We start from the raw sequence: 72,089 nt of genomic DNA, 5'->3' as shown, positions 1-72,089 counted from the left end.
CTCTAAGATCGACCAATTTAACTTCAAGATGGTGGCTATGCAACAATCGACTTAGGGTCGAGAGTTTTACTTCACCTCCGTACACTTTAAGACCGGCCAATTTGACTTTGAGATGGTGGTTATGCAATAATCGGCTTAGGTTGCAAAGTGTAACTTTGCCTCTGTACACTCTAAGACCGACCAATTTGACATTAAGATAGTGTCTATGTAACAATCGACTTTTGGTATGAGATTTTAACATCGCCTCCATCACCTTAACACCCGACCAATTTTGCTTTAACATGGTGACTTTTCTTTAAGTATGGTCCCTTTTATTGATGCACTTATACAACTGTTATCTTTAAGTATGGGCCCTTTCACCGATGTACTTATGCAATGGTATTTTGTAAGTATGTGCCCTTTTACCGATACAATTATACAACGGTCTTATTTAAGTATGAGCCCTTTCACTGATGCGCTTATGCAATGATTTTTTTTAAGTATGAGCCTTTTCACCGGTGTATTTATGCAATGGTCTTCTTTACGTATGGGCCCTTTCACTAATTCATTTATGCAATGGTCTTTTTTAAGTATGGTCCCTTTCACTTATGCACTTATCCAATGGTTTTCTTTAAGTATGGGCCCTTTCACTAATTCATTTATGCAATGGTCTTTTTTAAGTATGGTCCCTTTCACTTATGCACTTATCTAATGGTTTTCTTTAAGTATGAGCCCTTTCACCGATGAATTTATGCAATGGTCTTCTTTAAGTATGGGCCCTTTTCAATAGTCAGCTTAAGGTGCGAGAGTTTAACTTCATCTCCATCACCTTGAGACCTGTCAAGTTTGGCTTCAAGTATGGTCCATTTTCAATGATCATCTTAATGTGCAAAGGAGAATTTTTTGTCCAACTTAAGGCATGGAAATTTCAAAGTCCTTTTAAGAATAATTCCATGAAAGAGACCATCTTAAGATGCAAAGGCACAATTCTTGTCCACCTTAAGATATGAAAATTTTTTAGATCCAATTAAGGATAAACCTGTGGACATACAAGCTTTAATTTGGTGAATATGAAAGTTTCAACATGAATACTTAATTAATTTGAAAACTTCAACTTATATGAATGAAACTCATATTCCATTGGAGTTTGCCCCTATTGAGCCACCAATACTTGGTGTAAGTCCAAAATTTAAATGAAAGATTTGTAGAGTTAACTTTCATATGGCAGATCAAGTGGGGAGATGTATTTTTTTGACACCTATGCAACTGAACTTAGAATGAAATTCCAAGTGCCTATGCACCCCAATAAATAGGATCAAGTCACAATGTAGTTCTGAGTCAGTTTTTTTGGAGTCGTAACTTTTGTCTAGGCAGCCTATTTCGAGGTTTTCAACCCATCAGACTTTCTTTTGAGCCGTACACAGTTTATACTCTTGCGGTGTAGGAGTCAACATGCAGTTTATACTCGTGCCTTGTTGTAACGCCCCGAGTCTGGTACCCAGAATGCTATACGGTGCCCATGACCCCGAAGGATCATAAGCTAATCCATGACTGATATATGTAACTGAGCATTGCATGATATACTTTATAAATTTTGAATATAGGCTATAACGCCATAAGGTTCAAAACTGTAACATATCTGATAAAACAATATCTTAACGGGGTATAGAAATACCGAAAACAGAAATACCCAAAACTAAAATAAACTGTCTGAACATACTGTAGTTTGAAAGCCTCAAAACTGTCTTAAAACTGTAGAGTTTATGGGACATGTCCCCAACTAACTCCGAACTTCTAAAATAAACTAAGTACTAAAGGAATAAAATAATCAAATAATAACATCCTTGAATGATGAGGATTCACTGCTGACTCTAACTACTGAAACTGGAATACTACTGATGCTCTGGAGCTCGTACTTCTGAACCTATGGTATAAAAACACCATAGCACAAATGCTTCAATACGATAGAATGTACTGGTATACAAGTGAGGTAGGTTGAATGCAAAGGGTTCATATGCATGAATAATACTAATTGGCCTTATAACATAAACGTGAGAATCATGTATGGATAAGTAACTAAAACTGAATACGTGGTAATACTAACTACTGAGTTTGAATACTAATAACATGAGCTACTGATAACTGAGATAACTGATAATGAGTGACTGTATCTGACAGTCTAGATTTTGATAAAACTAGCTGAGTTCCATATTATACTGAGTAACTGTATCTAACAGTCCTGATATCTGAAGAACTATCTGAGTTCTATTACTGAGATTGAGTGACTGTATCTGACAGTCCTAATTCTATAACTGAAACTGTGGGAGAATTTATCTAACTGACATGCCCCTAATAAGCTATTAAAGCTGAGTTTGGATCCAATCTGTAACCCCAATTAGAAGGGTGTCAATACCACACCACTAGTAAGGACAAGTTATTAGTGACCCTCATCTGATAGTGTCCGTAAAGGAGAATAGTGGGACCCTCATCAGATAGTGTTAATCCACCTCATTAACCCTCAACTGACAGTGTTGATGTCTCAACCTATGTTGGAGACATAGTTCTAGAATTCAAAGATTGCTTCTAAGAATCACACCCTCTGCTGATAGTGTGTTCCCATCCTTGGGGTCACTCGGTGCTAAATCCTACTCCCATCTGAATAGACACTGAACTGGAATGGATTGATTTGTTACTGTTTGTACTGTTTAACTAGACTAAACGTAGTTCACTAGATTCCGTTGACTAAAAAAATACTACTGAGATCTGATAACTGATTGAGATTTTTGAGATTTTTGAGTACTGAGATTACTGAGGTTATTGAGATTACTAAGTACTGGACTGATACTAAATTTACTAAGTTTTCCTGAATCATGTGACTAACTGAATTCTACTGATTGTGGCTTGACTAAGAGTATCGTGAAAACTAATACTGGCTCTAGGCACATAGCTAAATTGTCGGGTATTAAATACCCCCAGGACTCGATAGCATAATAAGTAAATTATGGCACAAGCTTAAAAGCTCAACAATGGCTACATGTTCATTATTCTTTCATTAAGACATTTCAATGAACACTTGTGATACATTACTTATACATGGATGAGAAAAATACATTAGTATACTATAGCATGGAATTATTTTATTCTCATAAACAATTTATCAAACACTTGCATGATACAACTTGTACATAGACTAGCATGGCATGATTTCTTTCTCTTATTAACTCACATGGCAACTCACCGAACACCTAGTGAGCATAACATATACACATAATGTTATCCAATAAATAGGTATCATAATTCACACTCCTATTGACTAATTTCAAGGGTTTAATATGGTTTCACATGATACTACTTCACATAGATATTACAATTAAATCATGAAATAGAGAACCCATTAACATAATAGTCATGAACACAATCAAACTAAATCAAGAAATTCACAGAACATTATCTTGAATTTTTGAAAAGCTCTCTTGGACCCCGAAGGTGAAAGGAACCTTGGATGAACACTTGACATACCTTAGTTGGTGAATTCTTGAAGGTTGATGGTGAAATTTCTTGGAAATTGATTCTTGAATTGATAGTCCTAGGGTTTTGTTCTTGAGAATTTAATGAATAATGAATATGATTAGCCAAAAGAGGGCTAAATTTTATGTTATGAGGGCTGAAGGTGTGGGAAAAAGACTGAAATAACCCTGAGGATGCGGCTTTTAATGACTGAAAACTAGGCATCGACTAGATACTAAATACATCGCGTTGTGATAGAGCCAAGCCTCAGTAGCTTTGACTCTGGCAACCTGCAACAATGTTAACCAACGCGATTGGCAATGCGGCGTGCTAAGATCACGTTGGTCCACCTTTTTGGGACTCCGAACATGGTTTAAATGAGTTTTAAAAAAATTCAAAACTTATCCGAGAACACTTATTGACCTTCCTGATCATGAATTCATCAAAATATAGAACATTTAAGAATATTAAGCTCGCGAAATGAGATCACAAACTTTCAAAGGCTAAAATAAACTAAGTCTGGAAACTTAGCCAGAATTTTCTAAGTTTGGGGCCCCTTAACAAGCATAAATGGTTTGAATTAAGCTTAGGATTTTTTTGCGGGGTCTTATAATATCTCCCCCTTGAGATCATTCGTCCTCAAATGAGACTGACTGAGATGGGAGAAATGATAAACTAAAGTATATACTAATTATGAACAACTGAAACATGAGTACAAGACTGATATTACTACTTTACTGATATTTATTCCGAGCAGACATATCTGATGCATAATTTCATAACTGGCATGACTGATAATATGAATGTATTATATTGTACATGTATATCTAATGAATAAGTAAATGATTCATGAATGCATGACTAGGATAACTGATGAGCTGAGTATACTGAACATGTATATCTAATGCATGAATGCATAGATGAACTGACATATTAATGCATAGCTGGGAGTACTAATAAGCTGATCACGCATATCAGATCTATGAATACATGATTGAACTAACTCAGGAATATGCGACTGAACATGTAATGGTAAAGATATAAAATTTGAAATGAAAACTGAGCATGGAACTGAATACCAAGTTTGTAACTGAAATTTGAACATGGGACTGAATAAGGTTAAGGAAAACTATTACCTTGGGCTGAGCCAAAATTTGTGGAGAAGAGGTGAGGATACTTGTTTCGCATATCTATTTCTACTTCCCAAGTAGATCCCTGAACGAACTGATTCCGCCAAAGAACTTTGACTATAGGGACCTCTTGTTCCTCAGTCTGCGAGTATGATAGTCAAGTATTTCGATTGGAATCTCTTTGAAAGAGAGGTTGTTCTGAATGTCTATGTACTCTATGGGGACTAAAACTATTGGTTCACCTATGCACTTTCTTAAGAAAGGAGACATAGAACACTGGATGAATGAGGCAAGATCTGAAGGCAATTCGAGCTCATAAGCTACTTTGCCGAAGTGACTAAGAATTTTGAAGGGACCGACACATCAGGGACTGAGTCGAGCCTTCCCTTCTTACTGAATCTCTTCACTTCCTTCAAGAGAGAGATATTTAAATAAACATGATCACCAATCTGAAATTTGAGATCTTTTTTGAATATGCATAAATGGAAACATGAGAACATGACTGAGTCTATAACGTATGTCATGGACTGAGTATCATGAGCTAAACTAGGCCATTGAGTATATGTCTTACGACCGATATTGGAGATAGAAGGTCAACCTATGGGTACCTACTACTCCAAACAGGATTCATTATGTGAAGAGGAAAATAGAGTGTCTAGGTCATGGAAATTCGGGAGTTGTAGTGTATCTCCCCCTTGGGACACTATGTCCCCCAAAGAATGCCTACTTGATTGAGATATTGAGGAAAATTGAGGCAATGCACAAGGCACCTACAAACTGAATTGTGACTGTATATTTGGGATCTAAGACTAAGACATGAAATATGAACTGAGCTGGACATGCAACTACATAATTGGTCCATCTTAGAATGGTCACATTCATGAGACTTCGGATAGTGTGACTAAATGGATAAAAAGGGAAAATATATGAACTTGTCTATCTAAATGCTAGAGTGAGGTACTGGCTGTTCAGACTAACTCTTACTAACTGACTCATCTGATCTGCTGACTGACTGATAGCTGAGTGCTGGGCATGTAAGACTGAACGGTACTTAGTTTGGATAGATGGACTTAAACCACAGACTATCATGCATAGAAGGTAAGGATTGACTAGGTAACATAAGGTAACTGAGTATAAATGAGTGACAGTTGTATTATCTTAAGGATGCAAGACCAAGTGTTTACAATGATTCGAAAACTCTCTGTAATCTGAGGTACTGAAATACTACTAACTGAGTAATTGTTGGACATATGTTATGGTCGGGTAATTCAAAAAGTGAACTAAGTTTCTGATCTAGCTGAACTTTGACTGGGGCTGAGATCGTAGCTATGATAGTAATTGAGACTATAACCATAACTAAGACTATAACTGGGACTGAATACTGGTTTCTGATAACTGATGTTTAGACTGGTACTAAAGTACTAAATTCTGATGGCTAAGTAACTAATAACAGAAAGACATGGTCATGTAGGACTACCTGAGTCCTTTACTGAATATAGATTATTGAACTGATGCGGTAACTGAGGCTTAGGGATAGAACATCAATACCAATGATTCACCGAGGGATCTTAATTAAGGGTATTTGTGACATAAATCTGAGTTCGACTGATTATAAGGAGTGAAGCATGTGTTATATAAGCTGCGCATACTGTAAAACATGACATGAGTGTATGAGTCATGAGCTTATAACCTGAGTCTGATGTTTCTGTGACTATTATTAGACTGTTGATCCAAGGTTCCTAAGTACAAGGGGGTTTGGATGTGTTAACAATATTCTTTCATAGTTGTATCACACAAGGTCCAGCTAATAAGAGTTAATGTAGATGTAATTTCAATGAGAATGAATTAACTAAAGTTATGCTCACCAAGATGTTCAAACAGTTAGGGTTGTGAATTTGTGCTCGAATTCTAACTTATGTATTCAATTGCAAGAATTATTGAATTCTAAGAATTACCCATGTGTTTCTCAACCTAAGGAGTGTTTCAACCTTTACTTCTCTTTAACTTAAAGGATTCATGCATTATTCAATAACACTCTCATGATGGTTGATCCGATTAAGGCATCAACCGATTAACCCAAAGGGTAAACCTATGGAGCTCATGTGAATCACTTCTTTTCCCAACATCCACTTTCTTATTAGACAAGTGGTGTTCATGGTCTCACTTCTCAAGTTTGCACCAAGAGATGTCATTATAATGAACAAAGATTTATGCAATTTTGATAGATGTTAGAAATCAAATTGATTCACAACCTCAAAATAGTTCTCTACATCAACGCTCCCATAACCATAGTTATAGGAGTTTAGCTACTCATCTCCATATAATAAATCAAAGATACATTGATGTTAATAAATATCTTCAAAATAGTACTTATAAAAGCCATAATATTGTTATTCTCAATCTTCAAAGGAAAATATAAAAACTAATAATCAAATCTCAATCTCTAGATTCAAATCTCAATGAAGAGTGTTGCACAGCTCTTAATAGAGGAGAAAGTATGAAACAAATGCTAAAAGATCAAGAATAAACCCTAATACTTGGTATTTATATGATTCCAGAACTAGGTTTAAATATTTAAATTTGGATTTTCTGCTTTATGATCTATGGGTCAAGCAATGGTCCATCACCTGGATCATTGCAGGAGCTCCAGTGAGTCTATGTTCTATTTCTGGTTGACGGTTTAGGTAGATGGTTCATCGCAGAGTTGATGGTCCATCACCTGAACCATCTCAGGCTGTCCAGTGTCACTGTCTTCTATTTTTTAGCGAGGGTTCAAGCCAATAGTCGTCGAAAGGTTGACGGTCCATTTCCTGAGCCTTCAATGATATTTTTATTTTTTTTGTCCAGTTTATCCATGTTATACATTACACTCAGTTCTTATCCTGAAAACACTAAAATACACAGTTAAATGCAACAATGTTTACTTGAAAACACACAATTATCCTAAGAAAAAGGCCTAAAATATTCCGTCAAAAGCTGGAACATCATGTAATAATCAGATTAGGGTGTGAGAGTTTATCTTTGCCTTCATATACTTTAAGACTGATCAATTTAACTTCAAGATGGTGGTTGTGCAACAATCAGCATAGGGTGTGACAGTTTAACTTCACCTCTGTACACTCCAAGACCGACCACTTTGATTTCAAGATGGTGGCTATGCAACAATTGCTTAGGGTTCGAGAGTTTAACTTTACCTTTGTACGCTCTAAGACCAACCAATTTAACATTAAGATGTTTTCTATGCAACAATCGACTTAGGGTGCGAGATTTTAACTTTGCCTTCATACAATCTAAGACCGACCAATTTAACTTCAAGATGGTGGCTATACAACAATCGGCTTAGGGTCGAGAGTTTTACTTTACCTCCGTACACTTTAAGACCGACCAATTTGACTTTGAGATGGCTGTTATGCAATAATCGGCTTAGGGTGCGAGAGTTTAACTTCACCTCTATACACTCTAAGACCAACCGATTTGACTTCAAGATGGTTCCTATACAACAATCGGCTTAGATTACAAAGTTTAACTTTGCCTCCGTACACTCTAAGACCAACCAATTTGGCATTAAGATAGTGCCTATGTAACAATCGACATTGGGTATAAGAGTTTAACATCGCCTCCATCACCTTAAGACCCGACCAATTTTGCTTTAATATGGTGACTCTTCTTTAAGTATGGTCCTTTTTATCGATGCACTTATACAACTTTCATCTTGAAGTATGGGCCCTTTCACTAAAGTAATTATGCAATGGTATTTTTTAAGTATGTGCCCTTTCACTGATAAAATTATACAACGGTATTATTTAAGTATGAGCCCTTAAACGGATGCACTTAGGCAATAATTTTGTTTAAGTATGAGCCCTTTCACCGGTGCATTTATACAATGGTCTTCTTTAAGTATGGGCCCTTTCACTGATGCATTTATGCAATGGTCTTTTTTAAGTATGGGCCCTTTCACTTATGCACTTATCCAATGGTTTTCTTTAAGTATGGGCCCTTTCACTGATGCATTTATGCAATGGTCTTCTTTAAGTATGGGCCCTTTTCAATGGTCAGCTTAAGGTGCGAGAGTCTAACTTCATCTCCATTACCTTGAGACCTATCAAGTTTGGCTTCAAGTATGGTCCCTTTTCAATGATCATCTTAAGGTGCAAAGGAGCAGTTTTTGTCCAACTTAATGCATGGAAATTTCAAGATCTTTTTAAGAATAATTCCACGAAAGATACCATCTTAAGATGCAAAGGCACAAGTCTTATCCACCTTAAGATATGGAAAATTTTTAGATCCAATTAAGGATAAACCTGTGGACGTACAAGATTTAATTTAGTGAATATGAAAGTTTCAACATGAAGACTTAATTAATTTGAAAACTTTAACTTATATGAATGAAACTCATATTCCATTGGAGTTTGCCCCTATTGAGCCACCAATACTTGGTGTAAGTCCAAAATTTAAATAAAAGATTTGTAGACTTAACTTTCATATGGCAGATCAAGTGGGGAGAAGTATTTTTTTTGACACTTATGCAACTGAACTTAGAATGAAATTCCAAGCACCTATGTACCCCAATGAAGAGGATCAAGTCACAATGTAGTTCTGAGTCAGTGTTTTTTGGAGTCTTAACTTTTGTCTAGGCAGCCTCTTTCGAGGTTTTCAACCCATGAGACTTTTTTTTTAGTCATACACAGTTTATACTCTTGCAGGCTAGGAGTGAACATGTATTTTATACTCGTGCCTTGTTGTAACGCCCCGAGTCTACCCACAATGCTATACGGTGCCCATGACCCCGAAGGACCACAAGCTAACCCATGACTAATATATGTAACTGAGCATTGCAGGATATACTGTATAAATTTAGAATATAGGCTGTAAGTCCATAAGATTCAAAACTGTAATATATCTGATAAAACAATATCTAAACGGGGTATAGAAATACCCAAAACAGAAATACCCAAAACTAAAATAAACTTTGAACATACTGTTGTCTGAAATCCTCAAAACTATCTAAAAACTGTATAGTTTATGGGACATATCCCCAACTAACTCCAAACTAATAAAATAAACTAAGTACTAAAGGAATAAAATAATCAAATAATAATATCCTTGAATGATGAGGATTCACTGCTGACTCTAACTACTAAAATTGGAATGCTACTGATGCTCTGGAGCTCGTACTTCTGAACCTATGGTATAAAAACACCATAGCGCAAATGCTTTAATATGATAGAATATACTGGTATGCAAGTGAGATAGGTTGAATGCAAAGGGTTCATATGCATGAATAATACTAATTAGTTGTATAACATGAACGTGAGAATACATGCATGGGTAAGCAACTGAAACTGAATACGTGGTAATACTAACTACTGAGTTTGAATACTGATAACATGAGCTACTGATAACTGAGATAACTGATACTGAGTAACTGTATCTGACAGTCTAGATTTCGATGAAACTAGCTGAGTTCCATCCTGTACTGAGTACCTATATCTAATAGTCCTGATATCTGAAGAACTATCTGAGTTCTATTACTGAGACTGAGTGTCTGACAGTCCTGATTCTATAACTGAAACTGTGGGAGAATTTATCTAACCGACATGCCCCTAATAAGCTATTATAGCTGAGTTGGGGTACAGTTTGTAACTCCAATTAGAAGGGTGTCAATACCACACCACTGGTAAGGACAAGTTATGAGTGACCCTCATCTGACAGTGTCCCTAAAGGAGAATAGTGGGACGCTCATCTGATAGTGTTAATCTACTTCATCAACCCTAAATTGATAGTGTTGATGTCTCAAACTATGTTGACTACATAGTTCTGGAATACAAGGATTGCTTCTAAGAATCACACCCTCTGCTGACAGTGTGTGTTCCCATCCTTAGGGTCACTCGGTGCTGAATCCTACTCCCATCTGAATAGACACTAAAATGGAATAGATTGATTTGTTACTGCTTGTATTTTTTAACTGGACTAAACTTAGTTCACTGAATTCTAATGACTGATGAAATATTACTGAGATCTGATAACTGATTGAGATTTATGAGATTTTTAAGTACTGAGATTACTGGATTTCTGAGATTACTGAGGTTACTAAGAATAGTGAGTACTGGACTGATACTAAATTTACTGAGTTTTCCTGAGTCATATGACTAACTGAATTCTACTGATCGTGGCTTGATTGAGAGTATCCTGAAAACTAATACTAGCTCTAGGCACATAGCTAAATTGTCGGGTATTAAATACCCCAGGACTTAATAGCATAATAAGTAAATTATGGCACAAGCTTAAAAGCTCAACAATGGATACCTGTTCATTATTCTTTCATTAAGACATTTCAATGAACACTTGTGATACATTACTTGTACATGGATGATAAAAATACATTAGTATACTATAGCATGGAATTATTTTATTCTCATAGACAATTTATCAAACACTTGCATGATACAACTTACACATAGACTAGCATGGCATGATTTCTTTCTCTTTTTAACTCACATAGCAATTCATCAAACACCTAGTTAGCATAACATATACACATAACGTTATCCAATAAATAGGTATCACATCTCACATTCCTATTGACTAATTTCAAGGGTTTAATATGGTCCCATATGATACTACTAAAAATAGATATTGTAATTAAATCATGAACTAGAGAACCCATTAACACAATAGTCATGAACACAATCAAACTAAATAATGAAATTCACAGAACATTATCTTGAGTTTTTGAAAAGGTTTTTTGGACCCCAAAGGTGGAAGGAACCCTTGGATAAACACTTGACATACCTTAGTTGGTGAATTCTTGAAGGTTGATGGTGAAATTTCTTGGAAATTGATTCTTGATTGATAGTCCTAGGGTTTTGCTCTTGAGAATTTAATGAATAATGAATATGATTAGCCAAAAGAGGGCTAAATTTTATGTTATGAGGGCTGAAGGTGTGGGAAAAAGACTAAAATAACCTTGAGGATGCAGCTTTTAATGACTGAAAACTGGGCATTGACGAGATACTCAATGCGTTGCGCCGTGATAGAGCCAAGCCTCAGTAGTTTTGGCTCTGGCAACCTGCAACAATGTTAACCAATGCAATTGGCAATGTGGCGCGCTAAGATCAAGTTGGTCTATTATTTTGGGGCTCCGTACATGGTTTAAATGAGTTTTAAAAGAATCCAAAACTTATTCGGAAACACTTATTGACCTTTCTAATCATGAATTCTTCAAAATATAGAACATTTAAGAATATTAAGGTCGCGAAATAAGATCATAAACTTCGAAGGCTAAAATAAACTAAGTCTGGAAGCTTAGCCAAAATTTTCTAAGTCCGGGACCCCTTAACAAGCATAAATGGTCTGAATTAAGCTTAGGATTTTTTTGTAGGGTCTTATAATATCTCCCCCTTGAGACCATTCATCCTCAAATGAGACTGACTGAGATGGGAAAAATGATAAACTAAAGTATGTAATGATCATGAACAACTGAAACATGAGTATAAGACTGATATTACTACTTTACTGATATTTATTTCAATCATACATATCTGATGCATAATTTCATAACTTGCATAACTGATAAGCTGAATGTATTACACTGTACATGTATATCTGATGAATGAGTAACTGATTCATGAATGCATGACAGGGCTAACTGATGAGCTGAGTATACTGAACATGCATATCTAATGCAAGAATGCATAGTTGAATTGACACATTAATGCATGGCTGGGAGTACTGATAAGCTGATCACGTATATCAGATATGTGAATACATGATTAAACTAACTCAGGAACATGCGACTGAACATCCAATGGTAAAGATACAAAATTTGAAATGAAAACTGGGCATGGAACTGAATACCAAGATTGTAACTAAAATTTGAACATGAGATTGAATAAGGTTAAGGAAAACATTACCTTAGGCTGAGCCTAAATTTGTGGAGAAGAGGTGAGGATATTTGTTTTGCATATCTGTGTCTACTTCCCAAGTAGATCCCTCAACGAACTGATTTTTCCAAAGAACTTTGACTATAGGGACCTCTTGTTCCTCAGTCTACGAGTATGATAGTCAAGGATTTCGATTGGAATCTCTTTGAAAGAGATGTTGTTCTGAATGTCTATGTCCTCTATAGGGACTATAACTGTTGGGACACCTATGCACTTTCTTAAGCAAGGAGACATGGAACACTTGATGAATGAAGCATGATCTGAAGGCAATTTGAGCTCATCAGCTACTTTGCCGAAGTGACTAAGAATTTTGAAGAGACCGACACATCAGGGACTGAGCCAAGCCTTCCCTTCTTGCTAAATATCTTCACTCCCTTCAAGAGACAGATCTTTAAATAGACATGATCACCAATCTCAAATTCGATATCCTTTCTGAATATGCATAAATAAAAACATAAGAACATGACTGAGTCTATAATGTGTGTCATGGACTGAGCAGCGTAAACTGAACTGAGCCATTGAGTACATGTCTTACGACCGATATTGGAGCTAGAGGGTCAACCTATGGGTACCCACTACTCCAAACTATATTCATTCAGTGAAAAGGAAAATAGAGTTTCTAGGTCATGGAAATTCGGGACTTATAATGTATTTTCCCCTTGGGACACTATGTCCCTCGAAGAATGCTGACTTGATTGAGATGTTGAGGAAAATTAAGGCGATGCACAAGGCACCTACAAACGGAATTGTGACCGTATACCTGGAATCTAAGACTAAGACATGACATAGGGATTGATCTGCACACACAACTACATAATTGGTCCATCTTAGAATGGTCACATTCATAAGACTTTGGATAGTGTGACTAGATTGACAAAATAGGAAACTATATGAACTTGTCTACCTGACTGCTAGACTGAGGTACTGGCTGTTCAGATTAACTCTTACTAACTGACTCATCTAATCGACTGACTGATGGCTGAGTGCTGGGCATGTAAGACTGAATGATACTTAGTTCGGATAGCTGGACTTAAACTACAGACTATCATGCATATAAGGTAAGAATTAACTAGGTAACATGAGGTAACTGAGTATAAATGAGTAAAAGTTGTATTATCTTAAGGATACAAGAACAAGTGTATAAAATGATTTGGAAACTCTCTGTAATCTAAGGTACTGAAATACTACTAACTGAGTAATTGTTGGACATATGTTATGGTCGGGTAATCCTAAAAATGAACTGAGCTTCTGATATAGCTGGACTATGACTTGGAATGATATTGTAGCTATGATAGTAATTGAGACTATAACCACAACTAAGACTGTAACTGGGACTGAATGCTGATTTCTGATAACTGATGTTTAGACTGGTACGAAAGTACTAAATTCTGATGGCTAAGTAACTGATAACTGAAAGACATGGTCCTATAGGACTACCTGATTCCTTTACTGAATATAGATTATTGAACTAATGTGGTAAATGAGGCTTATGGATAGAACATCAATACCAAGGATTCACTGAGAGATCTTAATTAAGGGTATTCATGACATAAATCTGAGTTCGACTGATCACAAGGAGTGAAGCATGTGTTATGTGAGTTGGGCATACTGTAAATCATGACATGAGTGTATGAGTCATGAGCTCATGATCTGAGTCTGAAGTTTCTGTACTCATGGGACATGATTCATCACACTGAGTGAACTAGAACTCCTTGTCCTAGGAATTGGGAGCGTACATGAGTTTTCATTAACGTGAACAAATATGAACAATGGTCGTAGAGCTGACATGTAGGACATGAATAGATATCAAGATAACTGATGGGTTTTGATATTCTGAGATAGTCTGTAGGATCACGCTTGCTACAGAAATGTACAAAAATGTCATTTACGCATACTATGATAAGTATGTCTAAATACTGGTTGAACACTCAGTTCATCAAGTCCATGAAGGTTGAGGGTGCATGGGTAAAACCAAAGTACATGACTAATAATTCAAAGTGGTCATACCGAGTTCTGAAAGCCGTCTTTGAAATGTCACATTCACTGAGTCTGAGCTACTGATAGCCTGATCTGAGGTCTATCTTAGAGAAATAGATGGCACCCTGAAGTTAATCAAACAAGTCATCGACTCCAGGAAGTGGATACTTGTTATTGATTGTGACCTTATTGAGCTGAAGGTAGTCTATACACATTCTAAGAGGGTTGTCTTTCTTGTACATGAATAAAATTGGTTTACCCCATAGGGACACACTGGTCTAATAAATCCCTTAACTAGGAGATCCTTTAACTGTTCTTTCAATTCTTTGAGTTCTGCAGGTGCCATTCTATATAGAAAAATAGATATAGGCTAAGTATCTAGAAGAAGGTCTATGTCAAAGTCTATTTCCCTTTTGGGAGGAATTCCTGGAAGATCTTCGAGAAAAATATCTGAATATTCATTCACTACTAGGACTGATTCAAGACCGAGAGTTTTGAAACTAGTGTCCTTGACTCGAACAAGATGATAGCCACATCCCTTAGATATCATTTTCCGAGCCCATAGTTAGGAAACAAGCTGACCCCTATATGCTGAAGTACTACCCTTCCACTCTAAGACGGGTTTATTCGGAAACTGAAACTGTACAATTCTATTTCTACAGTCGACTGTGGCATAGTAGGAGTGAAGCCAATCCATGCCAACAATGATATCAAAATCAGTCATCTCTAATTCGACTAAGTCTGCTAAAGTGACTTTTTGAGATACCATAACCGGATAGTTCCTGTATACCCGTCGGCCTATGATAGTTTTACCTACTGGGGAAGAGACTGCGAAGGGTTCTACTAGAATTTTGGTACTTACTCTAAAATTAGCTGCTATATAAGGAGTAACAAAAGACAAAAAGGCTCCTGGATCTAGAAAAGTGTAAAAATGTAAGTAAAAGATTGATAACATACTAGTGACCACATCAGGAGAATTTCTTGATCCTGTCGGTACTGAAGAGCATATAGTCTGTTTGGGTATTACCCACTAGTGGCACTGGATGTGGCACTCTGCTGATTCGAGCGACCAAACTGAGCTGAGAAACTATTATGCTGGCTTCTTAGATCATCCTTAGGACAGTATCAAACTCTATGACCTAACTCGCCACACCCGTAACACACATCACTATCGGCTCTTCGTATAGCCTTATGATATTTGCCACAAGTCTGACAAAGGGGATTGGTTCAGGCACTGCTAACACAGCCTTGAGGTTTAGGACCTGGCGCCCTATCTCTAAATTTAGGGACTGGAGCACTGGCTGAGGGAGGAACTGGAATCGAAGACATTGGGCAAAAATGATAATGGTTACCACCCTCTAACTTAGGCTGAGCGAAATTGAGATTACTTGTTCTCGCTCTCTTATTTTCTCTCTTTCTTTCTTTCTATACTTTCTTACCTCAATTTGATAGGCATGAATCATATGCTTGGGTGGGATAATAGCCTGCTGATTGCTCTAAGCTACTACTGATTAAGATAAATTAAGAGATTTGATTCTAAATTCTCTATGAAAAACATGCCCGTCCAGGGAATCTGCCTAAACGGGCGGAGGTGCCGAATGATTCTCAGTTCTCTTTTCATTAGACCTTTTAGGAGACATGTTCTATAATGAAAAGGGAGAATAGATTAGACTAGGAGTTAAATTTAAGCTCATGCTCACTAGCACGACATGAATACTAAAAGAGGGGAAACTGTCCTAAAAAATCTCATAGCCACTTGTCCATAAGTGTGGTGCATAACACACCCATGCACAAGACTCTACTAGATGTAGGTTTTCAAACTTCCTAGGAAACTGTTGAACCTTAGGATTTGATACCAAATTTGTAATACCTCGATTCTGGTACTCAAAATGCTACAAGGTGCCCATGACCCCGAAGGACTACAAGCTAACCCATGAATGATATCTATAACTGAGCACTACATGATATACTATATAAATGCGGAATATAAGTTGTAAGGCCATAAGGTTCAAAACTATAACATGTCTGATAAAACAATATCTGAATGGGGTATAGAAATACCTAAAACTGAAATAAACTATCTGAACATACTGTAGTTTGAAACCCTATAAACTGTCTGAAAACTTTGGAGTTAATAGGACATGTCCCCAACTAACTTCAACTACTTAAATAAACTAAGTACTGAAGGAATAAAATAATTAAATAATAATATCCTCAAATGATAAGGACTCACTACTGACTTTGACTGCTAAAACTGAAATGTTACTGATGCTTTGGAGCTCGTGCTTCTAAACCTATGGTATAAAAACACCATAGCGCAAATATGTCAATACGATTAAATATAGTGGTATGCAACTGAGGTAGGCTAAATGCAAAGGGTTTATATACATAAACAATACTAACTGATTATATTACATGAACGTGAGAATACATGCAAGGATAAGTAACTAAAATGGAATACGTGGTAATACTGACTACTGAGTCTGAATACTAATAACATAAGCTACTAATAACTAAGATAAATAATATTGAGTGACTGTATCTGATAGTCTAGATTCTGATGAAACTAGCTGAGTTTCATACTGTACTAAGTGACTGTATCTGACAGTCTTAATATCTGAAGTACTATCTGAGTACCTGTCAGTCCTGATTTTGCAACTAAAACTGTGGGAGAATTCATCTAACCGACATACCCCTAATAAGCTATTATAGCTGATTTGGAGTCCAATATATAACCCCAATTGGAAGAGAATCAATATTGTGCCACTGGTAAGGACAAGCTGTGAATGACCCTCATCTGACAGTGTCCCCAAAGGAGAACGGTGGGACCCTCATCTGACAGTGTTAATCCACCTCATTAACCTTCAACTGAAAGTGTTGATGTCTCAACCTATGTTGGCTACATAGTTCTGGAATGCAAAGATTGATTCTAAGAATCACACCCTCTGCTGATAGTATGTGTTTCCATCCTTGGGTTCACTCAGTGCTAAATCTTACTCCCATCTAAATAGACAATGAACTAGACTGGACTGATATTTTATTGATTGTACTAATTAACTGGACTGAACTGAGTTCACTGGATTCCGTTGACTGATGGAATACTAGTGAAATCTTATAACTGACTGAGATTTCTGAGATTTTTGAGTACTGAGATTAGTGGATTACTAAGTTTACTGAGGTTACTGAGATTACTGAGTACTGTACTGATACTGAATTTACTGAGTTTTCTTGAGTCATGTGACTGACTGAATTCTACTTATCATGGCTTGACTGAGAGTATCACGAAAACTGACACTGGCTCTAGGCACACAACTAAATTTTCGGGTATTAAATACCCCTAGGACTCGATATCATAATAAGTAAATCATGGCACTATCTTAAAATCTCAACAATGGCTACATGTTCATTATTCTTTCATTAAGACATTTCAACAAACACTTGTGATACATTACTTGTATATGGATGAGAAAAACACATTAAGATACTATATATTGGCATTATTTCATTCTCATAGTCAATTTATCACACTTGCATAATACAACTTGCACATAGACTAGCATGGCATGATTTCATTCTCTTATTAACACACATGGCAAGTCATCAAACACCTAGTAAGCATAACATATGCACATAACGCTATTCAATAAATAAGCATCATAATTCACATTCCTATTTACAACTTTCAAGGGTTTAACATGGTTTCACATGATACTACACATATATCACTTTACTTCACAAAGATATTGCAATTAAATCATGAACTAGAGAACCCATTAACATAATAGTCATGAACACAATCAAACTAAATCATGAAATTCATAGAATATTATCTTGAGTTTTTGAAAAGGTTTCTCTGACTCCAAGGGTGGAAGGAACCCTTGGATGAACACTTGACATACCTTAGTGGTGAATTCTTAAAGGTTGATGGTGAAATTTCTTGAAAATTGATTCTTGAATTGATATCCTAGGGTTTTGATCTTGAGAATTTTTTAAATAATGAATATGATTGGACAAAAGAGGGCTAAATTTCGTGTTATGAAGGCTAAAGGGCGTGGGAAAAAGACTGAAATAACCCTAAGTACGTGGCTTTTAATGACTAAAAATTGAGCATTGATGAGATACCCAATGCATCGCGCCATTATCTCACCAAGCCTCAGTAGTTTTGGCTCTGGAAACTTGCAATAATGTTAACCAATGCGATTGGCGATGTGGCACGCTAAGATCGTGTTGGTCCACTATTTTGGGACTCCGAACGTGGTTTAAACGAGTTTCAAAAAAATCCAAAACTTGTCCGAGAACACTTATTGACCTTCCTGATCATGAATTCAGCAAAATATAGAACATTTAAGAATATTAAGGTCGTGAAATAAGATTGCAAACTTTCGATGGCTAAAATAAACTAAGTCTAGAAACTTAGATAGAATTTTCCAAGTTTGGGACCCCTTAACAAGCATAAATAGTCTGAATTAAGCTTAGGATTTTTTTGCATGGTCTTACATTTTTAGAGTGTACATGCAGTTTATACTCATGACTTAAGGAGTGTCATCTTTCTTAAAGGATAGTACTTCTTCAAGAACTTGGCGTTGGTAGGGATAATTTTCACGCCATCCGTGTCGACAAACTTATAAACACCATTTGAATACAATTCATTCACGACATATGGTTCATTCAACTTTGGGGTGAATTTACCCCCAAATTTACGAGAAGTAATTATGGTTCTTCTTATTGTAAGGACTTGATCCCCAACCGAAAAGCACCTCAAGCGAACTCTTTTGTTAAAATAACAAGATAGACGGGCTTGGTAACATTTAAGACTTTGTTGAGCCTCTATTCTCTTCTTATCAAGAGCTTTTGACTCCAAAAGATGCAACTTAGCATTTTCTTTATCGGTGAGCCCTTTTTGAATAACCAGTCTCAAAAAAGGTATTTGAAACTTAAGTGATAGGACTACTTCAACTCCAAAAGCAATTGAATATAGGGTTGCTTGCATTGGTATGAGGTAAGTTGTTCTATATGCCCACAAAACTTCTTCATTCGTTCATACCAGTCTTGTTTCGACTTGGAGACCACTTCCTTTAACAGATTACATAAAGTCTTATTAAATGCTTTGGCTGGAACATGGGCAGCAGCATGCCACATAGAAAATTTGTGCATCTTAAAACCAAAGAGATCACAAATCTTATTCATTAACTTATTATCAAATGGCTTACCATTGTCAGTTATTATGTACTGAGGGATTCCAAAGAGGTAGATGATATTCACTCGAATAAAGTTTGCAATGTTTTCTTTATTTACTTCCATAAGAGTAATAGCTTTGACCCATTTTGAGAAGTAATCTGTTGCAGCTAAGATATACAGGTGCCCATCAGAAGAATTTGGCATTGGTCCAACGACATCCAATCCCCAAGCATTAAATTACCAAGATGATATAATTGGGTGTAGTACCTCAGGAGGTTGATGTATAAAATTTGCATGAAATTGACAAGCTTTGCATCTTCTAGCATAGTCCAAGCAATCTTTCATAATTGTTGGCCAATAGTACCTTATTCTATTATTATGAAAATAGAGCTTCGATCCTAACTGATGAGATCCATAAGCTCCCAAATATACTTTTTGTAAATCTTGAAATGTTTTTTCTTCTCCCAAACATCATAAGAGTACTCTTTCAAATGATATTTTGTATAGAATATCTTTATAGTAAAGAAAGCGAGGTTCACAACGATGGATGTCAGTCCTTCTCCTTAGATACTCTGGAAGGATCCCATAACATAAGTAGTCAATGACAGGTTGTCGCCAATCTTCTTTTATAGCTTCAGAAACGGTGATGAGGTGCTCAACCTTATTTTCTACATGTTTATCCTCATTCAGTGACAGTACTACCCATTCTTGGTAGATAGTAACTCGTGTCTGATTTGAAAGAGTTAGGGTTAAGGCCAAAGCAGCTAGGGTATCAACTTGCTTATTTTCTTCCCTTGGAACATGCTAGAGGGTTACTTCTCCAAGACATCCTATTAAATTTTGAACATAATCATGAAATGAGCATAGCTCATGATTTTTTACTTCATATCTTCCCAAAAGCTTCTTAATCACCAATTGAGAGTCACCAAAGACTTGTATTATAGTTGTTTCATGTCGAAAGCCATCTTAAGTCCAAGTATTAGTGCTTGATATTCAGGAACATTATTAGAGCAATGATTTGTCAAGGTAAAAGAGTATGGGATGACCTCTCCTTGTGGAGTGACAAATACCATACCAGCACTCTACCTGATGTACGGCACCATCAAAGTACATCTTCCACGGGGGTCTGGCTTCAACAACCATTGCAACTTCATTAGAAAGTTCATTGGTCAGTTTCCAATCATCAAGTATTAGGTATTTGCCAATACTTGTCCTTTACAGCCCTTTGGGGAACGTACATAATCTCAAATTATTGAAATTGAAGGTACCATCTTACAAGTCGATCACTAAGGACTGATTTCAACATTACAAATTTTATGGGATTTGCCCTAAACATAAGACAGATAACTTGAGCTTGAAAGTAGTGTTTCATTTTTTAGATTGAGAAGGCCAATGCCAAACATATTTTTTCGATTAGAGAATAATTCAGCTCATTTGGTGTCATCATTCTACTTAGATAGAAAAAAGAGTTTTCTTTGCCTTCACTATTTTCTTATGCTGGTAGTGCTCCAACAGACCTTTCTTGTGCCGCGATGTAGAATATCAACAGTTTTCCAGGTATAGGTGTCGCAAGAACTGGATTCTTCATCAAGTATGATTTGATACTCTCAAAGGACTTACTACAAGCTTGGTCCCATTAAAAAGGAGCATTTTTCTTTACGAGTTGGCTAAATGGATGACATTTCCCAGCCAGATTTGAGACGAACCTCCTTAAATATGCTAGCCTTTCTTAAAGACTTTTTTACTTATGAATGTTTCGAGGCTCGGGCATCTTTAAAATTGTATCTACCTTGGCCGGATCAATTTTAATTCCTCAATGTTGTATAATGAAGCCAAGGAACTTTCTAGAAGCAACTCCAAAGGCACATTTCAATGGATTTATCCTAAGTTGATATCTTTGAAGCAACTCGAATACCATTCTTAAATCTTTTAATGGCCATCTCTCTTTATTGACTACACCACTAGGTCATCCACATAGCATTCAATATTTTGATGGAGTAGGCCATCAAAGATGTTTTACATATCCCTTTGATAAGTGGTGCCAGTATTATTTAAACCAAAAGGCATCACCTTATAGCAATAAATACCTTTGGGCGTATAAAATGCAGTGAGCTCTTCATCCTTTGGCAACATGCAGATTTGGTTGTAGCTATATGAACCATCCATGAAGGATGGTACCTCATAACCAGTGGTCGAATCAATCATTAACTCTAGTATGGGGACTGGAAAATCATTCTTAGGGTAGGCATTGTTCAGATCCTGAAAGTCAACACAAACTTAAATTTGACCATTCTTCTTTCGTATTAGAACAATACTTGAAATCCATGTAGGGTGTTTGACTTCATGAATAAAGCCAGATTCAGTGATATTGTTAACTTCATTTTCAATCAATGGAACCAACTCTGGCCCAAAGTTTCTTTGGGCTTGCTTAATAGGACGAGCCCCATTCTTGACTGCCAACTAATTGTTTGCTACTATTGGATCTAGGCCAGCAATTTCCTTATAACTCTAAGTGAAGACATTTGTATATTCTTTAAGTATGTCCCTATAAGCAATTTCCCCCTCTATTTCTAGAACTGTACTCAGGTAAGTTGGTCTGAAGTCTTCATTGGTTCCAAGATTAACTTCCTTCAAAGGATCTATCGTGGACTTCACTCCTTCTTCAAGTTGTGATGGAGCATCTACCTCCTCTTGAAGATCATCGTCGTTAATGGATATGAGGTAACACCAAAAAGTATCTTCCATCTCTTCTTTAACCTTCATTTAAGATGGGACTTCATTCTCATTTTAGGTTATAACATGACATGAGGAGCCAACACTTTCTTCATCTTCTTCAAGCTTCTTGGTAAAAACCATAGTATGCATCTTTGCTTTTAATACCTATTTGCATGAAATCACCAGTTCTGTATGTTGTCTTATTCTAGAAGGAATCAAACTTTGGAATTCTTTCGGATTCTTAGGTTAAGAGTGTCTTGTTGTATTTAGACAACTTCTTCGATGCTTTCTATTTTTCTTGGTATTTAGTGGACCCAAACTCTCAAAAATAGCAGTTATTATAGTTGGTTATCCTAATCAATCAAAGAGAGAAGGCCTTTTTGACACGACTCAAACCAGGGCCAAGTCGTGTCGGGTTCCTCAAGCCCAATCAGGAGAAGAGGCCACCCCCAATACCCAACCATAACCACTCTACACCCGATGTCGGATCAATTTTGATTATATAACATAATAAATGGAACAATCATAAATCAAATATAGTCAAACAGAGTCAACCCCAATACTAATACTAATGCCAATGCTGACATCAATACCGACACCGCCTATTCCAACCCAAAGTAGTCTCACAAAGCCTCTATCCAAAATCAAAACAACATTTGGTCGGTACACGCCTCCGACCATAGCCAAAAACCAAAGTCTAAGAAATAACAAAAGTATGTAAATAAGTTTATAACATGAAAAGGAGTCTTTCGGATTATGAAAGCTCACCACTTCAATCCAACACAAAGCTGTCCCTAAATCCAAGTTACTGAAAAAGAGGAATAGTATGGCCGGTTCCTGCATCATGTGGGGATAAAGTGCCCGAAGATGGGTTAGCGTATGAACACTAGCATGTACTCAGGAGTAAGAATAAAATAATGCCAATATTTAAAACCAAATAAATAACCATATGCAATCACATCCATACATATACATATATATAATCCACGTTAGGAAAGGGAACCGGGTATAACATGCATTTAAGATCATAACTTAGACAATCTTGACCATCCTAAAACCACCAACGGGCTATATGGGTCTAGTGTTACCCCCTAAATAGGCCCCAATGCAAGTAGCCGCAAGAACCAAAGATATCACAGGGGTCGGAGATTCCCGTGTACCCTTCACCCTCCATGATACATATATACAAGTATAACTTTAAGGATTACCGTGTGCCCTACAAGTATATGTCACCATAACCAACCCTCATGTCGGCAAACATGAGTTTCCAGTGTACGTCCATTAGACACACACCTTCACGATTATCTATCACAACCCACTATTATTGCCTAATTAACACCATTAGTACATAACCAACCACCAATTCCAGATGTTATTAACCAAGGCATTATGAAGTGGTATCGTCATACCGACTATAACTTGCAAGCAATGTCATTAACCAACACTTAGGGGATTTCCATATACCCCACATAATTTCTAATTTACCAAAACTGTGGACACCAAGGGCTTACCAAATCATTTACAACTATTTAAACCAATTTAGGTTCCATAACCATACTCTTCAATGCAATAGTTTCAAAAAAAGGCAAACTATGTGACAAAACCATTCTCATAGGCATTTTAACAAATATGTTGAGGGCATATCGTTTCCAAAACCAAAATCAAGTACCAATTTACCATTCCCATGTAACCACATGTTCAAACCATAATCATAATATGAAAAACCATAAGTAAAGTATGGGAAAACAATATCTAACAAAAACTCCCAACATATAATTCAAAACCAAATAATACCCACAATTAAGTCATGAAAACCATTCATTAAAACATGAATTTAGTTGAACTAAAAATGAGAGAAGAGTAACATGCCTTAGATACCAAAGAGTACGGAGAGAAACCACTCTCGTAAGCCTTAATTGACCACCTTGAAGGAAACCCTAGCCTTTTCTTAACCTAATAGCTTGGGAGAGATTTGAGAGTGTTTTGAGTGTTTTTTATTAAGAATACTAAGGTAAATGATGTTCCAAAAGTGTTTTAAGTCACGGGATCAAAAGGAGTTAAGAGGAGAAATGTCCAGAATACCCCAACTTAAACTGTAAAAATCACCGCAGGAGGTTACGACTCCCCCCTTAACTCGTACACACAACATACGAGTAGTACCCACCACTTGTACCCTAGGCAAAATGTTGGACATCACACATTGTCTATTATACGACTCCCCTTGCCCAAATCGTACCCATACGATACGACTAGTATCCTCAAATCATATCCAAGACATAATCCAATGGGTTGGATGGCATACGAATTGGACTATACCACTGGCACTATCTCTATACGACTTATATGGAGTCTAGTCATACCTAGAAAAATACATGATCAAGAACGCACTACTTAACATACGACTTAGACCCCCAGGTCATACCCAGATCATACTACTAGTAACCTAAGTCGTATGATGTCCAAAGAGTTTAAAACTCAGGAAATTTCTAAAGATCAAACTCAGGGTGTTTAAATTCTCCCCCACTTAGATCATTCATCATCGAATGATGGAACAAGGCATGACTAGCATGATTTAAACCCCAAACACCCCCTACTGCAACCTTTAACTAAGTTAGAAAACAAAGATGCAAGGAAATCAATTTTTCCTCTAACAAAGTTTGAAAAAAAAAGTATGATGAAGAATACATACCTTACGTACAAATTTTTGAAGCAGAAAATAGGAACGGATATTTGGAGTTTATGTCCTCTTCGGCTTCCCATGTAGCCTCTTCAATCTTGTGGTTCCTCCAAAGAACCTTGACCGAAGTTACATCCTTGGTCCACAACTGACGAACCTACTGGTCCAAGATATTGATCAAAACCTCTTCATAAGACAAAGAACCCGAAATACCAATATCCTTGATAGGCATGATTTGAGACAGATCACCTATACACTTTCTCAACATATAAACATGGAAAATCGGGTGAATGGAGCTCAAACTAAAGGACAAATCCAACTCATACGCAATATTACCAACCCTTCTAAAAATTGATTACGGGCTAACATATCGGTACTGAGCTTCTCCTTCTTACCAAACGTCATTACTCCCTTCATGGAAGATACCTTCAAGAATGCCCTATCCCTAACCTCACACTCTAACTCTATCGCCTCACATCCGTATTGGACTTTTGACGACTTTGGACAGCCTTAAGTCTATTTTGAATCAGCTTCACCTTCACCATAGTGGCTTAGTAAACCAAATTCAGACCAAACATCTCTGCCTCACCAACCTCGAACCACCCAATAAGAGACTTACACGTTCTACCATACAAAGCTTCAAATGGAGCTATTCTAATGCTAGAGTGGTAGCTATTGTTATAAGCAAACTCTACAAAAGGTAAATGCTCAACCCAACTACCACCATAGTCAATCACACAAGCACGAAGCATGTCCTCCAATGTTTGAATAATCCTTTCTACCTGTCCATCCGACTGCTAACCTTAGTCCCCAAACCTTTCTGAGACGACTGCCAAAAGTGAGATGTAAACTGCGTACCACGATCTAAGATAATAGAAATAGGCACCCCATGCAACTTCACAATCTCATGAAGATACAACCTTGTATAATCCTCAGCCAAGAAGTTAGTCCTCTCTAGACAAAAGTAAGCCGACTTTGTCATCCTATCCAGAATGACCCAAACCGAATCAAACTATTTCCGAGATCGAGAAAGACCAATAATGAAATCCATGTTGATTACTTCCCACTTTAATTTGTGTAGCTCAATTTGTTGATACAATCCTCTGGGCCTCATATGCTCAACTTTCACTAGATGACATACCACAAACTTGGCCATAAAATTCACCATATCCCTCTTTATATTATTCAAGGTCATGATATATTTTTGCCGAGCTAGGATGAACGATATAGCATGACTCAAGCACCTTAGCTAAGATTTTTTACTGTAACCCACCAGTGTTGGGAACACATAACCTCCCTTGGTACCGCAAAGTACCATCACCACTAATCCCAAAGGCCATCACCTTCTGCCTGCCTATTTCACCCTTGATCCTCATCAAGACAGGATCTAATATTTGTTTCTTCTTAATATCAGCACCAAGAGACGACTGTGCCACTTTCTGAATGAATACTCCACCATTCTCAGAGTCCAAGAGACAAACTCCAAGGTTAGCTAAACAGTGAATATCCTTCACCAACTCCCACTTCTCTTTATCCATATGAGCTAGACTCCTTATGGATAATCTGCTAAGAGCAGCAACAACCACATTAGCCTTACTTGGATGGTAGTGAAGAATCATGTCGTAATCCTTGAGAAGCTTAAGCCATCTCGTTTGTCTGAGGTTAAGCTCTTTCTGAGTAACACATACTGTAAGCTTTTATGATCAGAAAAGATATCCATATGTACTCCATACAAATAGTGACACTAGATTTTAAACGCAAACACCACAGCTAACAATTCTAAATCATGAGTAAGATAATTTCTCTCATGCACCTTCAACTGCCTAGAGGCATAAGCTATCACCTTACTATGTTGCATCATAACACAACAACGCCCTATACGGTATACATCATACTAGACCACAAACCCATCAGCGGCTTCAAGCAAAGTCAAATCTAGAGCCAAAGTTAGCTTATCCTTCATCTTCTCAAAACTACCCTCACAAGCATCAGACCACAAGAACTTTACCTTTTTTTGAGTCAATTTAGTCAACAGGGATGCTGTAGAGGAAAAACTCTCTACAAACCTCTAATAATAACTAGCTAAACCCAAAAAGCTATGAATATCGATTGGAGTCATGGATTTAGGCCATTTCTTAACTACTACAACCTTTTGTGGATCTATCATGATCCTCTTATTAAAAATGATATGACCTAAAAAAATGACAACGCTCAACCAGAATTCACACTATGAATATTTCGCATACAACTATTGTTCTTTCAGAGTCTGCAACACAACATGGAGGTGATTCGCATGTTCCACCTCGCTCATAAAATACACCAGAATATTATCTATGAAGATAATGACAAATAAATCCAGAAACTGACGAAAAACCCTATTCATCAAATCCATGAATACTGCTAGGGCATTGATCAACCTAAAAGACATAACCAGAAATTCAAAATGACCATACCACGTACGAAAAAAAGTCTTAGGGATATATCCCTTCCTAATCTTTAACTGATAAAACCTGGATTAGAGATTTATCTTGGAGAAAAACTTAGCACCCTGCAACTGATCAAACAAATCATCTATCCATGGAAGAGGATATTTACTGTCACCTTATTCAACTACCGATAATCAATACACATCTAAAGAGAACCATCTTTCTTACACACGAATAACACATGTACACCCCCACGGGGACACACTAAGATGGATGAAACCCTTATCTAAGAGGTTCTTTAATTGCTCCTTAAGCTTCTTCAGCTCATCTGGAGCCATTCTATACGGAGGAATAAAAATCGGCTGAGTGTCTGAAATAAGATCAATCCCAAACTCAATCTTCATAGTTAAAGGAACACCAGAAAGGTCATCAGGAAAGACCTCGGGAAATTCATTCACCACAAGGATAAGATGCAAAGAAGGACCCTCTGAGTTAGAATCTTTAACTCGGACTAGATGACAGAAACACCCCTTGAAGATTAATCTTCGAGCTCTAAGATATGAATGAACTTCCCCTTAGGAGTGAGGAAACCACCCTCCTACTCAATAATTGGCTCATTAGAAAATTTAAAAACAACCTTAGGATTTGACAATCTAGAGAAGCATAGAATGAGTGGAACTAATCCATCCCCAATATAACATCAAAATCCACCATATCTAACTCAAACAGATCCACCAAAGTTCTTTTACTACCAATAGATACCACACACCCCTTATAAAAAATTTTAGCAATCACAGTGTTACCTATTGGGGAAGAAATAAAAAAACGGGTCTAAAATACACTCCAGACCAAAACCAAAATACACAGCCATAAATAGGTTCACATAAGATAGAGTGGACCCCAGATCAAGTAAATAGTACACATCACGAGAAAAGAGTTTCAACATACCAGTCATGACATCAGGTGATGCCTCAAACTCCTATCGGGTAGTGAAACCATAAAGACAATTTTGATCAGTGCTGGAGCCAGCACCCTTTGGCGCTGGAGCTAAAAAAGATGCAACAGGAACCTTGTTTACCCCAGAGGCAACCTTACCAATAGGACAATTTCTAAGCATGTGTTTGTCCTGATCAAAGCCAAAGCGCCTGTCCTTTACCTTATCACATAAGCCTAGATACAAACGGCCATAGAATCTACATAGAGGATATGATGGAGCTGATTGATCCCCATTAGCCTGAGATTAGGCACCCTATGCCCTGAAGTTGTCGCCACCATGGAAATACTTATCACCCAATGAATTTGGGTAGGGAGCTCTAGCCGTCGAGTAAGATCCAGAATTACCCCACTTCTTCCTGGGCCACTTACTACCACCCCTGCCACTCTGTTATTGGCTACCACCTTGCTTAAAAAATTTAAACTTCTTTTCTTTCCTTTCACTTAACTCAACCTGCTTCTTCTTCTCTTTTTCTACTTGGTGCATGTACACAACCAACCTAGAGATATCTATGTCCTTAATTAACAAGGCACCCTTACTTTCAATGATTAACTCATGAGATAATTCCAAATAAAACTTTCTCATTCGAACCCTCATACTAGAAACCAACTCCGGAGCATTACCGCAACAACTGGTGAAACTTTAAGGCATACTCCTTGATTGACATCTTACCTTGCTTCAGATTAACAAACTTTTTCATTTTTACTTCCCTCAACTCCTGAAGAAAGAAGCGATCTAAGAAAGTATTAGAAAAATCCTCCCATAGGGATAACTCAGTATCATCACCACTTGACTGTTCCCATTTCTCGTACTATTAGTACACCATATTCTTCAGCTGGAAGGCAACAAACTCCATGTCTTCCACATTCATGGCATGCATAACTCATAAAAATATTTCTATTTCATCCAGGAAACCTTAAGGATCCTCCTCCACCTTAACACCCGTAAAGGTCGGAGGGTTCAACCTCATGAACTAGCCAACCCTTGTAGCCTCAGAAGATGGAGTAATAGAAACACCATGCTCAGACTGAGTAGCTACCAATTTTACCAATATATGAATAGACTGACAAAACTTAGTGTTCATCACTTTAGCCTGAGGAGCTTAGGAAGGAGTAGAGGGAACTAATAAAATGCCTGAATAATTTAGAACTAGACCTCTAGATAGGGTATGGATCTCATAAGTAGTACGTATTCTATCAATATTGTCCCCAATTGGGACAAAAGATTTTTTGTGAACTTCAACTCATCGAGGAATAATCTAAAAACTAAACAAATAGAAATTATAGAAGAATTTAGTACTTAGACTTTATATCTTGAAACAGAACACAAGAAAGAGAAATATTCCTAAATGCCTTATAGCCTCTCCCTTATGGGTGTGGTGTACGACACACCCTTAAAAGAGACTCTATTCAACATGGATTTGTGGACTCCTAATTAATCATGAACCTAGGGTTTTGATACAAATCTGACACGACCTAAACTAGGGCCTAGTCATTTCGGGTGCCTCAAGCCCTATCGGGACTGGAGACTACCCTAAATGCCCAACCATAACCACCCTATACCAGATATAAGATGAATTTTGATTATAAAACATAATAAGATAGAACAATCATAAATCACCTACAGTCAAATGGAATACTAATATCAATGTCAAGCTTGATGCCAATACCGATACCTCTCATGCCAACCTAAAGTAGTGTCATAAAGCCTCTATCAGAAATTAAAATAATATCTGGTTGGAACATGCCCCCGACCATAGCTAAAAACCAAAGTCTAAGAAATAACAAAAGTATGTAGAGAAGTTATAAGATGGAATGGAGTCTTTCAGAGTACATAAGCTCACTACTTTAATCCGACATAAAGTTATTCCTAAATCTAAGTTACTGAGCAGGAGGAGTGTATGTCCGGTTCCTGCATCGTGTGGGGATACAATGCCAAAAGATGGGTTAGCGAGTAAATGCTAGCATATACTCAAGAGTAAGGATAAAATAATGCCAACATTTAAAACTAATTAAATAACAATATGCAATTACATCCATACATATACATATATATAATCCATGTCGGGAAAGGGAATCGGGTTTAGCATGCATTTAAAATCTTAACCTGGGTTGTGTAGCTTGACCATCCTAAAACCACCTATGGGCTATATGGGTCCAGTGTTACTTTCTAAACAGTACCCAGTGCATGTAGCCACATGAACCGAAGATATCACAAGGGCTGGGGATTCCTGTGTAACCTTCACCCTCCATGATACATATATACAAGTATAACTTAGGGTATTTCTGTGTACCTCACAAGTATATGGTCCCCATGACCAACCCTCATGTCAGTAAATATAAGTTTCCATTGTTCTTCTATTGGACTCACACCTTTATGGTTAGCTATCACAACCCGCCACTATTGCCCAATTAAAACTATTAGCACATAATTAACCACCAATTCTAAAAGTTAATAACCAAGGCTTTATGAAGTGGTGTCGTTATGCCGACTATAGCTTGCAAGCAATATAATTAGCCAACACTTAGGGTATTTCCATGTACCCCACATGATTCCAATTTACCAAAACCATGGCCACTAAGGCCTTATAAAATCATTTGAAGCCATTTAAACCAATTTAGGTTCAACAACCAAACTATACAATGCAATAGTTTTAATAAAAGTCAAACTAAGTAACAAAACAATTCTTATAGGCATTTCAACAAACATGTTGAGGGCACATAGTTTTCAAAACAAAAAGCAAGTACTAATTGACCATTCCCGTGCAATCACATGTTCAAACCACAATCTTAATTTGTAAAACCATAAGTAAAGCATGAGAAAAAATTATCCAACCATTTACAACCAAAACCTCCAATATATAATTCAAAGCCAAACAATACTTACAATTAAGTCATGAAAACCATTCATTAAAATATGAATTTAGTTAAATTAACAATGAGGGAGGAATAATATTCCTTAGATACCAAAGAGTACAGACAGATACCACCCTTATAAGCCTTAATTAACCACCTTGAAGGAAACCCTAGCCTTTTTTAACCCAAGAGCTTGAGAGAGATTTGAGAGTGTGCTGAATTTTTTTGATTGAGAATACTAGTGCAAATGATATCCCAAAAATGTTTTAAGTTGTGGGGTCAAAAGGGGTTAAGAGGTAAAATATCTAGAATACCCCCAACTTAAACTGTAAAAATCACTGCAAGAGGGTATGACTCCCCCCTTAACTCATACACACAACATACGAGTGGTACCCACCACACATACCCTAGATAGAATATTAAAGATCACATACTTTTTATCATACGACTTCCGTTTTCTAAATTATACCCATACCATACGTCTAGTACCCTCAAATTTTATCCAAGATAGAATCCAAGGGGTTGGACACTAGACAATATACGAATTGGACTATACCGCTCGTACCATCTCCATACGACTCATATAGATTTTATTAAAAGCTAGGACTGTACATGCTCAAGAACACACTGCTTAACATATGACTTGGTCCCCCTAGTTCATATCCATATCATATGACTAGTAGCCCAAGTTGTATGATGTTCAAAAAGTTTAAAACTTAAGAAATTTCCAAGGATCAAACTCAGGGTGTTTCACTTTTGTTAGATACAATATTCTTTTCTACAGTGACGTAGTTACTAGCCACCCTTCTTATGGAAATGTGAATCAAAGGTGATTGCATGTACCCTAGGCATTCATATGCCTGCATGGTTGTACCTTCATACAAAAATTTGCCCAACCTTGATGGCTTGTTAGGATTATATCCAGCCTTTACAAATATCTTGTATTCATTTAGATCAAAGCACTCTTTTATAAGCTTCGGAAGGAGTGTTATCTCTTATGGTAGATTTTGAGCCATAAATTCTCCTAGTATCCTTGAGGATGGATTTATTAAGTCAATCCATTTGATAAGAGTTATCCCTCTTAGCACATTATCTTGGGCATCAAATGAATGATCTTTTTCTTTCTTTACCTTTGGTACGTAGCAGAGAATCGAATTTGCCTTCTTTATCAAAGATGTAACACTTTCATTATTTAAAGTGGAGAGATACTTCTTGGTGGCAGCTTTTTCAATAGTCACCACGACCTTCTTAGCTGCAAGATCGTCATACTTAGTATTGATGATATCATCAACCCTTTTCTTATTCACAATATAATTCTTCAAGTAGAGTTTTGCATCGACAAAGCATGACTCAGCTTTAGAAAATGACTTATCATCGGCAACTATATTTCTTTCCACTCTGCCTTTGAGGTACTCCAAGCATTAGTAAGAGGATGAGATAATTTTATTCTCAAGTACCTAAGGCCTACCAAGAAATATATTATATGAAGTCTTGGGATTGATCATATGCATCAACGCATTTGATCGAAAATCATCCATATGAATCCCCAATTTGACAGATCTCATGGCTCTTTGACCCCCTTGGTTAAAGCCTTGGATCATCAAATGGCTTCTGACAAGTTCGTCAGTAGCGATGCCAAGTTACTTCATTATATGAATAGGAAGGATGTTTACTCTGGATCCCTCATCTATTAGTATTCTATTTATCTTCTTTCCTACAATTTGACCCATCATATACAAAGGACGATTGTATAGGGTTTCACCAAGCAGAAGATTATTTTTTATAAATGTGATTCTTGTATTACATACATGTGCCTCTTGGCCAAGAGTTTCAGTAAGTTTTTCAGAAGATGAAGAAACTTCCATCGGTAGATTTTCAACCTTTTCCCCCTCTTTGGAAGTATTAAAAAAAGATGCCTCAAGGTTGACTTGAGCAGTCTTTGTACGAAACCAACTTGGTAAGAATTCTTCCAAAGTCACTGGACGCCATGTTTTTTTATGGTGAAGCTCAATTACCCTCATCTTCTTCGAAAGCTCAACCACCCTCTGTTTTCTTGGTTTTTTCACTATCCTTCTTTTAGTTGGTTGCTCGAACGAGTCCTTTTATAGACTAGTCTTTTTAAGTCTATGCCTAGTCACTAGATTCCAACCTTCATCATCACCTTCATCAACTGAAGACTTGTCATACTCTAATAGTTTCTTATTATACTTTTCGACATATATTTAGACCAGATAGAGCAAGCCAAAAGTGATAGATATTTGATGAGAACTATCCTTATCATCATCAAAGAAGCTGTTCTTCTTATTTGCTAATTGCATGACTTTGTACTTAAAGACAAAACACTTTTCCAGAGGTGACCCAAAAGCCTATAATACTTGCAATTATTCGGGTAATTGGTCCTTCCAGCTTTGTTAGGCCACTTTATCTCTAGAATTTTAATGGGCTTATACTCGAGGAGTTCATTAAAAATCTCGAAAACATCAAAATCAAGGAAAGGGTATTTCTTTTCTTGTATCTCCTTTAAAGTTAACTTCCAATTTGGACGTGCTCGAGAAGTCATCTTCATCCTTTGCTTCTTGCTCACCTTCATAGTGATATTTACAGGAGACACATTAACATTCATGAATTCCTTATTTTTATTTTTTAGGACAAACTTGCTCCATCTTTTGGGTTCTTGCTTATCCTATTCCCTTTCGGGGTCATGAATAGGCGCTACTCTCTTTCCGGCAGAAGACATGCTCCACTCCATGTCGTGAGCATGAGTAGCTAGCTCTTCAAAGCATTTTGGTTTAATGCATTGCAAGATATAGAAAAATTTCTAGTGCATTCCTTGGATGCACATATCTATTGCAGAAGTTTTACTGAGCCTATCTTTGCATTTTAGACTTGCATTTCTCTATCGATTGATGAACTCAATGACTGGCTCATCCTTTCTTTACCGAGTATTCATGAGCTCTACCATTCTCACTGTACGCCCTATGCTATAAAAATAGTTTAGGAATTTATGCTTTAATTGCTCTCAACTATCGATGGAGTTAGGCTCAAGGTCTGTATACCAATCGAAGACGTTTTCTTTTAGAGAACGAATAAACTATTTGACAAGATAGTCACCGTAAGTTCCAACATTATTACATGTATCAATAAAGTGTGTGACATATTGTTTTCGATTTTCTTTTCCCTAAAATTATTAAAATTTAAGGGGTTGATAGCCGACAGACATTTTGAGGTTATCAATTCTTATAGTGTAGGGCTTGGCGTACGTAAGGGAAAACTTGGTGATAATATCATACTTATCTTTGAGGGTCCCTTCAATGAACTCTTTCAATTGATCAATCGGGATCATTCCCTTAGAAGAAACTTGTACCTCCTTAGCTGGTGGTGTTTGTTTTTCAGTATGTTCTACCTCGTGACCTTCTGGAGCTTTCCCAGGTGCATGTATAGACTCTCTGTCTATTAAGCCATTCATTCTTTCCACCAACTTATCAATCCAAGAGTCTTGATTTTGCACATACTTAGTGAGAGCTTCAATTGCCCTCGTCAAGTTTGCAAGTTGCTTCTTTACGGATGAGGCATCAGTCACCATGGCTTACATAATTACCGGAGATGTTGGAGAGCAACACGAATTATTGCATAAGCTGATCTTTGAAGTGCTCAACTTACGCAATGTAAGTGAAGATGATAAGTTGGTTGAACGATCATTCTTTATGCTAGGGTATTTAGAACTAGAGTGCTTAAGTAGAGATAGAGTCTTCTTAAGTGACTCTTCCACATTGCTTCCTCCTCCTGAAGCAGTTGCATAGGATCTCGCTTATTTTGGGGTTGAAGATCCAAAAATTAGAGCTGGTGTAAACGACACTTGATGTGTTTGTTGTCCTAGTTTGTTGGACTTGCTCCTTGTGACAACTCTAAAGCTTTCAAAAGTAAAACTAAGGATGCTCTCTACTTAAGCAAAGAGTTTGGAATCAGCAGCCTTGGAAGCAGATGATTGAGAATTGTCCTTTTTGAAAGTCATTTCGTTGCTCTTAAACTTTGAAGTTTAAAAAGTTGAGATGAGAGGTAGAGATTGTCCTACTGGGCGTGCCAAAATTTGTTGGACAATAAAATTTCGAGACTGAAAAAATAAATAATAATCGAGACAAGAAAAATATTACAATAATCATTTTATTGATTTCAATATATGAGTGTTACAATCTCTATGAATCCTCTGATTCGCCTTTTCAAATATAAATTCAAGTGCTTCGAGCTTGATCTTGAATTTGAACTAGATTTGTGGATTTGATGGATATGATCTTGACTTATACTTGAATTCAAGGGCTTTCGAGCCTGTTCTTGAATCTTGTGGGCTAGCCCAATAAAAATTGTACATTAATTAAATCCATACATGTTTGGACTTAAATAATTCATCCAATTGTATTAATCCACAATATTTATTTAGTACTAATATATTTTGAATTTAATATAATATGAATTTCGTACGGATTTTAATTTAATTTAATTTCGTTGCCCACAATGACATAGTTCAAATATCGAGAGTCAATTAATAAGATCCTTGACCGCGATTTATTCACATGCCCTTTATTTATTCGATACATCCTTTATAAGATTCGAGAGTCAAGTAAAACAAAAATTTGACCGCAATTTATTCGTATATCATTTAACTGTTTTAAAATTTTAATTCTTGTACTATATAGTACTTTTTATGTAATTGATAAATATGTAATTTGTTTTTTAAAAACTTTAAGACTCGGAGTATATTAAATTTACGGTAAAAAAACAGGTTTGGTTGTTGAAATTTGTACTTTGTTATATAAATTGGGACAAGCGATAATTTATATGTCCAAATTAATAGTTAAAATAAAAAGTTTGGCTTTGAAAATTTGAATTATATCATATAAATTGGTATATGGCCAATAATGTATACACCCAAATTTATAATTAAAATGAATTAATTCTTGAAATTTAAATTATGTTATATAAATTGAAACAAAAGATAGTTTATATGTATATGGAATAATGTATATGTTCAAATTTATAATTAAAAAAATAATAATTTTTAAAATTTAAATTATGTCATATAAATTGTGCCAAAGATAGTTCAATGTACATGTAAAACAAGGGAAAAAGAAAAGACACGTGAGTGGCGGGCGCATTTGTATGACTGAACAATAGTTCAGCAAAGTACGACGCTGGTTTTTCCTATAAAAACAACTTCCAATCCTGCCTAGTGTTTAACGACCCCCAGATCTCCTCCTCTGCAAAGTGCAAGCTAAGCAAACACACCACACAAACACACTCTCTTCATCTGCCTCTGAAAATGAGTGATTTCAAGTCCAAGTTTATGGAAGCCTACTATGTCCTCAAATCTGAGTTGCTTAATGACCCAGGTTTCGAATTCACTGATGATTCTCGTGAATGGGTCGATAAGGTATGTATTTCTGCCTTCTTTAATTTGTCCCTATGTGTATTTGTAGATCCACTTGCTGCATTACATCTGTTAAGTTTCTACTCATCAAATCTTGCTTTAATTTGGCCATTTTCAGTTGCTATTCTTGTATGGATCCTTCTCATCTTTTGTTTCATTCTTTAGATTTCACTGGGCATTACTTTTTCATTTCAATTTGTTTGTCTGGTTTAATCTTGTGGTATTGAACATGTCAGGTGTAAAGTTAGAATTAAAGAAAGTAAGACAAACAAATTGAAATGAAGGAAATAGTAGTTTGAATATTGGTTTATCCAAGTGATTTTGTATTGTTGATTCCTAATTATTCATTGTCGTCTCTGATACTTTAAAAGTTACACCTTACCAGTGATCTGCTAGTCACACATGTTAGGAGGAATATTTTTTTTTTTGTGGTGGTGTTATTTGACATGAGCCAAAATAAAGGTTCTGACTTGCATATATATATATATATATATATATATATATATATATATATATATATTCAGTTAATTGTTGATAAGTTTAGCGCTTTCCTTCATATCCTCAATATAAATTTGAATTTAGGTTCAAGGCAGACTCTTTTTTGTTTGATATAATGAACAGAGGATGAATACATAAAGACATGTCTATGCTTCAGAAAATAAATTCTCTCACCATTGAAAATGACAAGGCAATTAACATAGGACCAACACTAGAATTTAGATTGAAATGGAGCTTATTCTAATGTTCATCAAGCTTGAAGTATAATGTTCCTGAATATATGAATCCAACATATCTTTACTCTAGATCTATGCACTCTTGCTTGTCATTTATGCTTGCCTGGGGGAGTGTGTATGCTTGTTGGGTTCTCTTGTCTTTGCCTGTAACAAAGAGGGGGAGAAAGGGTGGGAGAGAGAGAGGTTTACCTGTGTGATTATATTTTTGATGAAGTAAGAGGTAGTATTAAAAGGCATCAAGGAGATAACAACAGTTTATCTGCGTTATTTGAGAAAGGGGATTCTCTATAACAACCTTTGATGTGAGTTCAACATGGATTATCTTCTGATGTAAACTAGTTGGTTTTTCTATAACTAATTGTCAGTTCTGTACTGTTGATGTGGTATTTTTTGTATCTTCTTTATAGTTCTTCCATTTGTGGATAACGGTTCTCCTCTTCTTTTCACTTTTAATCTTTTGGAGTTATTCAAATATTTGAACAGTCTATATGTAACTGATACTTTTTATATTTTGTTTCAGATGTTGGAGTACAATGTCCCTGGAGGTAAGACCGAATTTCTACTCCTTAACTATTTTAAAATTTTGTTCTAATTTTACAATCATGATAGCTCGAGAATATCTTCCAGCAGCTTTATGATGGTATATTCTTTGTGCAGGGAAGCTGAATCGGGGACTATCTGTTATTGACAGCTATAGTTTGTTGAATGATGGGAAAGAACTAACCAGTGATGAAATATTTAAAGCATCTGCTCTTGGCTGGTGCATTGAATGGGTATGCAAACTAAATACTTCTCAATCTGTGGCTCAAGCTGAATTTTGGTGACCCAATAAATTTAACTTTGGTTCCGGCTTTCTTCTTTTCAAGTGTGTGATTAGAGCAATTTATGTTGTAGCTTCAAGCATACTTCCTTGTTCTTGATGATATAATGGATAACTCTCATACACGTCGAGGTCAACCATGCTGGTACAAAGTAGAAAAGGTGTGGGCTTAATCAAAGAGATTACTATTTGTCCCGCTTTATACTTTCATGTGTTATGACTACTCGTCATTCTGTTTTCACCCCGTCATTTTTGCTTCAATATTTCTTATAGGTCGGAATGATTGCTGTTAATGATGGCATACTTCTTCGCAACCACATTTCGAGAATTCTGAAGAACCACTTCAGGCCAAAGTCTTATTATGTTGATCTTCTAGATTTGTTTAATGAGGTATGATTCTTTTCACATGAAACGGCCTTTGAATTAAACCTCATATAACACTTAACTTTTTGGTTTCCCTCTTTTGCTTTGTGGACATACTCTGACAGGTAGAGTTCCAGACTGCCTCTGGACAAATGATAGATTTGATCACAACACATGTAGGAGAGAAAGATTTATCAAAATACTCATTGCCTATGTAAGGAGACTTTTTCAAGGCTTGTGCCATTTTTCGGCTTGTGCAGTATTTCTTGCATGATTAACTTTATGATGTTGTGATTACATGCAGTCATTGCCGGATTGTCCAGTATAAAACTGCTTATTATTCATTTTACCTCCCGGTGAGTATAAACCTTCCTTTCAATTGAGTTCACAGATTATTGTACTATTTTGAAAATGATTACATGTCTGCTATGTTTCTTAACACTTGCTTCCTAGTTTTTTTTTTTTTTTTGAAAAAAATGGGAAACCTGTATCCATGTTGATTCGAGGTTCATGCTCTCTTAAAAACATTTCAAAGTTCTGAATCTTCTTTGAAATATATCAACTATATGCAATTCTTGGAAAGGCATAGTGGAACCTCTATTTTGAAGTCCATCTGAGTTTACTTAAGCAATACCTTTCCATCTTTGCAAATCATATGCTGATAAATTTGTGTTTTACTGTTCTGGTCCTATTGGAAAAGTTGTTTGGTCAGAATCATAGAATGTAACTCAAAGTTTAATTTGTATATAAGTTACAACCAGAGTACTCATGGTTAAGCTCTTCAGGTGGCATGTGCACTTCTTATGGCAGGAGAGAATCTTGACAATCATGTTGATGTCAAGAACATACTTATTGAAATGGGAATCTACTTTCAAGTTCAGGTGAGAATTATGACCACTCCCTAATAACTTCCATTGTGTATAAAGTTCTATATTTATTTCCAAAGAATCGTTTTCCATTTGGAAATTGACCTTTAATGAGGAAAAATGAACTTCCACCATGGAACAAAACGGAAACTGTCTTCCTTTTTTCTCAACCTGGATTATGCTTTTGAAGTTTCACGGCTGTATTCTAACCTTGCATCTCATTGGGAAATGGAAAAGAGCAAAACAATAACAGTGCTTCATGCGGTCAAACTGTAAAAATAATTTTGTGCATGGCCAACGGAGTAATGAATGTGGTCTTGGACACAGTGGCCTTTCGAATTCCATCTAATTTAGTTTCCAATATACCCAAGAACCATTGACAGAACTCAGTTTCACAATGTTTGTCCTTTCATGCTACAGATTCTGACTTGTGTTTTTTTTCCTTTGTAGGATGATTATCTAGACTGTTTCGCTGACCCAGAGGTGCTGGGTAAGGTATGTTGTAAAGGAAGCTCATAGTACAAAGCTCCTTTAAATTAATCAGTGAGCTTTTTTAACTTGAAAAATAGAAATCTTAAAGTGACCTCATTTGCAATCAGATTGGCACTGATATTCAGGATTTCAAGTGTTCTTGGTTGGTTGTTAAAGCTCTAGAACTCTGCAACGAGGAGCAAAAGAAGATATTATATGTAAGCTCGAAACTCGTTGTCCCTCGGTTATTTTCTATCAAGATTTTGTTCTATTTGAAGATGCTAATTAGAAGAGCTTGTTTTGCAGGAGAACTATGGAAAAGATGACGCTGCTTGCATTGCTAAAATAAAGACACTCTATAATGATCTCAAACTTGAGGTATTCCACTTTTCAACCCCCTATCATTATAGTTTGGTTTGTCCCATCTCTTATTTCATGAGATAAATCAAAAGTCGTATTCTCTCTTCACACCCCAACAAGCGGTTGATCTCGCTTGATGCCCAGGAGTCGAAACATAGTTTCTTCAGCTTTTAATTTATTTTCTTCTGAATTTTGTAGGAAGTATTTCTGGAATACGAGAAGAAAACCTATGAAAAGTTGACCAACTCTATTGCAGCTCATCCAAGCAAAGCAGTGCAAGCAGTGCAACTATCATTTTTGGGAAAGATTTATAAGAGGCAGAAGTAGGAAATAAAATAATTAGTGAATTTCATTCTCCTTTTGGGAATGAGATGTTTGTATTTCATGCATTTTTCTGCTTTCTTTGTCTTCTACTTCTTTAATTTGATGAACTGATGCTGGATTGTTATTTTTCAAGAAATGGAAACAATAATCCTCTTTCACCTTTAATAAACAGTATACATTGGTTGGTAAAAGTCCATTGAAATCTTGGTCGTTTGGTGTGAGGTATAAGGGATAAGTTATCTCGAGATAAAATAATTGATTATTTTATCCCATGTTTGGTTGGAGGTATTAGTTACTACTGGGATAACTTATCCCACCATTTACACCACAGTGATGGGATAAGTTAACCCATACGCATGATGGGATAAGTTATCCCGGGTAACTATTTCCCAACCAACCGACCCCAGTATTCAACTCATCATTGTAGCGTGATTGCCTTCACCATCATTGCTTATCAGTAACTAGGGGTGTTTATGTAAACCAGAATCAATCTGGTTCGTATTGCTCTCTTGTCAACAACAACAACAAATCCAGTATATTTCCACATAGTGAGGTCTGGGGAGGGTAAGATGTACGTAGTCCATACCTCTACCTCTAAAGAAATAGAAAGACTGTTTCTGATAGACCCCGGCTCGAGACACGGAATACTAAACAAATTCATAGTAAAGCATGGAACAAGATGGCATAACATAAATACGACACCCACAAGTAATAGTAAGCAGAGAAAAGTAAATAGATTCGTAATAAAGCATGAAACAAGGTATCATAACAAGAATAATATCCCACCAAGTAATATTGCTCTCTTGTCAGTTTTTCCATTTTTTTTCTTTTGTCACATAAAATATAAAGTCAATCTCTCTCTACTAGGGTTATGGATAAATTTTTTGATAAATCAAATTATATTTAGTAAGAATCCTATAAATTGATGAACGTATGATATATTAAAATGTCCTTGTTAGCGAAATAGTAAGTCAATCTGTCATGGATGTTAGAATCAAGTATTATTTAAAGTACATAATGTCACGCTCCCAAACTGGAGTAGGGCGTGATTGACATGTAACTTTACCACTCGTTGAGTAAACCATGTATTATCTAGCTGAAGATGTAAACTATATTCTGAAAAATTGATTTTACCATTTTAACAAATTATATATATATCATTCTGAATCATCATTTTAACGAACTATGAGGGAACTAGAAGAATTACCCTAAAAAACACCAGCCCATCACACTTACCCTCGTCTTTACTTGCTAGCTTTGTTTATTTGAATTTTGTTATTTCTCTCCTCTTATAGAAACGACTTGTTTAATTTGGAAAAATATTTCACATTATTAAAAATAGTTTCTTAAGACAGTATGGGCGATGCAATTTTATTAAATTTAAATCCGTACAACATTCGGATTATATTAAATTCAAAATATATATGTCCCAAATAAATATTGTGGATTAATATAATTGGATTAATTATTTTAGTCCAAACATATATGGGTTTAATTAAAGTCCAATTTTTATTGGGCTAGCTCATTGATTTAGGCTACAAATGATGAACTCACTTTAATATGCCAAGATATTGTCATATTCTAGAAGTCCAAATAAGCGCCACGTGTCAAATGATGTGGCATGCCAAGTCAAGTGAAGGAACCAATAGGACCATGCTACATGTCAAAATAATGCAGCAGGCCCATGAAATAAAAGCCCATAAAAAAATGCCACATCACTTAAATCTAATTGGTCAAAGGAAGTCTATATTCATCACGACTCTTCCTTTCCTACAACTATAAATAGGGGTCTCATAATTCAGAAAAGAAGCCCTAGAACTCTAACAAGAAGCAAGAAAAAACTCATGAATCAAATGCCGTAATTTCTCTACAAAGCTTGGGCATTTAAAGCAAGTTCAACAAGATTCAAGATCAAGACCGCAATATTCAAGAACAAGCTCAAAAACCCTTGAATTCAAGTACAAGTCAAGATCAAATCTCTCAAGTCCATCAAATCAAGTTCAGATTCAAAATCAAGGTTTAAGCCCTTGAATTTATATTTGAATAGGCGAATTAGAGGATTCATGGAGATTGTAACACTCACATATTGAAAGCAATAAATTGATTGTTGTAATATTTTTTGTCCCGATTTATTTATTTTTCGCCTCGAGAATTTTATTGTCCAACAAATTCTGGTACACCTAGTGGGACACTATCTACCTCTCATCTCAACTTTTCAGACTTCAAAGTTTAAGAATGACGAAATGACTTCCAGGAAGGTCAACTCTCAATCAACTGCTACCAAGGCTGCTGATTCAAAGTTCTCTGCTGAAGTAGAAAGCATCCTTGGTGTTACTTTCGGAAGCTTAGGAGCTGTCACAAGGAGCAAGACAGACTTTCTAGGACAATAAACACATCCAGTGTCGTCCGAACCAACTCCAATTTTTGGATCTTCAACCCCAAAAGAAAAAAAGTCCAATGCAAGTGCTTCAGAAAAAGGAAGCAGTGTGGCAGAATCGCTTACGAAGACTCTATCCTGCTTGATCATTCCAGTTCCAAATACTCTAGCGCAAAGAGCGATGGTCATTTAAACAACTCATCATCTCCGACTACACCCATAAGTTGAGCACTTCAAATATCAACTTGTGCGATAATCCGTGATACTCTCCAATATCTCCAGTGATTATGCAAGCGATAAGGACTGATGCCTCGTCTATGGAGGAGTAGTTTGAGAATCTGGAAAAGGCAATTGAGGGCCTGACCAAACATGTTCAAAATTAAGATACTCGAATTGATAAGATAATGGATAGGGTGGAAGGTATGATAGACAGAGAGTCTAGCCATGCACCTGGAAAATCTCCAGAGATTCATAAGACAGAAAATCCTATGAAACAAACACCACCGACTAAAGAAGTACAAGTTTCTTTTGAGGGAATGATACCGATTGGGCAATTGAGTGAATTCATTGAAGGGACCCTCAAAGACAAGTATGATGTTGTCACCAAATCTTTCCTTGTGTATGCCAAGCCCTACACTGTAAGGATATATAGCCTCAAAATGCCTGCCGACTATCAACCCCCCAAATTTTAACAATTTGAGGGAAAAAGAAAACCCAAAACAACATGTCGCACACTCTGTTGAGACATGTAACAATGCTGGAACTTACGGTGACTATCTTGTCAAACAATTTGTTCATTCTCTAAAGGGAAATACCTTTGATTGGTATATAAAACTTGAACCTAATTCCATCAATAGCTGGGAGAAATTGAAGCACGATTTCCTACATTACTTTTATAGCACAAGACGTACAGTAATCATGGTAGAGTTCACAAATACTTGACATAAAAAGGATAAACCATTCATTGACTTTATCAATTGATGGAGAAATGCTAGCCTAAATTGTAAAAATAGGCTCAATGAAGCTTCTGCAATAGAGATATGTATCCAAGGAATGCACTTGGAGCTTCTCTACATCTTGCAAGACATTAAGCCTAAATCCTTTGAAGTGCTAGCTACCCGTGCTCACGATATGGAGTTGAGAATGTCTTCTGCTGGAAAGAGATCAGCGTCTAGCCATAACCCTCGAAGGGGAAATAATAAGCAGGAGCCCAAAAGATGGGACAAGTTTGTCCTCGAAAAGGACAATAAGGAGTCCATAAATGTCGATGTGTCGCCTGTGAAGGACACCACAAAGTCGAGCAAGAACAAAGGTGTGAAGATGACTTTTGGAGCACGTCCGAATTAAAAAACTTTAAAGGAGATGCAAGAAAAGAAATATCCCATCCTTGATTCTGATGTTGCTGAGATTTTTTATGAACTCCTTGAGCATAAGCTCATTGAACTCCTAGAGATGAAGCGTCCTAACGAAGATGGAAGGACCAATGACCCTAACTACTGCAAATATCATAGGCTCATAAGTCATCCTTTGGAAAAGTGCTTTTTCTTTAAAGATAAAGTCATGCAACTGGAAAAATAGAAGAAGGTCTTCTTGGATGATGAGATAGTCAGTTATCATCAAATCTCTATCATTTTTGGCTCACTTGACCCTGTCCAAATATGTGTCAAAGAGCATAATGAGAAGATATTAGAACCTGACAGGTCTTCAGTTGACGAAAGTGATGATGAAGGTTAGACTCTAGTGACCAGGCACAAATGCAAGAAGATGAGTCTACAAAAGGAGTCATCCAAGTAACCAACCAGAAAAAGAATGGTGAAGAAACCAAGGAAACAGAAGTTGGTTGAACTTCCAAAGAAGATGAGGATGACAGAGCTTCACCTCCAAAAACCTCGATGTTCGGTAACTTTAGAGGAATTCTTACCGAGTTGATTTCGTGTAAAGACTGCCCAAATCAACCTTGAGGCATCCTATTTTAATATTGCCAAAGAGGGGGCAAAGGGTGAAAATATACCCATAGAAATTCCTTCATCCTCTAGACCTCTTGCTTAACCTCTTGGCCAAGAGGCACATGTATATGATACAAAAATCACATTCACAAATAACGATCTTCTGCTTGGTGAGGCCCTACATAACCGTTCCTTATACATGGTGGGTCAAATTCTGGGAAAGAAGATCAATAGAATCTTGATAGATGAGGGATCTAGAGTTAACATACTGCCTATCCGCATGATAAAGGAGCTTGGCATCACTACTAGCGACCTAGAAGAAAGTCGCATAATGATCCAAGGCTTAAATCAAGGAGGCTAGAGGGCCATGGGATCTATTAAGTTGGGGATTTGTGTGGATGATTTTCAATCAAATGCATTGATGCATGTGATAGATGCCAAAACTTCATACAATGTATTGCTTGGTAGGCCTTGAGTGCACGGGAACAAAATTATCTCGTCCTCTTACTATTAATGCTTGAAGTACCTCGAAGGCAGAGTGGAAAGAAAGATAGTTGCCGATGACAAGTCATTTATTGAAGCTGAGTCATATTTTGTCAATGCAAAATTCTACTTAAAGAATTATGTTGTGATGAGAAAAGTGCTGAAGATGTCACTAATACCAAGTGTGACGATCTTGCATCTAAAAAGGTTATGGCGACTGTCAAAAAATTCACCACCAAGAAGCCTCTCTCCACTTCAAATAAAAGAAGTGTTGCTCCTACAAAAAAGAAGGCAACTCTTGTTCTTTGCTACGTACCGAAGGTAAAGAAATAGAAAGATCACCCATCAGATTACCAAGATAATGTGCTAAGGGGGCTAACTTTTCCTATCAGGAAGATTGATGCAATAAATCCATCCTCAAGACTACTTGAAGAGTCTGTGGCTCAAAATTCACCACAAGATATGATACTCCCTACGAAGCGTACGAAAGAAGGCTTCGACCCAAATACGTATAAGCTATTTGTAAAGTCTGGATACAATCCTAATAAACCATCAAGGTTGGGCAAACTTCCATTGGAGGGTACAACCAGGAAGGCACATGAAGGCCTAGGATACTGTAGTACCCCAAAAAAATTTTCGTTGAAATTTTGTGCGTAAACGTATTGGATCCTATCTTTGAGAATGATTTATAATTTTTCTGTGTGTCATTTCTTAGATTTCGACCCACCATTTCGTAGAGCATCGAATAAGCTTTCCAATGTTATGTGGATCACCCAAACGGACACTAGAGCGATGAGTTACGGCCATTCTGATCAAACTACAATCATTTCGATCGAACTGTGAGCAGTAAAATGTGCAGGAAAACAAATACTGCAGCTAGGCAATTTTTTTTTGTCAACTTCAAACAATCATAACTCCTTTTACATAATGAACTGTGTGAGATGCTATATATCAATGGAAAGCCCTGAGAGTCTTCTTTCCAATAAAATTGGTTTCATCAAATTTGGAAATCGAAGTAAAAAGTTATGGTCAATTTACTTCAGCCTATTGGATAGATCACTGAAGGATAGATTTGTTTCTTAGGGGCATTTTGGTCTTTCACCACTCTTTTAGACCTCTATAAATACCTCATTCAGCTGAGAACTTGTATTATTTTCCTCTCATTTCTCTTATATATATATATATATATATATATATATATATATCAAGTAAGGGTTAGGGTTTTGAATTAGGGGAAATTAATTGGAGTCTTTGATTCAAGAATTCCTTCCGTCAATCTCTTCCGACCACAAAATCTAAGGTATGCAAGTGTTTATCTATGGACTCCTTTGGTCCATAGAGTCCATGAATCCCTTTTTGAAAGTTCAAGTTATGTATATATATATATATATATATATATAGATAGATATATATATTTTCTATACTTTGATGATGTATATATATATATATGTTGATTGATATTTAATGGTTGAGATATATATGAGGATTATGTATGTTACTTGATATATATATATATATATATGATGATTAAGCATGTTGGTTGATATATATGTGTGTGGTGATGGTGTATGTTGGTTGATACATGCATGTGATGATTATGTGTATTGGATGAGATATATGGGGTGGCAGAAAATATGAGAATTTGACGAATTCACCAATGCCTAAAAGTGCATGTAAGGTGTTTGTGGAATTGTCTAAGAGGCTATAAATTTATGTTCTTAAGATATAATAAGTTCTAAATGACTAGACTACTTTCTATGTATACGTTCAACATAAACTCCATGTTATTGTCTAAAATTAGGGATGTTGGGTGGAAGGTTTATGATATGGTTGTAAGTGCGGACGAGGGATTTAGTTGGTGGAATTAAGATGAATGATGGTGTTGTAGCACATGTAATTATTCATACTGACCTATGCCTAAATGGTGCATGCAAGGTAATTGTAGAAATGCCTAGTTGAAGAAAAATGGATCATATGACCCCTTGTGATCGAAGTGATGAGTTCATACCATACTTACATGCTACGTGTTTGCTATGATGCTTGAGGGAAATGGTAAGGCCATTGGACCACGCTAAGTGTGAAATATCTAATTATGGGTCGAATTTCATATATTAAGATCTTAAAGGAAAGAACCTTGAGAAGTAAACCATGATGTGTTGAATGTATATTATTTGTGTGTATCCCGATTGGATGAACTATGTTATGTTGTATTATTCTTTAACCATATGCATCCTTGTTGAATGATCTTTGATGTAATGGCATGAGATCCCAATACTTGTATATGAATATGATCTTCAAATAATTGGTATGAGGTGTTAATGAATGCATGGTGCACGATGGCCTGTGGGCATGAGAGTATACGTTGTTGTATACTATGTATTACTTATGTTATTGATTGCTAGGAGTACGTATGCCCGAAATAGTCTGCTGGTCTAGAGCTGAGTCAGTTCTGCGATAATCTTCGTCGTTCTACGATCGATGAATTTTTGATGATTTGAGAACTTAACATGAATTCCGTGAGAACTTAGTATGTGGGGTTTTGAACAAGAATATCTTTTCATTCTTGTGCCCAAAGAATTGATTTTATCATTGGAATTTCATGATTTTATAAAGTGGGTAAATACCCAAGACGTTTTAATGACGAATTAAGAGGTTATGAAAAATATAAATTGTTTAAGCTTTGATGTACATGATTACTTTATTATTCCCAAGTTATAATTTGATATGGTGAATTTCATATTTCTACCATGAGTTGATATTTCAAGTGTTTTCAAGATATGATTTATGGAACTTTGAATCGTCCAATATTGGTATACATAATAATCTTATTATCTTGTTTTCTTGAATTGAGATTTTATGCCATAAATTGCATACCACTATTATGAAATTATTTTTTTGAGGATTCTTGATATAAGAGCCATGATTTGAGTTACATTACGACATACAAAATCTTACTATGATTTGAAGATCTTAAATGCTTTTCAAAAGCTATTGTCATGATTTGAATATTGGAATGAAAGAATGATTATTTGAGAATATTGATTTGCATCCGTAGAGTTGGGATAATTTATATTGATTTTAAGCTCGCAGAGATGAAATGTTATGTTATTGATACCATGTTGATGTTGAGGAAAATTAAAATATTTTGAGCTAAAATGTGTTGAGTTAGGAATCCACAAATTGATATGATTTGATAAATGAGAAAGAGATTTGATTTGGTCTTTATGATAGACCCTTGAGATGTTGTGGTGGATTTCCAAAGAGATTTGATTTGGTCTTTATGATAGACCCTTGTGATGTTGTGGTGGATTTCCTAACGCATTCTGAGCTAGTCGGGGAGTATTACTTAGCACCGAGAGGGAAATTTAGTATTTCTCCAAACCTATGTGCCACCGTAGGGTTGTTGATGATGATATTGTTGGCCAGAGAACCGAATTGTGATTATGAAAGCTTTAAGGTTGTACTCCCTGGAAAGAGTACAACACTCCTGCCAATGGGAGTGCTCTCCCTAGGAGGGCAGGTATTCCACGCAGCTCACGTGGGGTTGTCGGTTATAGGAAACTCCCCTGTCCATAAGAGTATGTTTCTTGAACTATCGAGTCGCTCCGAGTCTTGAGTTGAAGAGTTTGGTTGTCTATGATGAGTCATGAGAATTTATGATGAATATTGATGATTTTATGATGATTTATGGGATTTTACTTATGTTTTCCTCTCTATAATATTATAAGAATGGATAATAAAATTCAAGCCATGTGAGTCTTCATTTTTCGTACGCATGTTTTACGAAATCAAAGATATTATTCAAATTATTGCGTGCACCCCCACATATTCAGTTGGTTATGAGGAGTCATGGTGAGTTATGTAACTACTTCTCACGTTTTCTGTGTCAGTATAAATCTTCAGGAGTCAGGGGTGTGAGTGTATATAATTGATCAGTATTGGTATCCTGTGATTCAGTAATGCAGTACCCCAGTACAACAGTGAGTTCCGAGGACAGTAAAGTGGTATTCGAGCTGTGGTATCTGGAGTCGTTATAATTATTATCATGGTTGTGAACGGTGCATTGATATATATGTACTCGTTCGTTATTCTCTTGATTATTCTGTTGATTAAATATTAATGCACAAGCCCTTGCATTTAGCTTATGGTCCTTCGGGATCATAATCACCGTGTGGCGTTTCGGTTCTCGGGAATCGGGGCGTTATAGATACACGTAGCCACCTCCAATTTGCATCTCCATAAGAAGGGCAGTCAGTAATTACATCACCGTGGAAGAAGAATCTGCTGCTGTTAATAAAAGACCCTCTGTATTTGATCGACTTGGAGAATCAACCATAAGAACTTTTGTGTTCAAAAGTTTGGGCCCTCTAAATAAGAAGAAAAATAACAAGCATTGGAGAAGTCATTAAAGTACAACAATGCACTCTTCACCTAAGATCTAGAAGGATTTCTAAAGTATGATTCCTTCTAGAATGAGGCGGTAGACAGAACTGGTAGTTTCATGCAATGAGGTACTAAAAAAAAAGGCCCATATTTTGGTTTATACCAAGCAATACGAAGAAGATGAAGAGAGTGTTGGCTTCTCATATTATGTTACGATCTAGAATGATAAAGATGTCTCAACTCAAATGAAGGTTGATAAAGATATAGAAGATACCTTCTGGTGTTATATATATCCATCAATGATGATGATCCTCAATAGGAGAAAAATTCTGAAGATGCTCCATCACACTTGAAGAGGGAGTAAAGGCCACAGTAGATCCCTTGAAGGAAGTTAATCTTGGAACCGATGAAGACCCAAGACCAACTTACCTGAGTGTGTTTCTAGAAGTGGAGGAGGAAATCGCTTATATGGAAATACTCAAAGAATATATGGATGTCTTCGCCTGGAGCTATAAGGAAATGCCTGGCTTAGATCCAAAAGTAGCGGTCCATCAGTTGGCGGTCAAGAATGGTGCCCATCCTGTTAAGCAAGCCCAAAGACACTTTAGGCCGGAGTTGGTTCCTTTGATTGAAAATGAAGTTAACAAACTCATTAAAGCTGGCTTTATTCGTGAAGTCAAATATCCCACATGGATTTCATGTATTGTTCCAGTACGGAAGAAGAATGGCCAAATTCAAGTTTGTGTTAACTTTCGAGATCTCAACAACGTCTGCCTTAAGGATGAATTTCCAATCCCCATACCAGAGTTATTGATTGAAGCCACCACTTGTTATGAGGTAATGTCCTTTATGGATGGTTCATCCGGCTACAATCAAATCCGCATGGTACAAAAGAATGAAGAACTTACTACATATCATATGCCCAAAGGTATTTATTGCTACAAGGTGATGCCTTTTCGTTTGAAGAATGCTGACGCCACTTATCAAAGGGCTATGCAAAATATCTTTGATGGTCTGCTCCATAAAAATATTGAATGCTACATGGATAATCTAGTGGTGAAGTCAAGAAATAGAGACGACCACTTGAAAGACCTAAGAATGATGTTTGAGTTACTTCGAAGATATCAACTTAGGATGAATCCATTAAAGTGTACCTTCGGAGTTATTTCCAGAAAATTTATTGGATTCATTGTGCGACACCGAGGAATTGAAATTGATCAAGCCTAGGTCATTGCAATTTTAAAGATGCCCGAGCCTCAAAATATTCATGAGTTATTTTAAACCTGGCTGGAAAATGCCAACCATTTAGTCATCTCATGAAGAAGGACACTCCCTTCGAATGGGACCAAGTTTTTAGTAATGCCTTTGAGATTATCAAATCATACTTCATGAAGCCACCAGTTTTTGCAGCACCCATACCTGAGAAACCATTGATACTCTACATCGCAGCACAAGAGAGATCAGTTGGAGCATTACTGGCTCAAGAAAATATTGAAGGCAAAGAAAACTCACTTTACTATTTAAGTAGAAAGATGATGCCAAATGAGCTAAAGTATTATTCTATTGAAAAGTTATGTTTGGCATTAGCCTTCTCAATTAAAAAGATAAAACACTACTTTTAAGCTCATGTTGTCTGTTTTGTGTTTAGAGAAAATCCCATCAAGTTTGTAATATCGAAACCAGTCTTTGGTGATCGACTTACAAGATGATACCTTCAATTTCAGCAGTTTGAGATTGTGTACGTTCCCCAAAAGGCTGTAAAGGGATAAGCATTGGCTGACTTCTTGGCAGACCACCCAATACCTAATGATTGGAAACTAAGAGATGAATTTCCTGATGAAGATACAATGGTCATTGAAGCTAGACCCCATGAAAGATATACTTTGATGGTGCCACACATCGAGATGGAGCTGATGCCGGTGTGGTGTTTGTCACTCCACAAGAAGAGGTCATCCCATACTCTTTTACCCTAATAAATCATTGCTCTAATAATGTTACTGAATATCAAGATTTAATACTTGGACTTGAGATGGAAGTTGACATGAAACAACTGCAATTACAAGTCTTTGGTGACTCCCAACTGGTGATCAAGTAGCTTTTGGGAAGCTATGAAGTCAGAAAGCTCGAGCTATGACTATATCATGATTATGCATAGAAGTTGGTAGGGTGGCTTGGAGAGGTAACCCTCCAATATGTTCCAAAGAGAGAATATAAGCAAGCTGATGCTTTAGTTTCTTTGGCCTTAACCCTAACTCTTCTAAATCAGACGCAAGTTACTGTTCCCAAGAATGGGTAGTACCATCGTTAGATCAGGATGTAGAAAACAAGGTTGAATACCTCATTGATTACTTATGTTATAGGAGACTTCCAGAAAATCCAAGGAGAAAGACTGACATTCATCGTCGTGCACCTCTCTTCCTTTACAACATAGAAACACTATATAGAAGATCATTTAAATGAGTAATCTTATGGTGTTTGGTAGAGAAAGAAGTAATTCAAGCTTTGCAAGAAGCGTACTCAAGAGTTTGTAGATCACATCAGTCTGGACCGAAGCTCTATCTTTACATTAAAAGGATGGGATATTATTGGCCAACGATGGTGAGATTGTTTGCACTATGCTAGAAGATGCAAAGCTTACCAATTCTATGCAAATTTCACACATCAACCTCCAGAGGTACTACATCCAACTGTAGCATCTTGGCCATTTAATGCTTGGGGAATAGATGTTGTTGGTCTACTACCAAAATCTTCTGGTGGACACTTATACATCTTAGACGCAACATATTTCTTTTCAAAATGGGCCAAAGTTATTGCTCTCAAAGAAGTAAAGAAGGAGAGTGTTGTGAATTTTATCTGAGTGAATATCATCTACCGCTTTGGAATCCCTCAATATATAATAACCGACAATGGCAAGTCGTTTGATAATAAGTTGATGAATAGGATTTTTTATCTTTTTGGCTTCAAGCAGCGCAAGTCTTCTATGTACCATGTTGCTGCCAATGGTCTAGCCGAAGCATTCAATAAGACTTTATGCAATTTGTTGAAGAAAGTCATCTCTAAATCCAAATGAGACTAGCATGAGCGAATGAAAGAAGCTTTATGGGCATATAGGAAAACTTACCGTACACTAATGCAAAAAACCCCATACTCACTCACTTTTGGAGTTGAAGTAGTCTTACCACTTGAGCGTTAAATACCTTCTTTGAGACTGGCTATGCAAGAAGGGCTCACCGATGAAGAAAATGCTAAGTTGCGTCCTACAAACTTAGAAGCTTTTAATGAGAAGAGGTTGGAGGCTCAACAAAATCTTGAATGTTATCAAGCCCGGATATCTCGTTCTTTCAACAAAAGGGTTCGCTTGAGGTCTTTTCAAGTTGGAGATCAAGTCCTTGTAGTAAGGAGACCCATAATCACTTTTCGTAAGTCTGGGGGGTAAATTCATCCCATAGTGGGATGGACCTTATGTTATACAAGAGACATATTCAAATGGTGCTTACAAGTTTATCGATTTAGATAGAGTAAAAGTTAGTCCTATCAATGCCAAGTTCTTGAAGAAGTACTATCCTTGAAGGAAGATTACACTCCAGGCCCGCAAGTGTATAAACTGTGTACGACTCAAACAAAAAAGAAATAAAGCAGTTCGCTAGGTTAAAAACCTCAAAAGAGGCGGCCTAGGCAAAAGTTAGGAAGCAAAAAAAATACTCACCAGAACTATGTTGTGACTTGATCCTCTTTACTGAGGTACGTAGGTGCTTGGAATTTCATTCTGAGTTCAGTTGCATGAGTGTCAAAAAAAATATGTTCCTACAGTATCTACCATATGGAAACTAAGTATGAAACTATTATAATTAAATTTTAGACTTATTATAAATATTTGTGACTCAATGGGGGCAACCCATCAAAAAGAAAGAGAGTTCCTTCAATGGGATTTGAAATGCCAAAGTTCTCCAAGCCTACAACTTGAATGATCTCAAAATTTTCATGCCTTAAGGTGGATCAGTTTTGTTCCTTTGCACCTTAAGCGGACCTCTGACGAGTTTATCCTTAAAGGATATTTAAATTTTCATGCCTTAAGGTGGACAAGATTTGTCTCTTTGCACCTTCATCTGACCTCTCACAGGTTTATCCTTAAAAGAATATTGAAATTTCCATGCCTTTAGGTGGACAAGATTTGTCCCTTTGTACCTTAAGTTGACCTCTCACAAGTTTATCCTTAAAGGATATCGAAATTTCCATGCCTTATGGTGGACAAGATTTGTCCCTTTGCACCTTAAGCTAGCCTCTTACGGGGTTATCCTTAATGGATATCAAAATTTACATGCCTTAAAGTGGATAAGATTTGTCCCTTTTCACCTTAAGATGGACTCTTACGAGTTTATCCTTAAAGGATGTCAAAATTTCCATGCCTTAAGGTGGATAAAATTTGTCCCTTTGCACCTTAAGCTGGCCTCTCACGAGTTTATCCTTAAATTATATCAAAATTTCCATGCCTTAAGGTGGATAAGATTTGTCACTTTGCATCTGAAGTTGGAATCTCACCAGTTTATCCTTAAAGGATATCGAAATTTCCATGCCTTAAGGTGGACAAGATGTGTCCCTTTGCACCTTAAGCTGGCCTCTTACGGGTTTATCCTTAAAGGATATCAAAATTTCCATGCCTTAAGGTGGACAAGATTTGTCCCTTTGCACCTTAAGCTAGCCTCTCATGGGTTTATCCTTAAAAGGATATCAAAATTTCATGCCTTAAGGTGGACAAGATTTTTCCCTTTGCACCTTAAGATGACAATTGAAAAGGGCCCATACTTAGAGAAGACCATCGCATAAATGCATCATTAAAAGGGCCCATACTTAGAGAAAACCACTTCATAAATGTATCGGTGAAAGGGACCATACTTAAAGAAAATCATGCGTCTTCAAGAAAAAAAATTTTGGACTTAAGGTGACAGAGACAAAGTTAAACTCTTGCACCTTAAGTCGATGTCCACCTTCTTTAAGCAAAAAAAATTTTAACTTAAGGTGACGGAGGCGAATTTAAACTCTCACACCTTAAGCCGATGTCTACCGTCTTCAAGAAAAATTTTTTTGGACTTAAGGTGATGGAAGCAAAGTTAAACTCTCGCACCTTAACCCGATATCCACCGTCCTCAAGTGAAATTTTTGGACTTAAGGTGACGGAGGCAAAGCTAAACTCTTGTACCTTAAGTCGATGTTCACCATCATCAAGTAAAATTATTTGGACTTAAGGTGACGGAGGTGAAGTTAAACTATCGTACCCTAAGCCGATTGTTGCATATTTCTATCTATTTCAATTCTCCAAAAAAAAAAAAAAAGAGGAAATAAGAAAGAAAGTAAAAACATAAATAGAAAGGATATTATCTGTCAGAGCGTTGTGATCTTGAAGTTGTATATCACCAACTTGGATTGAGACAAGATTCCTTGATGAGAATAAATCCCTCAAAATCTAGTTTGAAACAATCAAAATTCTATTTGGTGGTGATGGTCCCACATTAAGATATAAATTATTTGGTGAGGCAACGCAAATCTAGAATCATCTGTCGGACAGCATATAAGATCGTCTTCAAAAAATCATCCAGAACAATACAAGAAGTTTTAAAATTCAAATTTTGGATATGTTATACATTTATGTTTCCAGCATATATAGGATCAAGCGGATCATAATTTCAATACTCTCACATTGAGATATAATTTTTTTGGTGTTGTCGCGTAAATCTGAAATTGTTGATGCATCAAAACTCAATGTTGATTTCGGAATAACACCTGAAAATATATCGATTGTATTAAATTATGAATTTTTTATATGTTATAGATATTTGTGTCTAGTTTTAAAGAATCAAACGGCTTGTGATTTCATCTTCTATTTCAAGATATGAATGTTTTAGTAAAGACGTGCAAATCTGAAATTTTAAACATGATAAAATTTAGGGCTAACTTCAAAAAAATTATCGAGAATTATATTGAAGAAATTTAAAGATGATTTATAGATCTCGAAGTCTAGTTTATGTAATATTAAATGGTTCATGATTTCGATATTCTTACAATTAGATATGAATTTTCTACAACTAACATGCTATGCTGAAAAAAGTGATGAAAATAAGAGAAAAGTAGGAGGGAAAGAAATTACCTCAATATTGTTAATGGCTTGAAAATCCCAAAATTGATATTGAAAAAGTGGGGAAACTAACTCCTTTTATAGAGTTGTAGGGTGGATGTTTCCTTCTCCAATATAAATTTAGATTGGAATAGTTTCCATCTCCAAACTCAAATTGGAGATTGTTTCCTTCTCCCATAAAAATTCAAATTAGAGGTTATTGTCTTCTCCCATACAAATTCAAATTGGAGATTGTTTACTTCTCTCATACAAATTTAAATTGGAGGTTATTTCCTCCTCTCATATAAATTCAAATAGAAGGTTGATTTTCTTCTCTCATACAAATTCAAATTGGAGGTTGTTTCCTTCTCCCATACAAATTCAAATTGGAGGTTCTTTCCTTCTCCAATCTAAGTTCAAATCAGAAGGGTTTTATTCCTGATTAAGTTAGATGACAAACAAGTTTTCCAAAATCTATTTGAAATTCGATATCACGCCTCACCAATGGGTCTTAAGTGTTGAGATTTATGGGAAAAAATGAGAGAGTTTTGAGAGGCAATATCAATATGGTTCGCCTTTAAATTTTTAAATGAGGTATTCATATATATGAAAATCATTGAAACACGAAGGGAACATACTTAAATAATCATACTTCAAGGCTAGTCTACAAAATATTTAATGTCTCGACAAGTCTTGAAGTAGGGGGCATTTGTGGGCGATGCAATTTTATTAAATTTAAATCAGTACAAAATTAGCATTATATTAAATTCAAAATATATTAGTCCTAAATTAATATTATGGATTAATATAATTGAATTAATTATTTAAGTCCAAACATATATGGGTTTAATTAAAGTCCAATTTTTATTGGGCTAGCCCATTGATTTGGGCTACAAATGATGAGCCCACTTTAATAAGCGCAAGATATTGTCATATTCTAGAGGCCCAAATAAGCATCACGTGTCAAATGACATGGCATGTCAAGTCAAATGAAGGAGCCAATAGGACCATGCCACATGTCAAAAGGATACAGTAGGGCCATGAAATAAAAGCCCATAAAAAGGCACCACGTCACTTAAATCTGATTGGTCAAAAGAAGTCTATATTCATCATGTTCTTTCCTACAACTATAAATAGCGATCTAATAATTCAGAAAAGAACCCCCAGAACTCTAACAAGAAGCAAGAGAAAGCTCGTGGATCAAACACCGTAATTTTTTTACAAAGCTCGGGCATTCAAAGAAAGTTCATCAAGATTCAAGATCAAGACCGCAATATTCAAGAACAAGCTCAAAAGCCCTTGAATTCAAGCACAAATTAAGATCAAATCCTTTAAGTCCATCAATTCAAGTTCAGATTCAAGATCAAGGTTTAAGCCCTTGAATTTATATTTGAAAAGGCGAATCAAAGGATTCATAAAGATTGTAACACTCACATATTGAAATCAATAAATTGATTATTGCAATATTTTCTTATCCCGATTTATTTATTTTTCGACTCGAGAATTTTATTATCCAACAGACAGTATTTAGCAAGACTCAAGCATTATTTATACTTTTTTTGTAACAATGGTAAAATATTATCATAACCACCAAAACACATTACCAACAAAGATCACCTATTTTTGAAATCAAAAGACTGGCCTTCTAGAAAGTAGTAAATATAATTACAAAGCAATTACTGGGCAAAATTTCTACATCTCCATGCTTTTCTGAAAGCTCCAAGTAAATACAATCTTTCTCCTATTTCCTTCTTTATCAGTGTAACACTACCACCTGCTTTTATATGACTTTTTTCAGTTCCTAACTTTCCATACGTGGTATAAAACAATTGCACAAATGGCAGAGATGACTTGTTTCTGAAACTATTTCTAGAGTTTTCTCTTAATACCCTCCAAGACTTGTTTGATCCTATCTATTTGCATTGCAAATTCTATCCACTAATTCAACTTTTGCCATACAACTTTGGTCCATTCATAGTCCACATAGATGAGCATTGGTCTCTTGGACTTGATCATCACATAGGCAATAGTCAATTTCACCACCTTGTATATGCAGCCTAATCATCCTTTCCAGTGTTAACAGCTTTCCTTACATTGCCAGCCAAACCATGAATCTATGCTTAGGTAGGGCCATATACTGTCCACACCAAGTCAATTGCAAGGGCGGCTCAATATATCCAGAGGCCTAAAGCGAGACTTCAAAATGAGGCCTTTATTTATTCTCATATATATAGATACATACATATATACATATATATATATATATATATATATATATATATGTATGTATGTATATATATATAAGCTGCTACATTAGCGATGCATAAACTATGTTTGTCAACCAAGTTTGTTTAGTGGTTGTAAGCTTATTAATCTGACCCAAATTGGTATACACCAATTCCATTTCGCAGGATTGAAATAGCCATCAATCACTATGATCTCTTTCTTAGAAAAGAAATTGCATCAATTCTAACTTGGCCAGAAAGTATTCTTTCCTCTATCATTAGCTCGGGTAGTCCTCGTTTCTGGTGTTTTAGTCATCTTTTAATGGCTCCCTTAATTATGTGCAAGGAATTGCCCTATTTAGTAATGGGAAGCGGGCTAGTACCCGAAAATACCTAATCGTTGGAAATCTATTAGGTATAGCAACAATGAAAATGTGGAGTCTATATATACTTTTATTCATGGTTGAACGTTACCTTATCGATGGCTTTATCATTCGATATAAGGCAATTCCATTGTTAATCCTTAGAACTATGATAGGCGACCGCCAGACGATTGAGTGTTGGCGACCAAGAAGATTGTATATGTGCTGACCGATACAGCTCGCGTACTTTCCTACTCGTCTTTCACAGGCCTATTTGTACCCAGCTTCAATCTCTTCCCTTATAAAAGAAAAAAAGGCCCCTCGACCAATCCTCAATCGACGACAACTCTGTACTAGCGAAGTAAAGTCTCTGCCCCTATCACTTGATTGATCTGATCAGACACTCACTCTTCCCTACTTTTGACAAAAGGCTTCTTACACTTTTATCGCTGTATCTGCTGTAACTGCTAACAACAGTAGCATGTATATAAATATATACATATATATATATATGTATATATATATATACATATATATGTATCTATATATATACATATATATATAATAGTTCTTGAGATGTAAAATTATGAATAAAATTATTTTATAATGGTCTTCTCAAAATAATTCCTTTTCAATCGATAATATACATAATTCGTTCAATTTTCTTGAGACACTGTTGATTTTAAGTAAGATTTTATCAATTTTAATTTTAAAAATTTCTTTCAACTGAGGATTGTTACAGAAACTCTATAGGCAATATATGTATTTGAAAAATAATAAAATCTTTTATCTTATTAAAATATTTCTTACCTTTCTACTCCCCCCTCCCACTTTGATATTCATTTTAACTTTTTACACATCATTAAGCAAAATAATAAGATACACGGTATAGTTTACTAAGCTATTCCTATTTATTAATATTTTTAAAAAATATTGAGTAGTATTAAAAAGAAATCTTCTTTTATGTGAAATGTGAAGTTGGAAACAATTGTCAATTTAGTCTCGAATCTTAAAGTGATAATTCGTTTGAGCTAAAACAAAACTAAAATGAGGCAGAAAAAATATTAAAAAATTCTTAAATTTTCTAATGAAATATTTTTACAGAACTATAAACCTGTAATTACTAAAAATGCCCCCTTGATACAAGTGCGACAATGAAAATCAATGTGTGTACAAGTGCAGCAAAGTATCATCCTAGGAATTTCAATGTTGAGATGTGAGAAGGATCAAAGGCACACCAAAGCCGCCCTATTTGCTCATTTATTACACTAGAGGGGTGCCCCCTTTTCATTAAGGGTCTTTTGGTCATTTCATCTTTTATGTAATAAGGACACTATATATAGTTTAGTATTAGGGATTTTCATGACTTGGTTGATGATTATTGTAAGTCTTGAACTTTTGAAACACCAAGACCTCTCTCCTTGAGGCACAAAATCAAAACTTGTAACTAGGATAGCATTCAATGGTGGAATCTTTTGTGATTTCTTGTTTGTTATAAACATTGGTGCTTGAGTGGTAGACTCCTCTCTTGTATCATCATAAGAACTTGGTTCTTGTTAACGTGTTTTGTTGGGGTTTTAGAGTTTAATAAACTTTGTAGTTACTACTTTACATATTTTTCTTGTGTCAAGTTATTTATCTTCTTTATCATTAATTTATGTTTGCTTCCTTTTGTCATTTTGTGTCTTGCTTGTTACGGGTTTTGCGGGTTACTTGTGGACTGTTTTGTGCTCATTTAGATACCGTTTGGTATTATTTGGTATCAGAGCCAAGGCTGGCAGTTGTAAGTCTTGACATTTGAAACACCAAAGTCCTCTCTCTACTTGAGGCAAACCAAAACTTGTAACTAGGATAGCAATTCAAGGGTGGAATCTCTTGTAATTGCTTGTTTTTGAGAAACCTTGGTGCTTGAGTGGTAGAATCCTCTCTTGTGTTATCGTAAGAGTTAGGTGATCGTGTGTGGAGGTGTTAGGGCTCTTAGAGTTTTATGTACTCTTTGGTTACTAGGATTTACACCTCCTTTGTCTAACTATCTATCCCTTTATTTTTGTTTTCATCTTGTAGTAGTTGTGTCTCGTCTTCTTGTAATTGGTTGTTGGTGTTATTGTAAGCTTATTGTTCATCACATTAATGTAGTGTTGTTGCTTTTTTGGTGTGGTTATACACGTTATTTTCTCTCCATTGTTGAAGCATTCTTGGATTTTCTTTTTATTCTTATGTTGTTATTCTTGGCTGAGACTTGGTTCCTTGGGCTCTAGGTTTGTGGTGTGTTTTGTGACGTTTTTGGGGGCTGCTTTGTCTTCTTGGGGTTGTAAGTATCATTTGGTATCAGATCCAAGGCTGGTTGTGTTCCTACCTACCAATCTTAGGCTCTCTTAGTCAAGAAAAAAAAAGGTGTTGAAGTGTTCTTGTTCGTTGCTGGGTGTTCTTCTTGTTGTTGTTGTGTTTGGCCGAGATTTGTGTCTTGATTTGAGTGTGCTTTGTTGTCTTAGTTTATTTTTAGTGTTGGTTTCCTTTCTTCTCAACACTTATTGAGTCTTAAGTTCTTGAGCAAGATTCCGGTTGTGTTGTGGTGATAAGTAGATGGTTTCTTGTTGTTGGTGGTGGTGTTCATCTTGTATTCTTGTGTTTTGTTGAAGAAGTTGTTGTTTGATCTTGAAGAGAGAAAAGAAGTATAATACTTTGTATTTATCTTGAAAACAATCCAAGACAACACCAAAGTAGAAAAAGAAAAAGAGCCCTCCAAAAAGCAAGTTACCAAAAAGGAGTAAGGCACTTTTCAAACTTAGACAAAAGAGGAAAGAGACAAGACTACCCCAAAAAGTTGTCTTGCCAAAAGAGTACAAGTTGGTAGAAAGTTGGTGGAAAAATTTTGAATCTTGAAAAGAGAATATCAAGTCTTGTAAGCCTATACCATAGTCGAAATATCTTCCTTAAAGGTGTATTATTGAACATCAAAGTCTTGGAACAAATTCTCTTCAACAACAAAGTGTGTTTGTGTCTTGTAAACTTGTTTAGTTTTCTTGTTGCCATTTGTGTGGTGTTGTTGCTTGTGGTTCAGAGACTTGAACCTTTGTTGGTGTGTTGTGTGTCACATTATGGAATGTTTTTGGTGCTATGGAACCCGAGACCTCATACTCTCAACCCACGGGGGAAGACAATGCTACTAGTATCATTTTGGCTCTCCTTGAAGCTATGTCCCGAGACATGGCTAGGATGACCGTAAGTATTGAAAAACTACACTCGGATGTGGTATCAATGATGGGTGAAGTATCAATAATGGGTGGGAGATTATAGAGAGTAGAAATCCAAAGAAGCCGACCTTCTACCCCTCAACATATTTCACCAACTAGTACTCCCGAGGCCATGCACCAAATGCTATATCCACCGATTGTGACAAATCAAACCAACCCTCACTGCCAAATCCGAGATCATAATAGAACAAGCCACCCTCCACTTTACCAATTCCAACAAGAAGGACTTGGAACCCAAATACCACCACCAAACCCGAGCCCTCCCATCCAAAATCCACTTGACCAAAGACCTCACTATCCAAATCCAATCCCGTCGCTACAAGCTCCACTTAACCCAAATAGACCCATCCAAGTTGATGGGTATGGTAGAGGATAAAAAAATTCTGGTTATGGATGATATAATGATGTTTACATGAGAAGTAAGGAGATGAGGGGTAGGTAAGGTAATCCAAGGGAAGTTCACGGCTGAGAAGGAAGAGCTGGTCTTTGGAACCAACAAGGGAACCAAAACTGTTATGTAGGTCTAAATACCATCAAGGTGGGGATTCCAACATTCAAAGGTGAGAGTGATACAGAAGAATTTATAGCTTGGGAGTCCACTTGTGAGAGAATCTTTCAAGTTAATGACCTTACCGAGGAGAAAAAGAGTTGTTATGCGATTGCACATTTTGAGGGTTATGCTACTACGTGGTGGGAGTATGTGAAGTGATTTGGCAATGTTTTGATTGAGGGGAATCCCCCTCCTTGATTTAGGTTAAGGTACCTTATGAGACAAAGGTGCTTACCTGAGAGTTACCATCAAGATCTCCTTGCTAAGTTGTATAACTTGAGGCAAGGAAACAAAAACGTCGTGGCTTACTATGATGAATTCCAACAACTCATTTTGAAACTTAATCACTAAGAGGAGAAAGTAATAAATAAAATCATTCAATTCAAGGTGGGGTTGAATAGGTACATTGCCTCACGGTTGACACTTCACAAGTTTGACACCATTGATGTCATCTTCCAAGCCGCCTTGGAAGTTGATAAGGAATTACGGAGAAACCAAATGTCAAGCTCAAAGGGCAATCTCCCTCGGGTTGGAAGAAGGAAAAAACCAATGTGGATAAAACCAAGGACAAGGCTGCACAAGCTGAAAACAAGGCTTACCAAAGGTACCTTTTGAGAAATGAAGGTAAACCGTATTTCTCTTCTAGTTCTAAGGGCTTTCAATGTTTTAAATGCCAAGGTTGGGGGCACAAGGCTAATGAGTTTCCAAATAGGAGAAATATGATCCTAAGGGAGAAAAAATTGTACTTTCTTGGGGAAAATGTGGGACTTGAACCAAAGGAGATTGATGATCAATCTCAAGATGGAGAGAAGGTAGAACCCGAGGAGTCAAAGGAGGGGGATGAGGAAGATGTTTGGCCGTATAAAGGTGAGATTGTAGTGCCTATGTATATGGAAAGGAAATTCATGCTTAGTGAGGGTATGGAATAAGAAGCCTAGAGTGATGAGGATGAAGAAGGAGAGAATCCGAGAGTTCGGATTGTGGGATTTGCCCACAAGGACTCTTTGTTGATTACTAACCGAGATACTAGCACTTTGCCTAGTATCAAATCTTCTTATGTGCAGGTTGTAGAACATATAAATCCAAGGAGCATTCTTGATGATATCATAGGACCCTTGGTTGAACATCCTAACCTTAGGAAGAGCAATGAAGAGATGATGAAAAGAGGAGAGCTTGCCGGTGATGATTGCTTGAATTTGAGGGCAAATTCCTCTCAAGATGGAGAGGATGATACAAGTGCGACTATGGAAATCAACGTGTATACAAGTGAATAAAAGTATCATCCTAGGAAGTTCAATGTTGAGATGTGATAAGGATTAAAGGCACACCAAAGCCACCCTATTTGCTCATTTATTACACTAGAGAGGCACCCCCTTTTCATTAAGGGTCTTTTGGTCATTTCATCTTTTATGTAATAAGGAGACTACATATAGTTTAGTATTAGGGATTTTCATGACTTGATTGATGATTATTGTAAGTCTTGAACTTTTGAAACACCAAGTCCTCCCTCCTTGAGGCACAAAATCAAAACTTGTAACTAGGATAGCATTCAAGGGTGGAATCTCTTGTGATTTCTTGTTTGTTAGAAATGTTGGTGCTTGAGTGGTGAACTCTACTCTTGTACCATCGCAAGAACTTGGTGCTTTTTAACATGTTTTTTTTGGGTTTTAGAGTGTAATAAACTCTTTAGTTACTACTTTACATATTTCCCTTGTGTCAAGTTATCTATCTTCTTTATCATTAATTTATGTTTGCTTCCTTTTGTCATTTTGTGTGTTGATTGTTACGGGTATTTAAGGGTCACTTGTGGACTGTTTTGTGCTCATTTAGATACCATTTGGTATCCCCCTCCCTCTCTCCCTCTCAAAAATTAGGGGCCTAAAGCCATGGCTTCAGTTACTTTATGCTGAAGCCATCCTTGGTCAATTGTTTCCATCTTGGTCTCTTTCCTATAATAGCCAAATAGCTTTTCGTAATGGAGCAGGTGCCATCCTCTGTAAACATATACCTTTCCTATATATACCAACCCAGCATGAGAAATTTAATTATATTAAGTTTTTTCCAATACTAACTGGAATATATAGGTGCTCAATGATACCAAATAGTAAGGTCCTTATTTATAGAGATTCCGTGAATCCATTTTATCATTAATTAATGACTCTATATTCATATTGATTTGTCCTAACATCTATCCCATTGAAGCTGTATTCCAACCCCTTCTACTACTGATATTCAGCCACCCTTGTCTCTCGGGGTGACAAATCTGGTCCCAAGATTCCAATGCTACTTTCTTTTTCTCTTTAGACCATCACCAAAGGTAAGCCATGTTCTTGTCTACATCCTTAAGTATGCTTTGGGGTGATATAAACACTGTAACGCAGAATTTATGAATGGAGATTAGCACAACATTAATCACTTGCAACCTACAAACATACGATATTTTCTTTAAATAGGTCACAATAATCCTCTCAGTGATCTTATCAATCAATGCATGAAAGTTAAATTTCTTCCACTTCTTAGGGGATAGATGTATATTGTAATACCCTATGTCTAAAAGACACTGTGCAACTTACGACTCATCTTCTTAAGTTGTCTATACACCTTATGAGTTATATGTCATAAGTCGTAGCTTTAGTAGTATGGAGTAGTTGTATTCTGTTGTAGATACGATTTAAATCTAGAAATTGTCATTTCATGTTACAAGTCATATGAAGTAAAGTCGTAAGATCAACAATATAGGTTCCCTAAGTTCATGTCCAAGTTATGAGGGGTTGTTTCAAGTCGTACATACATGTAACGAGTCATAAGCTACCACTCGTATGTTGACCAATGTGTGTTATCTTACTGCTAAGCTTATGAGTTACTAGTCTAACTCGTATCCTTATCTAATGAGCCATAAGATTGACTCATGAGGACTGGAGGTCAATTTTCGTAAGTTCAATTAAGGGGCTTTTTGCTATTTTCCCTACTTATAAATCCCAACCCACGACCTATACCTAAGAGAGGCGTGATTTTCCTCACTCTTTCACTCAATTAACAATATCTTTTCTCCTCTCATCTCCAAGAACAACAAGATTAGGGTTTATCTCTCCAAGTCATCTCTCAAGTCTCAAAGTTGAAGTCATTTTCACAAGTCAAGAAAATTCCCCATATGTATGATTTTGAACAAGGTTAATCTTCCATCCTTGTGCCCGAAAAACATGATTTTTGAGATTGAATTTACAAGTTTCACATTAGGGGTCATCCCCCAAATTCTCATCTATTGAAGTATAACCTTATCTTGTGATTTAAAAGGATAAAGATGCATAAAGGTTACCTCTATACATGTTTTGAGCTTTAAGATTGATGTTGTGATTTGAATTTCATTACTTTGATGTGGATTCTGATGAAAGATTTCTATATGGGTGTTGAGCCTGATATTTTCTTATAAGTTCTATGAAAGAAAGTATAAGTTTCAAGGTTTAAGAAAAGGCATTAAGTTTACACGAAAGTTTAAGATTTTAAAGTTTTATTCATATGCAATATAGCATGATTCAAGAAATCTTGATCCGTTGATCTAAAGTTAAGACATGAAATCCACAAGCGTTCATCTTGTTTATAATTTAAAGTAAAAAGAAGCATAACTATTTTTCATTCTATAAACCCTTATACTATTTTAAGGTGGATTTCTTAAGTATGAGCATATATATATATATATATATATATAGATACACACACTTTTTTTCAAATGATGCATGCTAAGCATAAATGACTCACCTTGGACTTTAGTAGAAATAAAGACTGCAAGATCATAAAACATGAATATGAATCATATGAATAATCTTAGTGTAATGCCTCAAGTCTGTACCAAGGACGGTACACGATGCTTACGACCCTGAAGGACCATTACCTAACCCATGACTGATATCTGATGTGAGCACTAAAACATGATACTGTAATAAATGTAGAATAATAAGCTGAGTTTCTATAAGGTTCAAAATATCTAAAATCCCGATAAATTATATTGTCTAAAATAACAATTTATAAAAATGAACACTGTCTGAAAAATAGTCTGAAAAGCCTCTAACTGAAATTGTCTGAAAGTGGAGTTGATGGGACAATACCCCAACTAACTCTATCTACTGAAATATTGATTCCACTAAAATAATGAAATAAATAAATATCCTCGAATGATGAGGACTCACAGCTAATCTACAGTTGCTGGCTGAATCTGAGTCTATCTATGCGCGGTCGAGAACCTAAGCGTACGAACCTATGATATAAGACATCATAGTACAAAGAAAAAGTATGCATCAGTACGTGGAGTATACTGGTATGCTAGATTAGGTAAGGCTGAATGCAAGGGTTCATATGCATGAACGATAACTGACTGAATGATATAAGTAATTGATCATGAGAGTAAATGGATAACCGATACTACTGTACATACTGAGTATGCATAAATATGCATATAAATAAATACTATAACTAAGCTTGTCTGAAGCTAAGTCCTGAATTCTAAAACTGAGTAACTGATATCTGAAGTTACTGATAACTGATTTACTGACACTGGTTGACTGTATCTGATAATTCTTATTCTGTAGAACTAAACTGAGTTCTATTCTGAAGACTGAGACTGAGATTATGGGAGGTAATCATCTAACCGACATACCCCAAATAAGTTAAGATAACTGAGTTGGGGTCCAACCTGTGATCCCAGTTGAAAGGGTGTCAGTACCGTGCCACGAGTAAAGACACTGAAGAGTTACCCTCATCTGGCAGGTACTCTAATGAGAATGGTGGAACCCTTATCTGCCAGGTTAAAACACCTTATAAACCCTTAATTGGCAGGTTTGATGTATCAACCTATGCTGGCTAGGTAGTTCTGGAATGTAAGAATTGCTTCTAGAGATCATACCCACTATTGGCAGGTGAGCCCCCATCCTTTGGTTCACTCGGTGCTGAATCCTACTCTTAACTGAAAGACACTGAACTAGACTAGAATGGTACTAAGCTTACTGAGTTTTCTTGAGTTCAGTAACTGACTGAGTTCTTTTAAATTCTGTAACTGACTGAGAGTACTATTGATCATGACATGACTAAGATTCTGTAACTGACACTGGCTCTAGACACAGCTAAATTTTTGAGTATTAAATACCTCCAGGACTCAATAGAATGAAAAATAAAGCATAATATACTCTTGAAAATTATAACAATGTATACTTATCCATGGTTCACTCATAGAGGAATTTAATCAAACACCTATAATGCATCTACTTATACATGAATGGGGAATACATGCTATCATGTTTTAATGGGACTATTTCATTCACATAGGCATTTTATCAAATACATGGGGGCATGCTTAGGTTATACAATAAAAAAACATATAGTTATCATGGCTACATTAATTAGCTTAAAAATTTAAGGGTTTATCATGACGATCATGTAATTCAACACATTCAATGATTTATTTCATAAAAGCATATAATTTAATCATGGACTAAAACTCAACAATAACATGGACATGAGTTTCAATTCAATTCAAGCATGGAAGTTCATAATTCAAGAATCTTGTATTTTAAAAATGGATTTGTGGACTCTATAGGTGAAAGGAACCCATAGATGAACACCTAACATAACTTGGGTTTTAGTTCTTGTAGGTTCTTGAAGAAATTTTTAAGTTTTGACCTTGATTCTTGAAGCTAGGGTTTGTAGCTTTGAGAGAAAGCTTTTATATTTTTGAGATAAGTGAGCAAATAATGGGATAATAGGCTATTTAGGGATTTAATCCCATGTTTAGGCTAACTGGGATAAGGAAAAAAACTTAAAATCCCTTGGAAATTAAATCTCAGAATTAACTGAAATGTCCCGAATTTCACCCTTTGTGCGATGCGGCACTATCGCGCCGTGTCTCTGGAATTTCCAACTGGGAAAATGCATGGTGGCGCGGTGCTGTGGTATCGCATTTCCACCTTGGATGAGACCTGAAAGCTTGGCACGATGCGATACAATCACGTTGCTTTACTGAAAATTGACAAATGTAAACTTGGTCCTTGGCGCGACGCGCCAATATCGTGGTCCCTTACTGGAATTGGAAAATTAGGAATTAGAAGCCCTCCATGATGCGGTGAGATCATGGAGTCATATTGGAAATTGAAAATTGTCATTTAGACTGGCTCCACGATACGCTAGTGATCAAAATGATGGTTTTTAACGACTGGAACTTAAAATGACATAACTTCTTACCTGATTATCGAATTTGGGCGAATTTTATATAGTTGGAAGCTAATTGAATTTCCTATGCAATGACAGGCTCTAAATTGAAAAATAATGAGCATTTCAAAATTATTATGTTAGATAACTCATGAACTGAGTGTTAATCTTAAGATAAGGAAATTTGGGGTATTACAATATCTCTCCCTTGGGAACATTCATCCTCAAATGAGACTAATTAAGCTGAGACACTAATAGACTGAGTTTACACACTGAACATGCGTATCTGATGCATGACTACATGACTGAACTACTGACTAACTGAGCTCTTACACTGAACATGCATATCTAATGCATGGAATATATGACTAAAGTACTGATAAGCTGAATTTTCATACTAAACATGGATATCTGATGCATGAGTACATGACTAAACTGATTCATGAATGCATCACTGAATATGCAATGATGATGGATACCAAGCTATAATTATAGCAGAACATGGAACTGAGTATAGCTAAGGAAGACTGTTACCTTAAGCTGGATCTGAGGTTGCGGTGAAAAGGTGAGGATACTTTGTTCGTATATCTGCTTTTGCTTCCCAAGTAACTCTCTCAATGGACTGATTTTGCCAAAGCACTTTGACCAAGGGAACTTCTTTGTTCTTCAGTCTGTGAATCTGATGATCAAGGATCTAGACGGGAACTTCTTCAAAAGAGAGATCATTCTAAATATTTACATCCTCTAAGGGGACTATAACTGTTGGGTCACCAACGCATCTTTTTAGAAGGGAGACATAGAATAGTGGATGACCTGAGGCTAGATCTAAAGGCAACTTAAGATCATAAGCTACCTTTTCGAAATGACTGAGAATTCTATAAGGACCGATATATCGGGGACTGAGCTTTCCCTTCTTGCCGAACCTCTTTACCCCCTTCATGGGAGAGATTTTCAAGAACACAAAATCACTGATTTCAAACTCGAGATCCCTTCTCCTCATATCTGGATAGGATTTCTGTCTGATCTGGGCAGCCCTAAGTCTTTCTCTGACTAACTGAACCTTTTTTAAGGCATCAAACACTAGGTCGGGCGTTATTACTGAGTCCTCACCTACCTCTAACCAACCGATTAGAGATCTACATCTCTTACTATAGAGAGCCTCAAATGAGGCCATTTGAATACTGGAATGATAGTTATTAATGTATACGAATTCGATCAAAGACAAGTGGTCATCCCAACTCCCCTTAAAATTGACAACACATGCTCTTAGCATATCTTTTAGAGTCTGAATGGTCCTTTCTGCTTGACCATCTTTCTAAGGGTGAAAGGTCATACTGATGTAAACTTGGGTACCAAGACAATTTTAGAATGTTTTCCTTAAATGAGAGGTAATCTGAGTACCTCAATCTGAGATAATGGCTACTGAAACTCCATGTAACCTGACCAACTCTCTAATATAGAGTTTGGCGTAGTCCTCGGCTGAATAAAAAGTATAAACTGGCAAAAAATGAGCTGATTTGGTCTTCCTATCTACGATAACCCAAATAGAATCATGATGATGATGAGTACAAGGAAAACCCATCACAAAGTCCATATTCACTTCTTACCATTTCCATATAGGAATACTGAACTCCTGCATGGACCCACTAGGCTTCTGGTGCTAAATCTTAACTTGCTGACATGTAGAGCATTTAGATACAAACTCTACAATATCCCTCTTCATCCCACTCCACCAATAGACCTCCCTTAAATCACGGTATATCTTAGTGGCCCCTGGATGAATAGAGTAATGCGCACCATATGCTTCTGCAAGAATTTGTTGCCTCAAGTCATCAACACCTGGCACACATAAACAACCCTGGCAACGCAACGCACTATCTCCCCTTAGGATAAAACCTCTACTTTCTGATCTCTGATTGACTCTTTTAGCTTAACAAGACTGGGATCTCTATCATAATTTTCCTTCACCTCAGAAACTAGAGAGGATTTAGAACTATTCTGAACCCACACACTACCTTCTACTGAATCGACTAAGAGGACCCCTAGTCGGGCAAGTTGATGAACTTCCTGAACTAACTTTTTCTTATTGTCCTCAACATGAGAAACACTACTCATAGACAGTCTATTGAGAGCATCAGCCACTACATTGGCTTTGCCCGAATGATACAGAATGCATATGTCATAATCTTTTAATAACTCTACCACCTTCTCTGATGTAAATTCAAATCTTTCTGAGAGAAAACATATTAAAGGATTTTTTTAATATGTGAACAAATAAACATACACCCCATACAAGTAGTGCCTCTAAATAATTAAGGCAAACACTACAGCTGCTAACTAAGATCATGAGTCAGATAATTCTTCTTATGTGGTTTAAGCCGTTTTGAGGTATAGGATATGACCTTACCTCTTTAAATAATGACACAAACCAAACCTACTCTAGATGCATCACAATACATAACAAACCCGTCTGAACCATCTGGTAGCATCAAAACTAAGGGTTGAGGTGAGTCGAGTCTTCAACTCCTAAAAACTCTTCTCGATAGAATCCGGCCACTAAAACTGGACATGTGGGATACATTAGACGAAAAACCTTTCACAAACCAATGGTAATAGCTAGCTAAACCCAAGAAACTCTGGATTTTTTATGGAGAGATAGGTCTAGGCCAATTTAGCACTATCTTAGTCCTTTTAGAATTAACTCTAATACCATCACCGAAAATAATATGACCAAGGAATGCTACTGACCTTTGCCAAAATTCACACTTAATGAATTTGGAAACACAATGATGAGTTTTGAGAGTCTGAAGTATGATTCTGAGGTAATCTGCATGATCATTCTTACTAGGGAATGGACAAGAATGTCATCGATGAAGACTATAATAAAGATGTCCAAGTAATGCTTGAACACATGATTCATTAAGTCTATGAAAGTTGATGGCCATTTGTAAGGACAAAGGACATGACTAGAAACTCAAAGTGACCATATCGAGTTCTGAAAGCTATTTTTGGAATGTCACATTCTCTGACTCTGAGTTGGTGATAGCCTGATTTGAGGTCTACCTTAGAAAAGTAACTGGCACCCTAAAGTTGGTCAAACAAGTCATTGATTCTGGGAAGTGGATATTTATTCTTGACTGTGACTTTGTTCAACTGAAGGTAATAATACACATTCTGAGAGAACCATCTTTCTTACGTATAAATAAGACTGGTGCACCCCACGGGGAAATGCTAGGTCTAATGAATCTATTATCTAAGAGATTCTTCAACTGTTCTTTTAAATCTCCGAGTTCTGTTGGTGCCATTCTGTATGGCGGAATAGATATAGGCTGAGTATCTGGAAGAAGGTCTATTTCAAAGTTTATTTCCCTATTGGAATAAACTCTAGGAAGATTTTTGGGAAACACATATGAGAATTCATTTACTACTGGAACTGACTCAAGACTGGGAGTTTTTGAGTTAGA

At 36.3% G+C, this 72,089-nt stretch overlaps 1 protein-coding gene across 1 annotated transcript; it reads left to right on the top strand.

The window, feature by feature from the left end:
* The first annotated feature begins 36,633 nt into the window (after positions 1–36,633).
* LOC107863738 (farnesyl pyrophosphate synthase 1-like) lies at positions 36,634–40,874 on the top strand. The gene is given in 12 exon segments (NM_001324870.1): positions 36,634–36,806; positions 38,058–38,082; positions 38,195–38,310; positions 38,432–38,518; positions 38,631–38,747; positions 38,846–38,934; positions 39,025–39,076; positions 39,506–39,601; positions 40,037–40,081; positions 40,186–40,275; positions 40,364–40,435; positions 40,616–40,874. Coding segments are annotated over 12 exon segments (1,029 nt in total). The 5' UTR covers positions 36,634–36,695; the 3' UTR covers positions 40,745–40,874.
* Positions 40,875–72,089: the final 31,215 nt, after the last annotated feature.

This window comes from Capsicum annuum, chromosome 3, assembly GCF_002878395.1.
Source record: "Capsicum annuum cultivar UCD-10X-F1 chromosome 3, UCD10Xv1.1, whole genome shotgun sequence".
Lineage (NCBI taxonomy): Eukaryota > Viridiplantae > Streptophyta > Magnoliopsida > Solanales > Solanaceae > Capsicum > Capsicum annuum.
The sequence above is the reverse complement of the archived record's forward strand: the minus strand, read 5'-3'. Positions and strand labels throughout refer to the sequence as shown.